The sequence below is a fragment of the Numenius arquata genome, chromosome 11, assembly GCF_964106895.1.
Source record: "Numenius arquata chromosome 11, bNumArq3.hap1.1, whole genome shotgun sequence".
Lineage (NCBI taxonomy): Eukaryota > Metazoa > Chordata > Aves > Charadriiformes > Scolopacidae > Numenius > Numenius arquata.
Genome location: NC_133586.1, coordinates 5,833,028 through 5,905,116, shown reverse-complemented (window position 1 = coordinate 5,905,116; position 72,089 = coordinate 5,833,028).

Below are 72,089 nucleotides of genomic sequence, written 5' to 3'. Positions count from 1 at the left end.
CAAACACAAATGTTAATATGAACACCCCTAATCTCCCAGTTTGTCCCCTTCCGTAGGCAAAGGTCAGGAACATTTGGTCCCCGCAGACCCTTAACAAGCAGATGTTACTGTAACATGCCCAGGGAATCAAGCATAAATACGACCCCTGACCCCAGTTGTCAGCTGATCCGCTGAGACTCTTAGAGATATACTCTTAACTTTTATGAATTCCTACTTTTTCCCACCGTCCCACTCCATTCTTTCCGTCCCCGCTCCCTTGTGTCTCCCAGGCCCGTCGCTGCCGAGCGGCGCTTGCAGAGCTGCTCGTGGCCTGACCCCTCTCTTCACCCGGGTCAAAGGCCCGAGGCCCAGGGCAGGGCTCTTTTCTTGCCAAAGGCCAGCTGATGAATCATTCCCAACTTGAAGGGAACAGAGGAGAGGGGAGGAGTCTGTCTCTCAAAAGGCCCTCAAACAACTGTGGCCTATATATCAGCATTTACACTATTCTGGCGCTCTCAAAAAATTGGCCTTTCCTTTCTGGGAACGGCAACAAAAAGTGAAGGGGGAAGGGATGGATGGAGGAGCGGAGAGGCACTCCCCAGACAGCCCAGGGAAATGCCGGAGCCCGGTCCCGATGGCAGCAAAGGGGGATCTCCCTTTGTTTGAAGGGAGACGCTAACGTGAGCGTCGTCCAATTCAAAAACAAAAATGCTCCTGTTGAATGGTAAAGAGTAGGAGGAAGGAAAAGGGGCTTTCCAAGAAAAGTTTGGACAAGCTGCACTGGGCAACTACAGACTGGGTCCTGTCGGACAGGACAGCTTTGTCCGACGGTGAGAGCTGTGGGTGTTTCTCGGCACTCTCGAGACAGCTTCTTCTCCTTCCGCTCAGCTCCATGTGGCCTTCGGGTGTTTGCCTCTAACATCTTACCTCTCCTTCTGCCAGATGATCCACTGCAGACCTGCAGAGTTCATCTGCACAAAAACGTTTCGGTTCTGGACTGTGTCACACTGTCTGCCGAGGAGGGACAGTCTCGTTCTAAATTAGCTGCAGGAATCACGAAAACCAAACCCAGACACCTTCCAGCTCCACCAAGACGTTGCTTCGTCTTTCCAGAGTATCCACCTCGGCATGTGTGACTCAGGCCGGCGAGCATCTGGAGACCGCAGGAGGAGGGATGCGTAACGTTCCCGAGACCTTGTTTATTTTTGTTAGATTCCCTTCACCTTTGTAAAATCGCAGACATTTTTGGCATCGCACCAGGCTTTGATTTGAAGTGGGGATTTCCCTGTGCAGTTTGCTTTCCCTCTCTGGACACTGCTAAAAAATACCTGCAGGGGATGACTTTTACCCCTGACTAGCATGGATGCTTGGGCAGACGTGGCCGTGGGCTGCACCAAAACACATGGTTCCACCACACCTCGGCAGTGGCTGCCTTCTCAGTTGGCCTTTTTCTCACTCCCACCCAATTATTTGATTCTAACAACACATAAAATAACATGGGTCTTCTTTTATCAACAGCAGAAGGATTTAAACTGTTAGTTTCCCTTCTTCAAAACCAGGTCCTGGTCCAAAGAGAGGGAAGCGGGGGGCGGTGTGGGGTGTGGATTTCACTGCTCCCAGAGCAGTTTGGGATTGTGCTCAGCCTCGTTTTCGATTTATCTTAAATACATGTTGTTCCTTTGTCTCCAGCTGTTCTTTTTAAAGTATTTTATTGTGCAAGGTGATCACTTTAATAGGTTATAAATGTTAAAACATCGCATAATGCATTATCCAGATTTCTTTCCTGGCAATTTCAGCTGGGCATATGTGTGTCAATAACAAATTTCAAATATTCTCCACCACACATTTGGTTGCCTCCTGACTGAGTTATGGACATGGCACTGTCTTGGATGATACTTTACTTTCTGAAGTAAAGTCCTGTATTCGCTTTTGGTCTCTTTATTCAGGTGGATGCCACCACAGTTTCCCATTCTTTGGGGTAGACCACTCCTTGAACTGGTTTTACTGGCTTGCTGGGTATCAGTGGTAATATGGGGCTTGATTACAATAAGCCATCAGTTATTATATACGTGTGACATCCATTTTAAAATAGGAGAACGAGACTTCTTGCTTGTGTTGCAGAAGGTTTGCCTATCTTATTGTTTGGTTGGGTTTTTTTATTGGTGTACGCGTGTATTAGGGTAGGAGGTTCAAGAAGGGATGTGACCTGGATGCCTTGAACATAGAAAAGAGCTTAAAATTTAAAAATACACATTAGTGTGGCTGGGTGATGTATTCTGTAAAGCGGAGTCTTAATTTAAAAGTCTATCTAGTGTGGACAAGTAAGAAACATGGGTTTGTTCACACAAAGACATTACATCCTGGTTCCAGAAAAGTCAGTGAGAATTTTGCCATTAACTTTAAATGGAACTAAGGCTTCACCTCACTTTTTTAATCAAAAAGTGTGAGCTAGCATGTTCAAACAATGCCTTCAAATCCTAGTCAAGACAAAGTCTAAGACTGACGGGAAAGAAGGACCTTATTCAAAAGTTCTTCATCCAGTCTCCTGGTTACTGGAGAGATGGCTGCAAGCCCCAATTCTGGCCTCCTGAGCTGCTGGTCATGCACAGTGTTTTCCCTCAGCAATACCATTTCTTTGGTTTATCCCGTTTTGGCCTAGCAAAAAATGAGTACATGGGCATGAACCAGAAGCTCAGTTACTGTCGTTATTTCTCCTTGGATCACAGCAAAGCTCTTTTCTGCATCTTCCAACTTGTGCAAAATTCGTCAATGTAATTCTTCTCTCTGCTACAAAGATTACACTTACTCTGGGTGCCTCCAAAAGTACACCTACTTTCAGCTGGTCTCTCTTGATATGCAAGCCCTGATGGTTATCCCTGAGATGACCCTATTTTGTCCAGGTAGGTGCCTATGCTTATATATAAACCATCTAATAAGGATCCCATCATAATGTACTAGATCAGCAAATGATTTATACTTCAGGTCTTAATTCTTCATGGTAAACAGAGAAATAAAACAAGCATTTAAGGGAATATAGTAAGCAGACTAGGGGAAAACTGGATCTCGGCATGGTCAAAAATCATTTGTATGCATAAACATCAGAAAGAGAATGAAAATCTAGGAGTTCAGCATACTGGAGATTATTTTCTGGTAGTTTGACTTTGAAACCTTAGTAAAAATGAATTTTCACAAGTCTCATTAGCCCTTCAGGGGTCTTTTATCACTTTACAAAAGCTTCAGATGATCCAGTAGAATATGCTTTCCTGGGACTGATTTAGCCTTTGCTGGGTCCAGCCCATGACGTAATGTAGAAATCATGCATGCAGCCATAATGGAGAGAGAATCCACAAAAGTACCCACAACATTTCCGTACACATAACTCACAATTTAGATCAAGACAGGAAATGTTTTTCCCATCCCATGTGTAAATCTGACATTTAAAAAAATGTTCCTATCTCAAATCAAGATGAAAAGATTAAATAAGCAATATTTTTAGACACCAGAATTCCACACATGCACCAAGGAGAAAAGGATTAGATCGCTTGAAGCATTTTCTTCCAAATGGTTTAATTTCTCCTCTAACTGTATTTTCTTTCACATGAGTTTCCCTTAACTTAACTTACATTGAAAACAAAACAACAGACTTTGGTCCAGGCAATGGAAGAATTTTTAGAAAGTGTTGAAGTAGAGGAGTTTACCAGTTTCATCAACCGTTTTCTTTGCACAATTTGGCATCTCGGGAAACAGCACGCTTCAATGTAGGAGGATTTGCTGACAAACCTCCAATCACCTCCACTGCAGTTATATTATTTAGGCTCACAAGCACTTCTAAGTACTTTTGGCGGTATATGCACATCTCTGCATATATATGGACCTATAGGGAACTCGTTGAAGAACTGGGACATTTTTCTTAGGCGGCTCTCCATAGCATGACTCAAGGCATCATGACGCTAAGTTGTGGAGAAAATGTCATTTGTGAATCTGTCTGATTCTACAGATCTGCTACATGAGACAAAGGTGGTGTAACCCACAACTTTGAGAATTATCCCTGAATCGGTGGATGGAACGCAACAGATCTTCTACATGTGATGATTTAAACAAGCTGAGATCCAGGTCCTGTGGACTCTCCCCACATCACAAGTCAGTCTTTGGAAATCAGAATCCTCCCATTGGTGTAATTTCTTACCATAGCATGGTTTCAAACTTCGCTCTTGCTTTTTTCTTTGAGTTACTTTTTGCAACACAGTCCCCAAGGTCTGATTTCTTTATTTTGCCCAAATCTCATGCCTAGCCCACTTTTATTAAGTGACAAACCCTTAAATCAGATTGAACAAAGCTGCTAAGGAACAACAAACTTATTTTTTCTACAGATTAAAAAACACTTATGGGAAAATAAAAGCTGCATGTACTTCAAGTTTCCAAATTTTTGCAGACTTCTGGAGTTTTCTCGCATCTAGGTTTACTTACCCTTTTTCAGATTTCTGACCTCAGTTACTACCATGCTACTCAAATAGCAGGGGTCAAGGTTGAGGGCAGAAGCCTAACAGGTGAAAGGTTGAATAACTTGAAAGTAAGAAATCGCAGTTTTCAAAGAAGCAGCTTAACAGTTTTGGGACTTCTCAAACACTCACAGGCTGTTGTTCCCTACGTACTTGGCCAGGTCAGTGCTGACATCATTACATTTTTGACGGTCACATATTTTTTCTTTCATTGGCTTTCTACGCAGTCTATCTAATTTTGTCCTTGCCCTTGTAGAACTTTATCTTTTTACTTAGGCATATCACTCTTTTCTTCCTTGGTTGTTTGTCCTTCCTTTTTTTTTTTCCCCTCTCTGTTTGCCTTTGCCTTGTGTATATGTGTGAAAGCTAAAAGTGTAAGTATTTGGGGCTACGTAGTATTTAGCATACTGATGCTCCTGTTCACCTGTACTGGATGAAGCTACAATAATACAGAGCATATTGACTTTTAAAATCTGTTCTATGTCCTTGAAAAAAATTTTCCCTTAGCTTCCTAATTTAGGTATTTTTTGAACCTGATTCCAATCAAAAAAAAAGTAAGTTTTTCCCCATTTTGGACATGTTAACTGTGAGAAAATGCTGTCACTTTCTATCCAAACAAGGAGCTGTTTTGTCTTCTGTATGGCTCTTTGTTGTCGTATTTATTTTCATTGTTTAATAAAATGAAAAAAAAAAAAGATTAATTCTAACTATAAAGGATAGGGAGAGTTCTGAATTATTTCTATAACTATTATAGATCCTGCAGCTGACCTAGTTAGTTGTTTGGGGTTTTTTTATTCAATAGCATGAATCTGAGGCAATGGCACAAAAAAACAAACACAGATAGAATTAAGGTAACAGCAGCAAAAATACAGAAAGTTACCCAAAGGGACATCATAAAGTTTAGGAAAAAAATGGTTCCACCTATATCAGCTGACTGGTTTAGGTTTTTTATCTTCCAGAACCATAAATATTTTCAAGGAGACATTTATCTCTTGATGTCCTTTGCCCAGAAAGGAAGGAGTTGAGAAGCGGTAGTGGCTGAAGACATAGATACTGAGGCAGGATTGCTTGCAGTTGCTTTTGGTTCCAAGATATCAAAAGAAAATTTCCATGTGCAGGCCTCCCTTTTTCAGTTTGTTTTTCCCTGTGACACGCTCAGTGCTTAACAATCATATCTAGACTCCTACAAGGGACGGAGACATTCTGGCCATTCCTACTAGAGCCATCATAAGCAAATGGTGCTCAAAGCTAATAACAAAGTGAAAAAGCTCCTACGTGAGGTCCAGAGCTTATTCCTGGGAAGAAACTATCAAGAGACCACAGGGAGACACGAGGCTGAGCACACCCTGTGCTCGATCCCTGGAAAACTGTCAAGGAATGTCAAATACAAAGTATCCCAAGCATCTAGCAAACACAGTCACTAGAGCCCCAGCTCACTTGCAGTGAATGTGCACAGGGATTTCTCTTCTGGTTTTGCTAAAAAGCTAGTTCTGCCCTGGTAGCAGGAGAGGTAGGTTCCCTTGATCTGAAAGGTGGCTGAGCTGCTTTATGATGCGAGGGCCTCATGAATTGCAGGGATCAGCATCCAGTCCTAGGCTAAAGCTTAATTTGCCATCTGGAGGATTTCACAGCACTAGAGAAAGACCACTTTCTTTTTCCCTTCCCCCTTTCTTCATTTTCTTCTCTTCCCCGCCCCCCCAGTTAATTGCTAAGTTTTTCTTTTTTACAGTAGCTGGAAAGCAAACATTCACAGAATAAGAAAACTTCCTTGTGCCACAGAACAGCATTACCACGGAGGAACAACAGCTTAAACTGTGCTTCTCCTTGTTCAGGATATGTACTTTGACCATAGGCCATTCATCATGCATCGCAGCTATTGCCAGTGGTTAGACCACAGACATCCAATTGCTCAGAATTAGCTCCATGACATTCTCTGGTTAAGTTAGTGCACATGGCAAAATACATCATATACTTATGGTTAAACTTCAAATGCAACTCTCAAAAAGTCCCTTCTGCAGGACTGCTTAGTGCTATCTCCTGCAGTCAGCTACTGACTCCTCCTTTAAGCACGTGAACACGGCTGTTACCAGCATCTTTTTCCCTCGTCTGATGGAATTAGAAATGTAAGTACTTGGAACAACTAGAGGAGTAGTCTCAGCCCTGATGGAAATGCAAGGACTGGAGAGCTGTGATCAGGTTACAGGACAGACAGTACATGTTGTTTTGACTGATCCTGGAGTGGAAGGGTCACATACATTTAAGCTACCTTTGCCCTACCAGTAAATTCAAAGCTGATTATTGCAAACACCAGAAACATCCTTCAAGGCTATAAGAAACACCTCCATTACAGTAAAGACAGATGAATATAAAACTGTGTTTCTACGAACCCTACAACAAATGCTACTGTGGCCACGGGGTATCTTTCAAATGGGAAGGCTTGTGCAGAGAAGGCAGTGAACTCAGTTCTGAGCCTCAGAAATCCCTTTGCGTTGGCTGTAGTTGTTCCATGAGTAACAAACCCTCTTACAACAGTAGAACCCTCAGCACAGCATCTCTGTATGAAACTAGCCCAAGACATGCTTTGTGCTCCAGGAGAGCTGGTCTGCAGTCAGACACTGGACTAAAATTCAGGTTTTCAGTGTAACCCCAGTTTGGTGAGGGTCTATGTGTACCATTATAATAAAAAATCACACAATGATACCAATATGCCCAGCACCCTGGTGGAAAATCAAACACAGATTAACTAAGACTATATGGAGCAAAAAGCAGCAGAGCAGGCAAGAGATGGGGTGAGAAATTCAAACATTTTGTGTCTCACATTCAGTTCATCTAAAAGACCTGATTCAGCTCTGATGAAGGGAGCTATCTTGCACCACCACCAAGAAGGGAGGGGAAGTGAGGGAGGTTAAATTCCTTAAATGGCTAAAACTATCGCAAATGCTGCAAAGAGTCAAGAGAAGTCATATTGACGTATTTCCAGTTTCACCCAAGAATAAATATTCATTGCACTGCCTTCTTTCTGTTAAGTGAAATTTCAGGTATGTGAAATTACCTTGCCTCACAAAATTCCCTTACTTTCACAGCACTAATTATAAGTAATTACCTGCACTGTTCCTTTAAGAATAAGAACATTATCAGCCAGCCCACCTCAGGGAATAAATATGCATCTCACTTTGATGAAATTTGCACACAATACAGGTCAGGTAGTTAATGAAGCCATAAACCATAATATGTCTGAGGCACTAAACATCACCTTATTCATTTGGCCTTGGTGTTTAAGAGAGCAAGAGATGTTTATTGCCATGAGACACCCTCCTCGCCTTTAGGATCACCATTCATAGCCAGCTCTTTGTAAATAAACATATAACCTTTGCAATGGTAATTTAAGACTGTGCAGTAAAGAAGATGCAGTGAGTGCATGGAGAGTGGAAGAGAAGATAAAAAACCTCATGAATAAAGTCGAAGGCTGCAGGCTAAGGTGTTTATTAAGTCCCAAGCTGTTTTTTTCCTCCACTTTTCCTCTCTACTGAAATAAAAACAATGATTGCTATGATGCTCTAAAATTAGAGCACATTTGTCGTTTTTAAAAGCAGCTAACAACTGAACTTCAACTGTGCAACAGCATAATAGGTGTAGAAAATAGATCTGCCCCAGGCCTAGCCTCTTCTGTTGTGTAATCAGCCAGTGAGAAAGCAGGAGATCGGCCCAGATAATGTCAGTTTTCCACTCCAGAGTGGCAAAGGTATAAAAGGTATACATTAAAATGCATCAATGAAACGCTGCAGTCCACCAGGCTGACTTCATGGGACAGGGGACCCTGCAGAGCAGGTTAACTTTCCAGCCACGGTGCCGCGTCTTTAGTGCGTGTCACAAACAAAATCCCTACATTAAAATGAATAAACCCCCGAGTCATAAAAAGAAGACTTTACATTTCAGCCCCAGGATCTCAAAGAGCTTTGCAAGGAGGCATGAATTAAACCTTCCAGTGCCCTGAGAGGTAGTGAAAGAAGATAACTCCATCTGGTTTATGGCCAGGAAACCGATACACTGGGCCCTGACCAAGGTCACGTAGCAAGTATGAGACAGATAATAGTTAGATCACCTGATTTCTGTTCCTGTGCTTATTCCCCCCTTCTCATGCTCTGAGAAATGATGCAATAGCTTTCTCAAAAATTCTCATAATTCTCATTAGTCACTCTCTACTCTTTCTCCAGCAGAAGAGTCTCCATGCTCACACACTGGAGAGCTTCAACAAATACTGTAAATCATCAGTTTTACCCGTGACCACCAAATCACGATGAAATCACATGCCTTCTAGGTCTTGCTAAACAGTCTGCAAAGAACAGGGCTGGTCTTTTAACTCCACAAACAACACAAATACTGACCCCACCATTGTATTGCCTGAAACAGTGCACGCAAATACCCAGATGTATGTGTGACACTTAATTGCTTGTTACTACCTGTAATGGAAGGACTGTTTGATATTTGGAGATGTTCAGCAGTATGATGGCACAGATTTTTCAGTGCAATCAGCTTGTTTAATCACAAGAGCTTTTAAGCTAACTTTATTTCCCCCAATTACTACTTTGGTTACAAGTTCACTTCTCGTGACAACATAGAGAAACCTCAAGGCTGTTCTATCTGTCTGTGCTTGGCCTAGGACCCTAAGCTGCCTTAAAAATCAGCTGATGGCAAATATCAGGAGTAGGTTATCACCCCCTTCCTCTTCATCTACCTACGCTCCACTTAGCAAGGTCTATCATCATCACTTCTACAACAGCACATGAATCAGAGATTGCCATACCGTGGGACATTAAAAGTGACTTCTCAAGAAAAAATCAATAACTACTTTGCATTGGTATCACAGAGTAAACAGTTGAGATATTCTGGTGAATATGGGCTAATCTTGTCCATTTGGAATGCTCACATGGTTCGCAGTCGTCCCTCCCGAGGACTTCTACACCCTGTTGCATCCACAGCAGCCAGCGTATGTAGGTTAGAGTATGAACTCACTCTGCTGTGACTGGCTGCTAACAAGGAAAGTGGGTAGATTCAATAATAAATACATTATAATGACATAGTAAAAGTTTGGGAAATTGCAGGAGTCATGTTTCTCATTCAGAAGCAAACTTAAAATAAACTTGAAAGCCTGCAAACATCACAATTTTTGTCTGATGAAAAAGTCCCGACTGAACAGCTCAGTGAAATGACTTTGCAAGAGTATATGAAAGACATACCACAGGCAAATTGAGATACAAAGTTTGGGTTTTTGATCCCAGAGAGAGAGAATAATGTGTCCCTCCATTTATCCATGAACTCTGCAGCTGGCAGGGGCTGCTTTCTGTTAGTAATTACCGTGAACAGATGAGGGAAGATTTTTTTTTTCCCCCTTTTATTTTGACCTGCAGTTAAAGAAAATTTGCTTGTTTTATTTTAGGTTTAAAAATGATGAGGCAGCATCAACCTGCGTTTCACCCCAGAGCTGTTGATTTTCCCCTGTTTTCTCCCCCTCCCTTCCTTTCTTCCTCCCCTCACCCCCCAGCATCTTAATTTATTTCAGACTATGAGTGTGCAGATTCCCAATTTAGTGAGAACAGTTTGCTGCCAAGGCCCTTCGGGGGCTTTCTCTGCAGTTTATTTTCTTAACTACAAGCTTCAGGTTGTTTTGTGTGTGCGAGTGGCGGGGAAGGAAGGAGGGGACTGCATTCCTTCCTCCAAATTTACAACATGAAAAGTTCAGATTTGCTTTTAGCCAAGTAAGTTTTGTCCTTCCTTGTCCTGCTCTGTATTTTGTTGCTGCCTTCCTTCAGCAAACACCCTGCTGGCAGCCTCAGTGACTCACGGAGTAAAAACATTAGGCACATTTCTAGGGAAATGGTTATTTCCCTCTGCTCCCTCTTTTTCCCTGTGTGAAATAACTGCTCAGAGAAGTGTGACAGGGACAGCACTGGGCTCATGCCTGTTTTTTCACAGCCACCCCGGGAATATCTTTGATTCACTGGGGATATCTTTGATCAGATGAATTTTCTGCCCCTGCAAGGTGGGATACCATGGGAGCCCTGCCTGGGTCCTTGGTGGGTGGGAACACAGGTGCACCCAAAGGAGCACTCTGGAACAGCTCAAAAAGCCTTGGTTTTAGCAGCAAACCTAGCAAAATATCCATTTTATTGAGCACCTGATGTGCAGCCAAGCTATTGAACGTCTTGACCTCCCTTTTTCCTAATGGGAATTTTGTCGAGGCAAAAATAATGATGATTTAGCTAGTCGGACGGGATTTCTGAACCACATGGCTGGAGAAAGGGGTGGCCCAGGAGCAGATCCCCAGTCCCCAGGGGCTCCCCACCATGTCCTGAGGCTGTGCAGCAAGCGCACGCTGCCAGGGTCTGGCCGGCAGTGAGTTGCAGTGGCACCCAGCATGTGAGCCCCATTAGCCCCAAGGATTTCCCAGGCGGAAACACAAGAGGCCTTGCCTCGCTCCAAGTTTTAAAAAAAAAAAAGTTGGTTGCTGTTCAATTGGGAGTAAAGCCAAAAGGATAACAAAAACCAAACCTGTTTCCTGCAAACTGGGAAGCCTGTGTTGTGGCCAGTTGTAGCAGCCTGCTGCCTTCCAGCCAGGGGACAACACTGGAGAGGGACAAAAGGTCCCCTTGGGTGATGGGCCCTGCACGCAGGAGCTATGCCATGTTCCCTGCTCCAGCGAGCACAGGAGAAAGTTCACACAGCCTTTTGTCTTTGGATTGCCTTCTCCACAGCCCACCCCAGCAGCAATTATTCTTGGATTTACTCTACTTCTGGGGTCCCCAGTGGCCTGTCCCCCCAGGGGGGGCATGGCAAAGGTGAAAAGTGAAGGAATGTGTCACGATAACTGTCACAGTTCCAGCACCACAAAGGTACCAAACACTTGACCCAAACCCAGATCAGTCCTGAGAGGAATACACATATATGATTTCAAGCTGTTGAACAATTAGAAATGAAACTAAGTGCAGGAAACCCCAGCATGTTATCAACAGTCCTTGAGCAATAATAATGTAAGGTTCATTTCACGGAGGAAATTATTTAGTACAAACTATTCACTCAACTCCAAACACAGGACGGCAATATAAGAAGAATACGAAAGTAGCTTTATTTTTACAAAAAAATAATCCCGGGCAGGTTTTCTTTAGGGAAAGCAAAGCTTCCCTCCCATTAGCCCACTTCCTGCAATTCCACAGTGCGATTGTGTGTTGGGAATATACCCAAATTTATTTTTATGCAGATTACAGTAGTCTCATATTTCCTTAATACAGTTTCATAGCTGATTTCCTTTGCCCATGTTAGCTGAAAACTGTTTAACATATGCCTCACAACCAGCTATTGTCAGGCTCAGGCTAGCTTAGGGACTCTTCTTTTTCTCTTTTTTTAAGAGGGGAGGTTGGGGTAACAACTGTTGCGGAATATTTTTGGCATGCTGTTTCAACTGATAAGTTTAAAAGTTATATAGAAGTATTTTCACATACCCAGAGTTACATACATGCCAGGTTTTCAGTTGTCCTCTTCCTCCTTTCATCTAGTTACTGCCCAGTCATTGTCCAGTATTTCAGATGATTGCAAGGGATGCGTTTTATTCTGGTCCTGGGTCAAATAGCTGTGGTCAAAAATAAAAGGGACTCTCACGAGACTGATCTAGAAGCCATGACCGGGACTTTCAGCTCCTATGGATGCAGTCTTCAGCACAGCACCTGGCCACTGCACTGGTCCAAGCCTTTCATGCAAGGCAGGTAGCCTTCTCCGCTATGTGCGATCATGGGCAAAGAAGTGAGAGAGTTACACAAATAGCAGTGAGGCAAGTGTCACCTATGACAAACCTCCACTTCTTGCCCAGTAGCATCACCACTCTAAGACTAAGTTTGCCACAGGATGCTGGTAAGAGGTCCTACATGATTGGGTCTCAGTCACCTCAGAGGAATGAGCATTAGGAGAGGCTGTGTCAGAGGGAAGAGGAGAGAGACAGCAGATCACACTGGGAAAGGGAAAATTCTAGCCCAGAAGAATGGAGGGACCAGATCAAACAGAGGAAAAAAAACACTCATGTGCCATCTGCAAGTCCTTTGTGGTCAAGTCATGCAACAGTGGGACACAAAACAGGAGAGAGATGAGAGAAAGAGATATTTTCTGCATTTGTTCCCCTCCTTCTAGCGCAATGTATATTGGATCAGTTCACCCAGTTTTTCTAACTCAGGGAACAGATGGTGTCATATTTGAATATAAAATGAGTTTTCATTTGCTTTGCCATAAAAGAAAGAAAAAAAAAACACAAACAAACAAGAAAAAAAAGAGCTCACCCAAAAATGATGCTATAGTTTTTTTTACAGACCTGTGGTCTCAGTTACAAGCTGAGCTTGTTTCAGTTCCCGGATCTAATTTGTGGTCTATTATGGTCCTTTTATGCCTGCAGATGTACAAAATGAAAAAAAAGTCCCTTCTACAAATGGAAATACTTTTCTACTTAGACAATGTTCATGTTTTGGGGAAAAGTGAAAAACTGTTTAACCACATTTGGCAGCAAAATTCCAACTGTACAGGCACAGAGTTTGCTGTTGTTGCTCTGTGCTGTGTAGCTTTGAATTCAATTAGAACTCAAACCCACTCCTTCTTTAAGGTTCTGTTATGTTATAGGAAGCAGCTTCTGAAACAAATACTTTTCTTATGGTACATCTTGTCAGGACCTATGAGAAGGGCTAGGAAAAAGCAGAAAAGAACTCCTTCACATGGCAATCCCAGGACAAAGATGAAGATACCAGATTAAAAAACATAGGATTTAAGAGATGAATGGTCTGTGGCTGCTGTTTTTCTTTTCCAAGGCATGAGTTTCACCCCTGAAGAGCTGAAATAAGGGATCTGATTAAACACACCAGTTGTACGCCAGTGTGACTTTGTAATGTCATCATGGCAATCGGTGGAGTTAGACAGTCATAAAAGCAAACTCATGTAGCAACAGAAGAAGCCAACAGGTCAGATGAACAACCAAGACCTTTTTCTGAGTCTATCCGCAGTCTTTCACTTGCATCATTTTTCCCCTGCTATGATGCTTATAAAAGTTTTGGGCTGTTTGCAGGTGCCAAAATATTCGCAGAATAAATTTGCACTGAATTTGAGACAAGCTGACTGAAGACCTCTCCTGAGTCCCTTATTTTCTCAAATTCCACAATTACGATGTTATTGCAAGTAGAGCCTTTTTTTCCTCTTTAATTTACACTCTGCTGGCTTACATATTACCCTCCAGCACATCTATAAAAGACCTTGGTTGCTGAGGTGGGGCAGAAATTGAGTGGTTTAGGATTTGGTAAAGGGATTAAGGAGTCTTTCATTTCTAGGTCACTAGTTCAAGACTGTCATGACTGTAGGCTGTCTACTGACCTGTGTTAAATATATTGGTGGATGTTGCTTATTCCCTATCAAAAAATCACCACCACATTTGGCATTGATTTGACTTTATAACAGAGTAGGATTGGTATGCATTAATCAGAAATGGGAGCACATTGCAAAGCTCAGATCAGGATGTGAAATCTCCCAAGGTTTGAGAATGGATGTGTTTGGGGTTCTGGTTTGACTTCTCCAAGCAAAAAGTCGAGCAGTGAAATGTGGGTTTCAAATTGTCTAGTAATTTAGAGTTGTTAAGAGCCAAGTCCTACTTTTAATTTTAGCTGTGCTGTTTCCTTATGAAAAGCAGTTTCTTTCTCCACTTCTCACCTGTCAAACTGCAAAAAAGCTCCCAGTAAAATACCTTTTTTCTTATTTAGCTTCCAGACATCCCTGAAGACGGAAAGAAAGGAAAACAGAGAAATTAGGAGATTATTAATGACTCAATCAACTATGAATCTCAGAGGTAAAAGGGAACCGTTATCACTTCTGGTATATTTTAGCTAAACATTGGAAGAAATACCAGGAGTTTGAAACTTTGAGTTCATTCAAATTAAAAGAAGAAGAATAGTATTCCCCAAAGAAATTCAAAGATTAGGCCTTCAAATAGGTTTTCTTTAAGACCTTAGACAGGAAGGTCCCCTATCTTCTCTTTTTCTCATACAGACACCACACTCTTCAACAGGCTCTTTCACCTTAATGGGATGTTATTTGCTGATTTGGAGTCTCAGTCCCAGCAGTGAGTTCATAATAAGAGTCAGCTGAAGAAAGGCTGCTTCCTCACCTTCCAACGATTGTGCATTTTAAGCCATCAAGCTACAAGTTGCTTCTGCCAGCTCCCAGAAAGATGTCAAATCAAGTAAAAATTCAAAAAGCAGAAAGCTCATTCAAAGCACAAACTCAACTAAAGTGTTAAAAAGCAGCATTATCTCTGGTTGGGAGGCAACTTTCATAAATGGCACTGAAAAGCAATCAAATTAAAAGATAAATACAACCTGGAAACAGCAGGAAAAATTATACCTAACATAAATCTGCTTGTGATAATTTTTAATTAAAACTGAATGTGATACAGTGCTCAAGATGATATTTCCTTCATTCCTATTTAGTATTGGGATTACATTTGTATATTCTGCTCAGCTGTAGGCCTGCACCATCAAGTCCAAGGGAGTTCAGATACAGTGAGGCCAAAACAAAGGCCAAAAAGAATGCAGGCAAGCAAAAAAGATTTTTCAAAAAGAGGAAGAAGCCCAGTTGCTTTTGTAAGCCTTCACCTCTCACAGCCTCCAGGATGCTGTGGTGACCACATGTTCCGTACCTGACCATATTTTGATTTGGGACCTATTAGCTCTGAGGAATTTTCTTCTTTGAAGTTTGAGATTAAGCATGGGCCTGTTTTAGCTGGTTTGCCTCAGCTACTGCCTCCCCCTCCTCTAGTGTTTCTGGGTGCTGTCAATAGGCCTTCCTATTTTCCTTAATCTCCTCTTGGGACCAGGTGTGGCAAGGAGTCAGGTTTGCTCTGCTTCCTTCATCTCATTGTTGTCTTCAGCCCTCAGCAGATATGACCAACTTCTGCTCTCGCCCGTCAGCTCAGTAAGGAAAGGGCAATGTCCCTCCCCTTCTCTGCATACTTGTAGGATGCTGGATCCTTGGGTGTCCACCAGCCTTTAGTTGCGATCAGCACACCGTTTTCCCACTTAAATATTTTGCCATGTGTCCAGAATAACTAGATTATCTAAGCAGCAGCAGCACAAGGAAGAAAACTGTTTTCTGGTGTTGTGAGGGTCAAAGATTTCTAAATATCTTCTCTGCATCAAAGATTTTGCCATTTCCCAAATGACCGAGCAACCAAAACAAACCACTCTCCCTCTCTCGTCTTCTTTAGGTATATTTGACTCCAGGTATACTAACGGCAAGAGCATGCTACACCTGTGTGAAGGCAAGAAAGTGGAAAATGGGAGATGGTGCCCCACACTGGAGTTGAATGCTTCAAGCTACAGCTTTGTCTCTGCCCTGAGCTGCTGCTTCATAAATCACTACAACCAGTGTTTTCCTTGCTAGCTAGAGAAAACCTAATTTTTAGTTCAACAAATTAGTGGCTCCCCTGGAATTTGCTTAGCATGGAATATTCCCATTCCACCCAGTTACAACAGCAAAAAACCAATCATATGGATAGTTATAATGTTTTGTATAGTCTTGAATCTTTATTCTCCAAGGTGAAACAGGGTGAGAAGTTGATCCTACTCCCAGTTTTGCCTACCTGGTATGGCTTTACTGTACTGAGGAGCCTTGAGCAGATGATCTATACCCCAGTACAGCACACCCTGGCCCAGCTGAAGCTCTGCTCCGGTTAAACCGACTGTAGCAATTCAGTAAACTGGATGGAGAAATTCTCAGATGGCTGGGAAATGGGTGGGCCCCTGTATTTATTTATTTTCTCCCAGAATTTGCTAGCGGGCCAAATATTTCAGGATTGTAAGGACTGAAGAGAAAGGAAGATGTTTGACTGTTCATGGGAATCCTATTTCCCTTGTCTGGGATGCCTGTGCTTCAATAAATGGTATCATCACGGGCTGGGGATATCTGCTTACAACTTTTGAAGGAGATCTTTAGTCATAATCTATCAAAGCTTTAAATGAACATGAAACCAAGGAGACAAAATGAATAACTCACCCTAATGGAATAGCAGATGGTAAGATCTCACAGCACATCATGGTAGTGTTCCAGCATCCACTATATAATGTTTCTTTTTCTGAGTGAGAATAGTGCTCATTCTTGCTGTTTAATGTCTACAAGGTCTGGTAGAGACTAAATCATGATAAGAGCCACAGACGTTTTGGAAAGCCTGAAATTGGATAAGTGTCAGTCACTATCACCTCCATCAACCTTAACTTTCTTAGTCACAACGTAAACAGCTCCACATAGTTTTATTTCATCATTTACCAAAAGGGGGGGGAAAAATATATCCTAAACACTTCTGGACAGCAGCTGTGGGCAGAAAATATATAGGATAGCGAAGCTCGTGAAGTGTGCAAGGAAAACAGTGCTAGATAAACATGTCTGAAGATTGGGAATCCCAGGGCATTCATGTACTTCAGTTCAGAAAAAGGGAGGGATGCTGCATTTCACAACAGAAACTCTTAAAAATAAAATAAAATAAAAATAATTGCTTTGGGGACCCGAGTTAAAATGCAGGTGTTTTGAGGGGAACATAAACATTTTTTCCTAAATGAGGCGTTGAGGGCTGGGAGAAGGGCAGTAAAATTAGTGGAATTACTGCCTGATTTTAACCAGATGATTGCTGCAGTTGGACACCAGTGCGGTTTCATTAGGGACTCTAATTTACAAGCCATTCGCCACATTCCAGGGGAACACAGCAACTCCCCCCGCTCCTAAAGAATGCCAGCGTCGAGCTTTATGGCAGCAATGCCTGACTACACGCTTGCTAGCTTTGGGGCTTTTTTTGTCCTTGTTGCTATTGTTGGTTGTTTTTTTAAGGCCAGCTTGACTGTAGCGTTGCAGTCAAGCTTTTCGAGAAGGGCAAAAAAGAGTCACACTGCCTTAACCCAGGCAGGTAGTCCCAGGAATCTGTGTAAATCTCTACTGGCGTGGAGAGGATACGGTCCTCCTACTAAGAGCTATCCTGATTTATACATAATGTGCAATCAGATACATTACATCATTTCAGTGTTAGATACTAGTATATTCCAGATATAAAATGACCCTTTTCCTGGCCTTCCATTAGACCCTAAATTGTCGTTAAAGTACACTCCTGAAAGCCTGAAGCAGGTGAGGTTTTGGCCTCATGTGACCTAGCTCAACATAAATTTGTCTGATCTTTATAGAGGCAAATGGCCTAACAAACGCTGTGGATAGAGGAGATTTCCACGTAGCCAGCTCTTGAGATCTGGTATTACTTTCAGAGGTATGAGATTTCTGCCTCAACCCACCTGGCAAAGCAGCAATAACTTCTTTTCTTTAACAAATAACACACAACTCTCCTACAGTCCTCCTGTTTACCCTGCTTAGCTACCTTCTAGACCTATCTGCACCACATCAGCATAGCCCTCTTATGTAGCCCTGAGTTTATTCCACTGCCACAGTGCAAGTCACCAAAGCCAAAAGATGGTAATATGAATTCTTTCCTTGTTTCGTGGGAAGAGAGCCCTCTTTGTAGAGGATAAGCATCCTTTTGACACATTATTTTCTGGTTTTCTCCTATTCCTTCTTCTCACTGAATTTCACCTTTTCTATCAAGAGCTGCAAAGGTTCCCTATTTTGTCCAATCAACTTCCTTCCCTGTGCTGCTTGCAATTTTCTTTTACATTTTCAATACATCTGAGTTTCATTTTTCCCCAATGACTATTCTCTTGGCTAATGCACTCACCAATTCTGGTAGGCTCGCTGAGGTCCAACAGCCACGGTTAATGTTTGCCTGCTGTTAATCCTAACCCTCACACCTAAATTATGATTAAAAATAGTGAACAGAATCCCAAAGCCGGAGGGGATTTCGAGTCTGTCACCAAGTAGTTATAATATGTGCATGTTACATATTAACAAAGCCCACAAATGCAGGAAGTGAGGTTTCCTTTCAGTTGTAATATTTATCTCCTATTTTTTGAGGGCAGCCATTCTGGTCTACCGCTGCCTCTCCTCTGCTCCTGTCAGATCTCACAAGTTCTGCTGGGTTGGCTCAGACATGTATTCGATGCAAAACCTCCTATTTAAAACCCAAAACAGATTTAGTAAATAATGTCCTTCCCCTGGGGCAGGAATGAACTAGCAGAGCAGGAACCGTGCCGACAGAGAAGTAACCTTACATACGAGAAAGGAAAAGAGCAAGTTCCCTTGCATTAATTCATTCTTTGGGATCTTGTGTCCTACTTGAGAACCTTTAGTGAAATACTGTGCAGTCCTCATTCTGAACAAATTCAAAGTCACCGGGCCTGCTTGAATCATTTAAATTATTCTTCAGATTTTTTTCACTTTTTTTTTTATTATTATTACATAGGGCTTATGCTGGTGTAGGTAAAGCTGAACACTTTATCCCACTTCCAAAGACACTTTGGTTAGAAGATACAGTTTTCCGATGTAGCTTGCCTACAGAGCAGTTCTAATTATTCCCTTCAAATATTACTCATCGAGTATTTGGATAATTGATTCACAAACACTTTTTGGCACAGAAAAAATCTGGCATCCTGTCACTGCCTTTGTTAACCATAAATATTTGCTAGCAGCCTATATGATCAAGTGGCAGCCTACAACTGCTTGCAAACGCTCTCAAGGAATGTGTGGGAGTCACCTAGGCTGCAGGGTGATGATGTTAGTCCAGAACCGACTGAAGCTATATAAACTGTACAATGACTTGCAGCAAGAAGTAAACAATAAAGAAAAGACCACTTCCTTTCCAGGTTCCATTTTAAATTATTTGCGCTACTATTTGTGAACATACACTAATTTGCAAAACGACTCCGTTGTCAGATGTGGACACCCAAACAGCAGCCATGTGCTTTCACCAAGTGAAGAGCCAACTTGACAGAAATCTAACCTCAACTGGGTGGTTGCCTTTAAATGGAGTAAGTAATTTCACCTAGTCTTTATTGGGGGAAGGTAGATAGGTTTGACCAGGCACATTTTTCACTCTGCTACATCTGTAGACTTGCTGAAAGTCTTTGTGAATGAAAAATATTATTATGATAACTTACTATGGTATCTTTACATTCTTCTACAGATCTGAGATGGCAAAGGCCTCGACACATCTTCCTGTAGTTTATAAAGTAGTTATTTTGACAGTCAGACTATCAGATGAATTGTCACGAAGCCACACTGATTACTCTTAGTTCACCCTCTGAATGATAACAGACTTCATAACTTGGAAGACCTTTTATTTGCTTTGTTGATGTTGTTGTTACATAGTCAAGAGTCACCACACCATCAGGACATTTTTGAGTGCTTCGTGACTCGTATATTATTCTTCACTGACTTTAACTGGCATTTAAGCTCCTAATGCACCTGAGTGTTTTGATTGCTTTGGAAAATGAAACTATTCTTTAAGTGTAAAGGATGTGGATGATCTCTATTAACCAATTTATAGGAGTCTCTCTTTGGTACTAACAAGGAACAATCTGGCTTGAATTATTTCCCGTTGCTATTCAGAGACCCTTCAAGACTTCACTTCTTGTTTTCATAGGATCACCTTGTATAATTGAGGGCTAAAATGCAGGGCAATTTGTTCAGATCCCTTCCCAGTCTGCTTATCATCATCTCATGGATATGTGCAACTCACTTACGTGGAAAAAAAAGTTGAGCAAAAGAAGCTGAAATTTTTCCTAACACCACAGGGAATCCAGGCAACTTCTGAAGATCAGTTTGTTAAATAATCTTCATTCTGAGCAAAATTTGAAATGAGAGAACCAATACTTCATATAGATAAAAATAAAACTTTGAAATATAGTCAATTTACTGAAGAAAACATGATTCTTTTTTGTTATGATTCTTAAACATTAACAAAATTTAGTCTCAATAGGAGGAAAAAAAAAGGATTTTTTGCTCCCTTAGAACTCTTTTAAAAATAAATATGTTTGGGGGTGTTTGGACAAGATGAAAGCTACACTGAGAATGTCTTCTACAGAACTGACTGATCTAGAATAAGATGCCCTGCTTTATAAAAGAAGTGCTATTGACAGAGAGCTTCAGATAAGGTTAAAAATCTGAGTATCATGGCTGTTCAAAAAGATAGCACAAACCTTATATCTCTTCATAATTTATATGAATGTAATTGAAATTACTGGCCTTTGTGGATTTGTTTATTAGATGTATGATGAATAATCAGAGATGTTTTAAGATTAGAAACATTTAACATTATACAATTAACATCAGAAGAAAATTACTAAAAAAATGTGATGTCCTCATTGACAAAATACAAAACTTTGTGAGACAGAGCAAGTCAGGAAGCTGACGCTAGTAAGAGGAAGACCTACTCCATCTCCACTGCAGTGATCCTGAGGAAGCCTTAAGGTGAAGCAGAGCACAGATGTTGCACGCCAGTGCTCTGCTGCTGAAAGGGGATAAATGACTAATAGCTTTCACAAAAGGCCAAACAAAGTGTCATAAGCTCCTAAGATGTGTTTCAGCTTTTTTCCTATAATTATCTCACTTCTAGGCTAAACTTGACAGAAAACCCACTTGGTTTTGTAAGAAATACTCTTGTTGTTTAGGAATGCAGATGTTGCTGAGACTCAGAAGGAAGCCTACTTTCATTTGGCCAGCTGTCTCCTAACAAGACATCCACAAACTCTTCTTTGTACCCTTAACACTTAATCCAGACAGACAATGACTTAATGCTAGCTCTTGACACAAATAGACACTGCACTGTATCGAATAAGGCTGAGGCCATCAAAATAATTCTCATTTGAGAGTAAATGCAGCCTGAACCCAAGTTTGGGAGTCTGCTGAGTAAACACTACCAAAGGAGAAATAAACATGTTCTCTTGGCCTGAACTACCATAACTCTCTCAGCTGCAAAAAGAAAATACAGCACAAGAGAAAAAGGAATGCTTAGATATAACTTAGAGGACGGAAATTTTCTGTTCATGTTTAGAAGATCTCACAATATCTGACCACAGACATGTGTGCTAGCTGATATCTACCCCTTACCCAAAAATATGCTCAGGCAGATGGAGAATGAGATTGCTGGGATTTGATTATCAAAAATAAAACCACAGACCTGGATGAGCTAATGTTGTTCCAGATGCATTATCTTATAATCTCCAGGAAGAGAGGGAAGGAACATCGAATCCTCCCCTAAAGAGGTCTTTCGGCAGGCTTAATCTCCCCACTGCATGAGAAGAAATTGCTGCCTAAAACTGGAGGGGATCTCTGTCTGGGTTCCAACCAGAAGAAAAGTCCAATCTGAAGGAACAGCAAATAGTGGAGTGAATGGCAACTTTCCATTTACCTGTTACCTGCTATGACACAAAAAGATCCCTGGGTCCTTTCTCTACTCTGTATTACTCAGAAAATGCCCCTGGCCTATTGTTTTTGTTTATTCCTGCCCCAGGTCACCTTTCTTCTTTCCCCAACGTTCTTCTATCTTGCATCAAATTATATTGCAGAGCTAATCCAAAACAGAACCCTCCGAAAAACTTTCTGGTACAGTATCTTAAAAAAAAATAAATCCTTATTTAGGCATTCAATCCCTGAGAAAAGGGGTTGGTTTTGAAGAAAATGCACTTTACATATACTTCCAGAATGATTGTGATCTCTTTAAAGCCCTCTGACTCTCCCTGGGAGGAGTCGCCACATTAAGTGCATTGCAATGGGCGCTGCAGTAGAGCCCACACTGGTGCTTGTGCATTTGACCCATGGGCCTCTGAGCTCACTGATAAGGTGGCTGCTCTCCAAGGGGACATCCAAAATTCCAGTCAGGTCCCACAGCAATTGCAGGGTCAGCTTTTTTGCCACATACGGTGACCATTAGCTGAAAATGTCAGAGACCAAAGGTCACCACAGTGCCCTGGCAGTATTTATATGCTTGAAAAGTACCTGGGTGCCTTTGGGTATCCCAGTGTAATTTGCTTTTTAAAAACAAAATATGTTTTCTCTCTCTCTTATCCATGCCATATACATGCTTTGCCTTCAAAAGAGTTCTATCACATTTAAAATAATGTGATGGGTAACAGAATTCATCCCTCCATAAGCGGTAGGGGGAGAAAGCTGTAAAGCAAAGGATGCTCCTACCATTGTTTCTTCATTGTTAAAAGGTGAAAACCTCAAACAACGAGGAAAAAAAAAAAAAAAGAAAAGAGACAGTTTTAAGGGCTTTTAAAATATCTAATGCTCCAGGATCTAAATTGGCAAGGAGCCAAGCAGTGTCTTAAAGGGACAAGCACTTTATTATACTTTCTAATTCTTCCAAAGTCTGTCTGTAGGATATATGAGCTGGCTCTAATATGACTACTCTATTCTCATCCTCCAGTGGTATACTCTGGTCTCAGCTCATAAATTGAAAATGGAAGATCAGTAAATCAGCATGGACTGTTTCAGAGGGACATTGTGAATTTCCAGTCAAATCTTCTGGTTTATCTTAAATATTTCATCTTAACGTCACCTTTAGAAAAAAATCTTTCATTCAAGTAAGTTACAACATCCAGTTCTAAACTGATTACACTCCCCCACTGACCTTCTGGAGAAAGGCTTCCACAGCAGTACAAATACCACATTGGCAGCTCTCTGCTAAAGCTGAGGAAGGAGAATTTTTGGCATGGAAAAATCCTTAAAACCCTCCCAAGACTTGTTGTGATGCAGAAACAAGGCAAGAGGAGGTCCACATTATCGTAGCACGACACAAACCACTGTGGCTCTTGGCCAAGGCTCCTTTCCAGTGTCTACCATTTCTGTAGGGGAGTCCCCTGTCCTTTACACAAGCATGACCAACACAGTGATACTCATCATAAATCTACTGGGCCAAACTTATTTTCTGTGTTGCCACAAATTTAACCAGTCTAAGCCAGGGGAGGCATTTTCTGAGGCAGGTGGGGATGCCGTAGTGAGAAGGATTAAAAAAGAAAGATACAGATGAACACTCTCAATGAGTCTCTCAGGGACAGCCTAACTGAATCTCCTTACAATAATAATAGCAACTTCTTCCCCTGAGGAGGAACACTTCCCCAAAAGCTCAAAGACACACCTAGAAGGGAAAGATTTAACTGAAAAGTTGTACTATGAAATGCATTATAAATGTCATTCATTTCAACCAATGCCAGTTGTACTGGGCAATAAACAATGAACCCTTGAAATACAATTCTTCTATATTCTGCTGCTAAAATAATTGAGGAGTTACCTGAGAAATATGCACTGATAAAACTGCTCAGAGAGCTTGAGTCCACCCTCTTTCTTCCTACCCTGGCCTCAATCTTTTGTCTTCTGAGTGGAGATGATTTTGGTTTTCAGGAGTTTAAATGAAGCTGGGAATTTCCATGGCTGCTTATTTATACAGGGCTATACTCCACAGTTAATTCACCCTGACAAGAATGATGTTGAGCTTTCTTGCCATATGATCTTGTATTTAAGATCCTGTCAGTTTTGAGGACTCCAAATAAACCTTCTTTTAAATATTTAATACTCGTCAGTGATATATGCCTTTAGGCTCTGAGCTTGGCCCAATCATCAAAACTTAGAATTTTCTATATATCCCATCACTACAGTCATCCCATATAAATTAAATTTGCACTCTAAATTCTCTGGTGAATTCCAAGTTGTTTCCTTCTCATTTTGCATTCCCCCATATCTAGAAAGAAATAAAAATCTACTTAAGTTTCTTCTGTAGGACTTCTGAGGTCTTTGTAAAGTCATTACATCCCAAAAATAAATAGCCAGAATATTTCATGATAATGCATCCGATGATACAAAATGCTCAGGTTCTCTACATCTTGCTTCCTTTTTTTATGGATCTGCACATGTAATACTAGAAGTAGCCAAAGACAGGAAGGTTTCTCTCTCTACTTCTTTGGTATCCCTTTTGTTCTGGTAACTGCAGGAATAAGAGATACAACAGACTCCCTTACATGGAACAGAGATCTTCATGGAGTAAATGGAAGCCACCTTGCAATATTGATCCATTGAAGCATTACGGTAAATGTGGGCCTTGGCCAAAATAGCCAACAGCCTGTTGCTTGGGGACCTCACCGACATTACTAAGGGAAACATAGGTTAAAGCTCTTACTTTGAATAAGGTTGATAGATGTTTGGACTCTGTCTCCACTGACAAGCTATTTTTCATTCTGATCACAAGTTCCACTGCAGACCTGTGGAGATTTCCTTCTTATTAAATAAATTAAGTAGTAACTCAACCTCAAACAACTCAGATCCTCATTCAAGCTTCTCAACAGTATGAAGGAAGAGGTGGCTGGAGGAGTTGGTAGATCAGAGGTTTCCTCTCATCCTTCCCCTCTCTTCCCCTTTCAATAATCAACACAGTTCTCAAGGTATTTAAGAACTGTTTCCTTCCAGGCAAGATTTATTTGCTCCCTGGTGCTCAAAGTCCTGCAGAACTTGTCTTTCCCTGTGTCTCTCCATTTGCAACTCTGGATGCATCACACACGCACACACCCCTGCTAGAAAATCCGAGAGACACACCACAAAAGGCTGACCCAGGAATCACAGGATGTGCTCTGAATAAGAACCCAGGCAGATGGGATACCTGTCACACGCTCCAGACACAATCAATAGCAAAGGCAAAAAAACACTAGCAGGGGCCTTCATCAAATGGAAACATAACTAAAACAAAGTGTGTGTTAGGTTCTAGTTCAAGAGAGGTTCCTGGAAGCTAACTCATAACAGCGAGAATAGAAATTCAAGCTCTTCTTTGACAGGAATTGTCCCTAACTCTAAGTAAAAGTGTTTATACTTCACAGAACGCAGCAAAATTGCCTTTGAGTGTCAGCAGTGAACACTGTATATTCTTCCAAGACTTCGCAGTACAACTGTCAGCTGTCTGTTTTCTTTCTGCTATGTGTAGAGTTTATACAGACACTCCCAGAGGAGCCTTTAATTGCATGTCATGACAAGTCTCCCAACCTCTTTGCAGCTCTTCCACTTAACACATAGTGTAAACTCACCCAATCTCCCTTCACTTTCTCCTTCCTGGATTTCTCTCTTGGAGCTCTGTGGAGGCCTGTGTTGAAGCTTCATTATGATGGAGTGGACCCAGTGGAGAACTCTATAAAAAGCATCCGACCCATTTATCAGGACAGATCTCTTTAACAAGTCTATATAAACCTCACATGTTGAAGAGCCCTAACCTGTGACTCAGAAACGAAGCTAAAACCCAAAGTAACTAAGGAAGAGGATTTTTTTCTGATTGCTTATTCCTACAGGTTTTTTTGATTGTCCCAGAAAGTCACTAGATTTTACTAATGACAGCACTGAGCGGTCCCAGCAGAGAGACAACACCATTACAGAGAGAGCTATGCAAACACAGAGATCATCCCTGCCCCAGAGTTCTTATAATATAAATAGTAAAGACAGTGGGAGGGAAAATAAAAGCACGGAGAGGTGAAACGCGTTGCTCAAGATGACACAACAGCTCAGTAGTCACTACAGAGTATTGCCTCTCAGGGTAAGTGTTTTTGTAAGAGGTCTGGCTTTGCATCTAAAAAAAAAAAAAAAATATCAAAGCAATTCTCATGGCAAAGATATTGTAAAGTCTGGTTACACTTGTAAAAGGATTCTTTAGAACATCATGTCCCAGCGTGCCATATTATTCCCTTTTTGTGATTCTCAAAGCAAATTTCCTCAATTTTCAAGTCTAAAGAGACATTTCTTTTTTACTGCTTCTGCCTCAAACCAGTATCCAAAAAATTAAGGTGCGATAGCGAAACATTTATATTTAAAGTACTGTATGTTTGCATCAGATGCCTCCCCCACCCATTACAGCCATGGTTTAACTGCACATTTAAGCACATGTTTAACTTTAACCACACAAGGAGTACTATACACATCAATGAAACTACCTGCACTTAAAATTAAGCACTTGTTTAAGGGCAAGACGTAGAGAGAGACACATAGTGGGATTTTAAAAACCCCTTGAGCATTCAGTGGAAGTTAGGTGCTTAATGCGCTTAAGAGACATTTGAAAATCCCACTGAGATGGTGTATCTGCAGCTGAATGCCTCTGGAAATCTGGCAGCGAGGCTCAGAATGATACAGTGATTGATTGCAGAGAGAATTACACCTCTAATGAAGTCCTGATTACAAAGAGAATTTGCAACAGATATGGCTAAAATTGGTGCAAGGATTGGCTCCTTTTTCTAAAGCATCTCCTGGAGCTCCATCCAAAATAGCATTTGGCTGATATGTAATTCTGTGAGCTACACAAGCAGCAGCTCTCAGAGGTCTCACAGGACCAGTCAGACAGCTTGTGGTACATTTATATTTACTAATTTCCACTATCTAGGATATATGTCACCCTGTACAGTGGTCAAATACCCCAGTCTTCCCTTCCCTGTCCTATCTCACCAAATCCCACAGCAGAGGCATCTCCACACTCTCCCTTCTAGTGGATCTTGGACTAATCCCTCAAAGAGGGCCCAAAACACCCAGTCTCCAGCTCTGAAAAATCAGTACTCACCCAGCAACGCATCCAAATGCCTGAGGACACTCAGAAGCTGAACAAACACCTCTAATGAAGTGATATAATTTTCCTAAGCTAACAAGAAGAAGGTGACCTGAGCCCTCAGGTATGAACCCTAATGGACAACAAGCCAAGGAGATAAGCCTCCGCTTTCCACACAAGCTAACAGAGGTCATGCTGGCCAGAGTTTGAATCTTTCTGGCAAGCAGTTCGCTGCAGCTCTACACCTGGCTGGGTTTAATTTGTTATTTATGTCAGCTTTGCATATTTGTAAAGTTCAAGGGTTTATTGCCCTGGCCTGACCTTGCCAAGTCAGAGCTCACATGTGGTTCTCTAGTAGCAATTTCTTTCTAATAAACTTTACTTGAAAGAACATGTGTGATAGATTTTGTTGATGATTAAAAAGAATGGGGCTATGTTCATTGTTAGCCAAGCTGGTTTTGAAGTTTTGTTGGAAGTCACCTCTGTTCTCATTTTTAAAAAAATGTCCCCTTCCCCCTCACCCCTTTATTTTACCGCACACCCTAATTATGTTTCATGTTGAAGCATGTAGCATTGTTTGTGTCTATACAGTAAAGACACTTCCCCCGTGTGCTTATTAAGATCATTAAATTAAAGAGCATTGTTCATTTTTCTTTAATCAGAGCATGTGCAAGCACCAAAACCTGGGCACACACAAAAGCATGAAACTGCAAGTCTCCGATGTGCAAACATGTATAAAGCAACCAATGCCTGACGCATTCTTTACCAGCCCCAAAGACTGCTGCTCCTAACTCACTTTGGTTTTCCCTATTAACAAGGGAAACAAATATTTTCTGTCCCTACAGGCTGTGTAACAGGGTACGATCCTAGCTCTGTAGGAAGCAATACCATATTCCCTTCACCTTCAAAGGGCTCAGAAATTCATCCCCTTATGCTCAAAAACAAATAAGCCAGAGGTTCCCTGGGAAGTGGAACTTCTAAAACCTGATATTCTGACCTTGCTGCAGTGTAGGTTCTCATGTGCCTAAAAGCATGGTTGTGCCTGTGTTGTTTCACCCCACTGCTTCATAGTCCGCACTTCCAGCCACCTGCATGCCATGCACTTTGGGGATGGTAAAAACTGAGGACTTTGTGCTTGTGCCCACAGACCCATGTTTAATACAGCGCTGCCTGTCCTTCTGCCAAGCATGGTTGACGCTGCCCGAGTTATTAGAGGTAGATGGACAGGCAGACAACACAATTGCACAAATCTCATTTTCTTATAAAACCCAGCTGAAAGTGTTATAACACTGCTAGCACATCCTGAAATCCTTACTTGCCCTACAACTCTTTATTTTCTCACAGCTTGTTATGTTTTCAGCTCAGGACCTAACTCTGGATGGATAGCATTGAAGGAAGTTTTCATCTGGTGTATGACAGCAAGTTAGCATGTGCTTTTCTGATTACTTGAAGAGCATGTATGTGCAAGTACCTTCCTGAATCAACAGCTTTGATTGTAAATCATTTGAGGCAGGATTGCCATTTATTAAATGTGTGCACAATGACCTGCCTGAGATCCCTAACGCTACTGTAAAATGACTAAATAAGTAAATAATAGTGACATTCATGCTCTGACAGCAGCTGCGAGACTTTCCATTAAATGAAGAGCTCAAGAGGCAATTGCGTCTAATAGTCAAAGCAGGGACTAGGAAACTGCATTCCTGGTTGTCGCCCACGGAGCAGGGTCAGGATGTGCTGTAGGTTACTTCTGCCTGAAGAATCAGTTCATAGCTCCCCCTGTGAATGGGATGCTGGCCTAAGAAGTGGTCAGCCTGACACAAGCCTGTCCTTTACTAAGCAGCAAAGGACACTAGTTTGAATTACGCTTGGTGTGGGTTGGCCTGTAGAAGCTGCAGGGCAATCAGCAGTGAACAGCAGTGTGCCAACTGATTATAAGAGCTCAGCCTGCAGTCCTGTCTGAGACTTGCTTTTCCCAGTGCCAATAAACCAGATCTGAAATGTTATTTCTTATCTTCCTTTTGTGTGAGGTGACTTTTCAGAAGAACCAGGCAATTTTAGCAAACCATAAGAGACATGTATGCAGGTTTGTATGTATTTATATATACATATATATGTATGTACACAACTCCAAATAATTATTTTTGTCTTTCCTTTAGCTTCTCTATTTCTTTGGCACCACTGTCTCCATATGCAGTCTTCTCATCATATTCACTGTCCTTACCTTTCCAATCTCTTTCTTCCTTCAAATTCTTCAAAAAATGCTAAAGATAGTTTGGCAAGAGCTCATTTTTGCAAGGAACAACAAAATTAAGGGAATCCAAAGCTGACTATAGAGCCCCATGGAGGCAAAATGGTACAACCAAGAGTACAGAAAAACTGGGGTATCCAAAGCAAACTGGAAGAGTTTCAGTCCTAGCCCTTATTCTGATTACAGCTTAATTGGACACCCTGGTGTTTGAAGGAGCTTGGTGGAAAATAACACAAATGTGCCTATTGTTCTTAGAGTAAGTATTGCAATAATAATCATTCTTTAAGCACCAGTAGTGCCTTTCATCTAAGGACCATAAAGCACAGTGCAAACATTAATGAACTAACCCTCTTGGTGTTCCTATAAACAAGGTAGACATTTTAGACCCATTTTTTAACAAAAGTATGAGGCCCAGGGAAGATAATAGCAATTTGGTTTTTACATTTGCTGTTGGTTACTTAATTTTGTGTATATTTAGGACCAGCAGTAAGTATTACTTGATTTTCAGAAGTCATAAATATCCCTGGTTCCAATGGCTTTTAACATGTAGCGTCTCTAAAACTCAAGTCCTACTTTAGTTGCTTTAAAAGTATGTGCTTAGATGATAGCTCTGTCTCAAGATCTCTGACAGAATCAGAAAGTTTGTGCAAGGACTGGAGGAATTTAAGGCTCCTGGTTCCTAGTCCCTTCATCTACACAGTAGTCTACCATGATTTTTTATAGTATAGTTAATGTCCTGTAAAGACCTAGGCATAGTCTTCACTTTCAGCATGAGTAATTCTATTGAATACGATATTGAACACAGTGAATACAGTTGATTCAGCGTGCAGAGGTTTTTACAGGGTTGGGCCTCACATATTTCCTTTCTAGTCTTTAGAAATTCTCGGATGGCTTCACATACCCACCCAAGAGTTTAAAATATGAAATGGAGCTAAATCCCCACAAACCCTTGTTTTATCAACCTTTCCTAACTCTTTGGTGATTGGTTAAGAAATTTGTAAGCGGCATTTCCCAGGCATTGGCTTAATAAGAGGCTTTCACCCTTGCTCTCAGCCAATCCAAGTGCTAAACTGAACACTGCCCAATTTATTTTTTAACAAGGTTCTCTGCTATTGAAACCAGTATGAAGTGCAATTATGGGCTTAACATTCAACTGTTAAATTATCCTCCCCACATCTTTCCAGGCCCCTCTCTTAGCTCTTTGGAAGAATATTTTATTGGAAAGGGTAAATGTATAAAAATCTACTGTCGAAACACTTAACAAATCTCCCCTGTCAGGCCAGTAAACTGTAGTCCATCCACTCAGATCAGAGATTGCTGTTTCTCTGCTCCCCCTTCCCCACCTCCCTTTTCTTTGTTTAAAATATGCTGACCACACAGTGACCTCTCGTAACCCATTGGTCGAAAATTACAACCAGCCACACAAACAAGCAGCTCGAGGTCAGAAAGAGCAGGGTCTGCTAAAAGTTAGTAATCATACATTAATTCCCTGACATAATTAATCAAAATGAACCACCGTTATCTAGCGCGGAACCTTTAACCTATTACAAAGGGGTCAATTTGCAAACCACTTGAGCATGGGAGTTTGGTACAAATAGCATACTCCCTTCATCTGGGATGCCCTAAGTAGGCAAAAATGCCTTTGAAGTCCCAAATCTACCAGATTTAGATATAATTTCATCAATCAAGTTAAAAGACTGCCTTCCCTCCAAAAAGGATTTCATGTAGATCTGTCATCTAGCTCTGTTCAGTGGGTGACTGAAAATCCATTTGTTAGGCTCTTTTTGTCAGGATGGAGTAGGCTGCAGTTGGCTCTACATGTCAAAATAGCTGAAAGTTTATCAAATTGAAAGCTAAGAGGCATGATTTGTGTTAGAACCTGCACTGGTTTGGTGAAGGAAGCAGTAAATCTCAGCTTTGTTATGCCAATCAGCTCCAATTCTGGAACTTAATTGTGTTTTCATTTGATATGACTATAATTATATCTATATAGCGCATGCAGCTATTCATAGGGAATCAGAGACAGGACTTCACACATCTGTACAGATCCCAGGAACGTGCTGCCTTATGATCCTTTACACTCTCACCCAAGCAAAGTCCCTGTGAATTAGTATTATCTCCATCTTAAAAGGAGGGAACTGAAGCCCAGAGAGTTATAGCCCTGATCTTTCAAGAGATTGTAGCACTCAGTTCCTTTTCAGATGTTAAATTCCTATTGAAATCAGCATGAATCGGGCATCTCAACAGGAATCAGGAGCCTAAATACTTTTAAGATTTGGGTTTAAACAGCATGTCCAAGGTCACACAGGAGGAATTTGCAGCAGAGAGAGGGAGCAGAATCCAGGTCTCTGAAGTCCACTGAATCAACCTTCCTCCATCAGATTTAAGATCCCTACAGTCCATGGAGTCTCCCTTGAGTGTTATCTAATCCGCTTTCATATGTACCAATACAAACACTCCTCCGTATGTATATTTAATGTATTTATTTATTGCACGCAAGAATGGATGAGCTGTAGAGTTTTAGAAGAATATCATCTTATCCAGTGATACCATATATCACACAGGTGAATCCCCAGGGGTTTATGATGTTACAAAGACCCCAAAATAGAATTAATTTTAAGCCATTCACTGAATCTCATTTTCTGTGTCATATAACATACGACCACAACAAAGGCGTCAAAAATATTTTAAATTGCTTTATATTAGAATTAGTGCAACAACTGCATTTGGAAAGTATCACACCTACTTAAAAAGTTTCTGGGAAATGTAAAACAAAGTCATTGTTAAGGTCAGTGTTTTAGCAGAGGTCACTTGAACTACAATTCCCAATATGCACATGGAGTTGACATGTCTGGCTTTTAAAACAAAATCACAATTCATCATCTGAATGTCAGATCTGTGGCTTATGAGTTCCTGGTGTCTGAATGATTATGACACTTATAAAGTATATTTTATTATTACAGCCCACTCATTGCCACTCTCCATATGTGAAGTGATGGATATTTTAAATGTAATTCTACTTATTTATATTTATATCTTACTACTGACAGGTAAAAAGCATCAACAAATCACTGCAATTTTTAACTAGTCAGAGACAAGATTTATTTTTAGTATAGTTAGTATGCACACTGTGGTTATTAGGAAGAATGATTCCCACCCAGAGAATCATTGTTTAGTCATGTTTAATTAAAATAAACAAAAAAAAAAAAAAAGCAACCTCAAAACATTCAGAAATGTCACACAAAGGTAAAAGGGATGATGGCAGATACGCATATCACAATAAGTCTTTGTGTAGAAACGAGGAACTAGACCGTGCTCACCTCTGACTGCTAGAAAGGCTGGTCCGATGCAGTGATCCACCAGCCAAAAACCAGGAACTGCCCAGGAACTGTAGTGGCCACTGGAAATTAAGAGGATAAAGCTGTCTTTAACAGGAAGAGATGAAATTGCCTGCAACATACTACTTCATCAGATTGTTACATTTTCATATTAATTAAGTACATAATTAATTTATTAATACTTTAATTGTTCACAGAGTTAAGACTACGAGGGACTTATTTAATGGATAGAGTCCTAGACGGGGATGCAGCAATTCTGGCTCAGGTTCCTCCTCAGCCACCTGATTTTCTGTAGAACTGTGAGTAAAGATCCTTTGCTGTTAAAGACCAGTAATGACAAAGAGGTGTTTGCGTGTGGAGGTGAACAGGGCCGCATACGTTCCTAGACAGAACAGAGCCTTGGCAGAGCATCTCACCTATATGCTGTCACTATAATGGTATCCTCATCAAAACAAGTTAGCTTTGTACAGTCTGTAAGATACTTTTGACTTTGCGAGAGACCTTCAAGAAGGGCAATGCTTCTTCCCCAGCCCAACAATCCTTCCAGTCTGTAAGGAGAGCTGGCATCAGTTCCCGGGGTGGCTGGACAACATGCCAGACAAAATGGGGGGTGCTGCAGTTCTACAGCTCTCCTCTTTCCAGAAGGGCTAAAAACCATCACAAATAATGTTGACCTGCTTCATCAGTCTCATTTCAAAGACCCTTTTGCACTTAAGTTTTGCAGCTGCTCCTGGCCTCAGCTCTGTGCATAGCTCTCAAAAAGAGCGGTGCTGGAGATGTACTGTAGGATGGGTTCAAGGGCCAAGGTGGGAAAGGCTCTCTTTTGATTCTGGGCAACTCTGTGCCATGGGATAGTACAGTGCTAGGATGAAAGATTGTTGGCTGTGTAATCACAGGTCCCTCCCAAGAAACTTGGTGCTTTGCTCTGTGCCCAGTCCCCAAGTGTGTGAGCTGAAAGGCTGGCATTAGACTGTTCATAAAGAAAAAGAAAAAAAGAAAACTTTGATGCTTATCTCACTCCATGCACTGTACTAAGTCACTGCGTGCTCTAGTACAAACTACTGAAACCCTCACTTAGCATATGTGTAAAATGCATATAACTATAATTAATGACCTCCAGGGTCTCTGGTAAAACCATTTAGCATTTGTCAGGCACTTTGTGGGCTTTTGGGTCAAAAACAATAAGTGCAAGGTAGCATTATGAAGAGTTTCATCCTCAAGTTATAATATATAATAGCAGGATCTTCGAGTTACAAATAAAATCATATTGCAGAAACGTGTAACATAGAAAATGCAACTGGACACTTCACACATTCAAATAGACTTAAGGGTGTATAACACGTAGATGTATTCTGGACCTGGGCATTTACACAAGGATAAACCTGTTCTCGCATAGGTAGCTTCTGTTGCCATTAACAGACGGGGAACAAGTGTGAAAACACCAATTGCAGCAACTTACTTACAATGGTTGGTTGCTCTAAGGTATGAGTTACCTTGAGCTTATTCTATAATATCACACGAAGGACCAAGGGGTTGCTAGTAGCTCATTCTGCAAAACCACCTGAGCTGCAAAGGCTTGTGAGTCACACTCCAGAGCATCTGCAAGGGAAATCGCATTACATTTTCCAGGCCACCAAAACTCCTGCTCAAAGTGGGAAACTCGCACATGTTCAATCCATTCCCTCCCACACACACCCTGTCTCAACTCCCACGGGATAGGGAGTTTATTAGTTAATACTTGAGCTTAAATCTTCGTCTGAGGAGGTGATGAGCATCTAAGTCTCTCCTCCCTTCTTACACAGAGATGAAAGTTTCTTAGCTGGCCTGTTCCCTCCAAACTCCCCCCCTTCCTGGAAGAGATGAATCCCCGCTGAAGAAACCTGAAACCTCTGGCCACCCAGCATATCCTTCAGAAATAAAAGCATCTTCTCTGAGAAAATGTGTGCATGGAAGGAAGCACAATGCAAGGCAAGCTCCACTTGCATAGAGCTGTAGGAAATAAAAGGTAAAAGCCAAAAAAAGCCAAACGGAGTGGTGTTAAGATAACAACAGGACATTGTTTTGATCCCAGGAGATCCTGTGGTTTTTCTTTTTAATAGTGTCACTTAGAGTAACTTATAAGGGAGGCAGGGAAGGTGACACAATTTTATAACTCTGCAGGGGCTTCACACCATGGGACAAGATTCCTATTGTACTGAGGAGTATTGGAAAGAAAAGGGGGAAAAGAAAAAAAAAAAGAGCTTGCAAAGCAGATCTAAAATTACACCTATTCTCAAGGAAGATACAAATCTAGGCCAGAAGGATTGCTCATTACAATGAACTCCTAGGAACTTTTCTAGCAAACGCTTCACAGGTATTTATCAACCTAGCTGAAGGCAGGTGAGTAGGAGCAGAAAAAAAAAAAATCAGCCTAGCTTTTCCCCACAAAGCCCTCAGCTTAGTTTCTACAAGTGATTAGGTTTTGTTTTCCATCTCTCCAGCCCAAAATTTGTTCAATAAGTTCATGGGAAGTGTATGGCAGGGACATGATAGAAAGACAGGAAATTTCAGACATAACTGATTCTCATGACTTTCCCACCCAAGATGACACCCAGACAAGCACAAAAACACCCTTTTAGCTAACAGGGACAATGTAAAAACAGAGGACAGTGTTCTCAGGGTGGATTACGCTCGGGACAGGCTCAGTTTTCTAAGGTGCAGCCCCTGCGCATTTCTCCTCCTGAGTCAGATCCCTGTGTTTCCCATGGCTTCCTGCAATCAGCCTCTGCTTGATGTGTTTTTCACTTGGTCAACTACCTCTACCCAGCTGCACCCCACATGGAGACAGGACACTTCTAATGACTCCTGACAGGGTTTCTCTATTTCAGCAATACAAAATCGTGTACTAAACAGTAGCTTTTCAGCTCTCCCCTTTCCTCAGTCCTATCAACGGCAGCAGAGGTGGGCGTGATCCACAGCACCAATGAGCTCTGGTTCACTTGAGTTAGCTGGTGTACCCCACACAGGTACAGACAGTAGTTTCAGAGCCCAGCATAAACAAATCAATTGCAAAATTCAAGCCTCAAAGTTGGAACAGACCAAAGATGCTACCACCCTCTTACAAGAGAAAATCATAAACTGTTAAACCCAAAATAACAGAAAACAGGCAGATTCAGAGGGAGAAACAAAATGCAACAAAACCGCGTGGGCATCTGTGACTTTTAAACAATAATGTAAATCCATGAGAATAATTACAGTGGGATGGCCCCCAGTGTCCCACTATTATTATTGTGAGGTAAGGTCTTCAAAGATCTTTATCTAAGCTAATTTCAGCTATTTGGTACAGAACTTCTTTTATTCCCTTCCCACTCTGCATCACACAATGCTCTTTTTGGTGTTTCCGTTCACACAGCGGGCACTGATCCCTGCTAGGAGAGGTGTCAAAACTTCTAATAAAATGACTGCTCACGCAGAAAGTCTCACAGCTGAAATTTTGGAGTCGTACAAACTCCCACACAAAGCAGGGCTGTCAGATCAGATTGCAAGGTGTCAGTTTACCCAATTCAAACCTGAGGTTCTATTAAAAAAATGCACAACAACCCCCCCCCTACACACACACAAATGGAAAACGTCAATCAAAAGTAATTAATAGTTTTCCTTCCTCTTTCGCACTCAAAAGAATGCCAGGAGACAATATTCTGTAAACTCAAATGACTGATGAATAACATTTGTTAGAAAGTCAGATGTATGGTAAAACATTCACAGGCATCATCAGTGCTACCTGAAGACTCTACTCCAGGCATACAACTCTCCCAAATTCCTCGGCAGAGTCTGTGCTGAAATGTGCTGCGCAATGTAAAGTTTCGGAGGTGACAGAAGGCGTCAGTACAGATGGGGAGGACAGATGTGGGGCTAAGCCAGATGTGCGGGAAAGAGCTTGGGGCCAGATTTGAGCCTTCAGCACCCACCATTTACGTCAAGCAACTGTGAATGATCTCATTTCCCAAGTCATCTAGGGCAAAATATGGCTTTGTGTCGAGGAGCGAATAATTATGGGAACTTATAAAAAAAATAAAGAATCCTATTGAGCTTCTCTGAGACCTGCAAAGATTTAAAACAAACTCCTTCAAGCTGAAAGCCAAAGTTCTTCATTTAACCAGCAGTATCTGCATAAAAGGCTCTTCAACTCAACATCAGACAGTGCACCAAGCGTGGACTGCTACTTTAGACTTTATTTTCAATAATTAGGTGTGGATTTACTCACAGAAGGATATAGAGGGACTAACAAGGCTGTAGCCTCAAACCCTTTCTTCCCCGTTAGCCCACTAATTCCTATTCCATGTCTGCATCTAGCCCTATCATGGATCTCAGCTGTATATCTCCCTTCTCCCCCCAACACAGCCATGGATGTGTTGCATCTGATCCATGTAGATGGAAATACATTAGTAGACAAGCAACTATTAATACAGAAAAGAAAAATCCTCCCGTTTCCTTCATATTCCTTGCTCTGGGGAGGAATGCTCTTTCTTTGGCTCAGCTTTCTTCCACCTAACCAGGGATTTTTGGGAGACAGACCTCCCTGGCTGGCAAAGTTAGCTCTTTCCAGGTGCATATCACCTTCACTTGCGAGTTCTCCCTAACTCAACTTCAGCCAAAGTGATCTGACTTAGCAAAAAGCGGCTATTAAAACAGTTGTGCAGTTTTTTTCTTGCTATTTCTCATTCAGTTCCCTATGTAAAACCTGATTCTACAAAGATTTATGTTTAAGCATTACTTACCCAAGTTACCTCCTTAAAGTCAATTGAACAGCAAAATGATGTTTCTCAACATATGTGCCGAAGTCCTTGCATGGTTATGGGCAGTAAATGACCCTACATCATCCCCTTTCACCATCTGACACCTGTGTTGTTTTTATGGACAGATGCCACATACATGTTCTGGTTTTTTCCCAACCTTTTCTTCCCCCCTCTTTCTCCACATTTTTTGGAACTTATTGGCTACAATACTCTTCATACATCTTTAACCTACTCTGAATGGTAAGAAGTAGTATATGATGCAGGTAGCTCCTCCCAGCCTACTTGGAGGCAATCTAATGGAAAGAGGACCACAGCTCTGGATATCTTTGAAGCACTAGGCTTCTAAGTTGTTGCTGCTGTTGTAACCCCATAAAGCTCTTTTCTTTTGTTCTCTTCTTGAGACTGGTTCCTAGTACCCTTCAGACATTTTATTGATCTTTCTCCCCCTCTAGCTCATACATGCTAATTGTACCTCTGTAGCAAAACAATCTTATTATCATGTTAATTAGTGGGAGGGTTGTTGAGGGTTTCCAGTTCATTACCTGCTAATTTCAAGATAAATGAATCCACAGGTTACTAAGTAAATAAGGTCACCTATCAAGTACTTGTAAACGTGTTTGTAAACAAGGAGGGGAGATGGGGACGGAGAGAAAGGGAAGTATGTTTGGCTTGGATGGTGGGAAGTAGCTTTGGATACGGATTTGGCATCCCATGCTGGGGTGACTCCATTTCCCTTGAACTCATTTGTAATGGAAAGCGAATGTTTGCTGTCCACCTGGTTCCCCAGTGGGACGTTTCCTCCCTGCAACTACTTTGTGCGCTCAAAGGGCTCTTTGTGAGCAGATTACTCATTCGGAGGTTTGGTTGATTGTTGCTGCCTTTTGTGGTGAGAGCCAGGAGTGAGGACATGCACTAGGCAATACAGCACCAAAGGGGGAACAAAAAAGCACGGTAGTGTGAGTCACGGTAACCTCCCCCTCCACATGGCTCAGGGTTATTCATATTGCCTTTATACACAGGGCAACAGGACAAAAGAATTCAATGGGAGAGGGGAAATAAACAGTCAGATCCTCTGCTGGGGTAAAATGACATATTGCTTTGAAATCTGTGCCTTTACACCATGCCCCAAACCTCCAGGAAAATGACTCTCTGAGTGGGGCAAGTGAATAAAAGGACCGTGTAGAAAAGCATATCTGAACCATGGGGATTGCAGACGTAAATTATCTGGGGTCAAAATGGAAAGCGATACTGAGCAGGCTCCCTTGGGCTCTGTCCTCAGACCAGCTCTGTTCAATGTGTTTGTTAAAGCCTGTGAAATAAATATGTGTATTAAATGTGTGTGGGCAGCCAGATCACTGAAAGGAAAGAGAGAAATTCAAAAAGATCTTGATAAATTGGAAAAAATGGTGTGGAAAAAATAGGGTACCAGTCCCTAAGGGCAATTTCAGAGTCCAAGTCTGAGTAGGAATAAGGTATTTGAATACGAGGTGAGCCTAGCAAGGTGGTGATACTTCATTAAAGGACATGAAGAGATGCACAGATCTCAAGTTAAAGAGGAGGGAATACTGTCTTGAAGTTGTGGACAAAGCAAATGTGATATTAGCATGCATAAGCAGGAAAATTGCCTGCCAGACTCCTGAATGACCTCCAGCCCATGTAGTGCTGGCTGGGGCCAGGTTTAGAGGGAGAGCAGAAAGATCAGAGCTCCAGGGAATTTGGCCTGTGAAAAAAGAGACTGAATGAACACAATTGTTTTAACTGAGGGTCTTCAGAAATTTAAAAGATGAAAGAAGGGAATAATCTACCCTCCAGAGTCATGCTGGCCAGGCCAGAAAGTAAAGAATTTACTTTACAGCCAGAGGGATTCAGGTTAGGGGAAAACCTCAGGTGCCTATATATAAATACTTAGTGTCAATTTAGGGACTCAAGAATATCCAAGACAGTCTGGCAAATACAATAAGGGACCTGCGGGAGGCTTGTACCCTTGTGATGAGGCTGTAGACTTGGGAAGATACCATAAGAGATTTTAAGCGGCAGTAGAAACCTGTGTTTAGGCATCTGAATCATTCCTGAGGTAAAACTTCTTAAAGCTATGGACAGTGAAACACTGGAGCAGTTTGTTTGAGGATGTTATAAAGTCTTTATCTTCGGAAGAAAATGGAAAAGTCTACTTTTCCACTACTTTTCCACGCCACTACTTGGCGTACTGAGATCCAGCAAATTACCAACAAAACCACCCCGTGTCCTTCTCATTTTGTATCTAGGTGAGAATTCACCCCCTTTTTCTGGCTGTGGTACTCATGAATTCAGCTTTCAGTTTAACCCATGTCTGAGTTTGTTTCAGAGGCTTGGAATGGCTCACAAAATCTGGTGTTCAACCAGGGTGGTCCAATGGGTTAGACCTGAGTAGACAGGAGAGCTGGGAAAATTGCAGTGAGTAATTCATCTGCCACATCCACATCCCAACTTTTTCTCCAAGGGAGAGGTCTGAAAACACTCTTCCAGTTTGGCAGATTAGATTCAAATTCTGTTTAAAAGATACACTTGTGGTAATTTTTTTTTTTTCCCTAGTTGCTTTTAAAATTTGTTATTTGTGCCAGGAGCTCTGTCATATGAGTCACCTGATCTTCTTCCACCAGCTGGATGAGCATATAGCAACTTGTATCATCAGCTTCCAAGGGTGAATGATCACGAGAAACAAATTTAAAACTGCTTTTTGCGAGCATGGGAGATAGAAATAACCATTTGAATGTTTTGCTAAAAACAAGTGGAAAAGCACCACAAAACAGGCTAGGCAAATCCATTTAGTTTTCTTTCCCCCCCTCCATTTTATTTGAAGAGCTATGGTTTTGTCTATTTTACACGAATTAGAAACTAGAAATAGCCTCCTTTTTGAGTAGTGGTTGATATCAAGTGCCTGTGAAACACAGCAAGCCCTTCTCTGAACTCTGAATTGCTTGTGCATTTATTTGGATATGAGCAAATCAGGGATTTTAAATTTCAAGAACAACACTTACGAGGAATATTCAGCGTGATCTTGTTATTGTGACTAAACAGCTTAAATAGATGCATGAAACATAATCAAAGCAGGTCTGCACTTGCAAATACATTCTGCACATGTATTTATTTTATTTTCACCTGCTTGCCATACAGGGTCAAAACAGACTTTGAGAAACAATGCCTTCTGTATTAATTTTTTTAGTGTGCTTGGGAATTTTGGGGTTGTTTTTCCGTGATTAAATGTATAACTAATCCAATGCTTGTTAAAATAGACTCAAATGTTTGTATCGTCTGGTTTTAGCTTCACTTTCAGAACACCTTTAAAGTTACTGTGTAAAATGTAGATACTCTAGAGGCATCATGTTTTAACAGTCCAACTGGCATCTGAAACACTGAATTCTCCCTTCTTTTTTTTAATTAAGATAATAAATTGGTCTTAAATTATCCCTGAAATCAGACCAGTGTTGATTACAATGGGTCTCATGCTGTGACAGCTCAAGATGATGTTATTTTTATTCCTTTTCAACGAGATCTTAATCTCTCCCTGCGTGTAAACAAATTGTCACAGTAACCTTGTTCTTTAATCTCCCAGCTGAAGACCTTTAAAGCATTGGGAGATAACAGATCTAACTGAGATTTCATCAGCTTTCAGGCTTTTACAGATATGCCGCATGCCTCTCCCACTGCTGCAGTCTTTAAATGTTGAAGGAGAGAAGTGCACATTACACTCAAAAGCTTTCCTTAAACGTTTGAAAATAGTATCCGCCTAGCAACATGCGATTCGGGGCTCGCAACCACAGACAAAATTTGGCTGCAGGCACAGCAAGCCAAATTGCTACCTGTTGTAGCTGGTGCAGAACTGTCCCACTGTCTCTCTTGTATCACTCTGGCTTACCCCAGTCAACCTTGCTAAAAAGGTCGATGGCATTTTAATGCTCAGAAGAGCCTTGTATGTCAGGAAGAAACACCAGCTTGCATTTCTTATTCTTCTCCTAGGAAAGGAAAACGATTTCAAGAAGTGGTTAGGAAAAACAGGAATAAAACGACCAGAGGTAACTTGCTGCTTTTTTTTTTTTCCTTCCACCTGCTTTGCAAATATGAACTAATTTATCTTCTAATGCAACAGATACATAATTATACCTAGTCGGGTATTACAAATGGGGAAAAGAGGCAACAGGCAGCAAAGTTATTTGCCTAAGGCCCTGCAGCCTGTCTCTGACCTGGCTCACAAGCAGTGAGCAATGGCCCACCCGGGGGAATCCAAATCTTCAGCCTCCCTGCTCTCCCCTGAAAACTCTGGAGCAAACTCCCAAGATTAGCTAACATCAATAACCGATTTCTGCTAAGTTCCCCAAACTCTTCTTTCCCCTGGTGCATGGCAGGGATAACACTGTCAACTCCCCCTGCAAATACTTCTTTAAAAAATAATGTCAAAAATCTGTATGTCAGGCTACTTCAGTGCATTCAGATGAGCATTTTTCATGTTTGAGGGCATGTAAGCATCATTATTCATAGTGGTAGGACTGGGAATACTCAATAGCATCCATAAACCTGGTGTGCATTTCCTTACAGGTGAACATTATTTGTGAGTAGACATATGGGTACATTTTCCAAACACTATACAGGAGCCACTGCACACACAAAAAAAAAAATCTGTTCCTGTTAAAATGGCTTTTGCTCAGGCATCTATTGATGTTTGGAAAATGTGCTCCATTTATTTACTGGCATGCCAGTTATTTGTCTATGTAACAATGTTTTCTGTCAAGTCAAAAAATTTATTGTTCCTACAGTTTAAACTCTTTCATTGAAAATTCAGCCAAAACTATTCTAAGCCTGACAGAAAGGCCTCTCTGCAAACAACATAGATATCTGCATCAGGTTTTCAATAACATTGTCTTAGATTTACTACTGACTTTCATTTGTTTTAATATGCTTCCACATCAAATTTAAAAGCTTTTCATATATTTCAGAGTATTTTAAAGTTCTGAGATTTGTGTTAACAGCATGTAAGTACCAAGTAAATATACATACATAAATATATATATATATAATGCAAATTGATTTTTATTAACATTACCATCAACTGGGAACTATTTCTTCTGGATGTTTAGCTTCCTGAGAAATCTGAGTAAACAAGCACCTTTCAGAAAGAAAACAGGCAAAACTCGAGTACGGAATCTTAAGCTGATGAGGCACATTACACCCAAAATTTCTTCATCAGGAATAACACAATGATTCAATGGTAATAACAAAAAAAACCCAACCAACTTTCTCGATATCAAATTATTCTGCAACTGTATCCCAGGTTTGTCAAACTAATAGCCAAGAGAAGAAAGAGTCCCAGAAAAATTAATCTGAGGATACAAAAAAAGTTGCACTCAAGAGGTTTGAAACACCTACTTTTTGTTCAGAATGATTTTTTTATTCTGAAATTCCTGCAACTTTACTTTTACTACCTTCTGCCACTGAAAATTTAGGCAACTGGCTCAGAGAATCATGGTTACTCAGAGTTTTCTGAAAATATTTTAAATAGATAATAGGAAATATTTGCTTACTCAGTTATTTGCCAGCAAGCTGGTAAAGTGACAACACACAGAGTGGAGTTTGGGAATATTTGCTAGCTGAAGTTAGAAACTGAACAGCAGTAAACAGTGCTTGCAACATAAGGGAAAAAGAGCTACTATTGATTGCTCCCTATTTTTATATTTCACAATTTCAGTAAGTTTTTATTAATTAAAAAAACCAAAACACAAAAAATCCCACTGTTGAGAGAGGTTTGATTGCTCTAGAGGCATATTCTCCCTCTGACTATGTACTTCTGATCACATGCCAAACTCAATTGCAGAGCCTCCCTGTTATCACCATCGTCTCCAGTGATGAGAGAAGGGACAGCCATCAGCAAAACCTGTTGGATGTGAAGCCAGGGCAGGAATTCAGCCCTACACAGCTCTAAGAGAAGACCATTAAGTTATCCCACTGCAGCAGAGTAAACTACACCTTACTCAGTTGCTTTGCTATGGGTAGTTCCTGCCTGCCTGCCTTAGACACATACGTGAAAAAGATACTTGCATTATCACGTGAAACTGCCTCACCACTTCTGTCCTTACAACACTCACAGGTTACAGTCCAAGAAAACAGAAATACACAGTTTTGACTGTGAACTGCGTACTGAAACACACTACAGAAATCCTCTACTCCGAAACTAGTTCCCAAGTCACTAAACATCCATCCTTCCTCCCTTTAATCTTTCCAGAAAGACCTCCCTGATAAAACATCATTAAAAATGCATAGTGGTTTTAAGAGCTAAAGGGAACAGCTTTAAATGTAAATATCAGTGAGAGTCTCCAGTTTAGTTTCTGCAGCTGCAGCTCAAGCTCTATATTAGCACCGTCTATTTCTTACCCCAGCACAGGCTAGCAAAATACCACAGCCTGAACTAAGCATAACTTGTCCTGCAACTCCTATAAGAGTGAAGATCCATTTTCTCCCTGAGCAACAAACTAATTCATCAGCAGAGTAGAGACTAAAATATGGCAAGAACAAATAGCAGAGAGCAGAGAAGAGATACAGAGAGAGGAAGGGAAGGGACTGGAGGGAAAATAAAGACAAAGTAATTTGCTAACTAATGTGACCCGATGGATCCTCCAATTCTGTGTCACCTGGGAGGGAAGAGGCTGCACCTGTGTGAAACCCCGCGTTACTATTTGCATAGCAGAAAGCCCCAGAGGTGGAGTAACTGCCCACCAGGGACCGGCTGCTGTGCAAGGCTGTGTGATCTGTCATTCACGAAGCCCTTGGCATCGGTTTGCCTGTCTCATATAAACACATCCTTTGCTCTCAGTAGTGTATTTTGAGCCTTCTGAAATGAGGAGAGACAGGTATCTCCATCCACCATGCTGAACCGACTTCTCTGCAGTGCTGCCAACACAATTTCAAAGCAGCTAATGTAGAAGATTACTTAAGTGAATTTACACATGATGGCAAATAACTATGCTTAATAAAACTGAGAGAGCCTTAATGATTTAATTTTGGTGATTTAATTTATAAAAGCAAAGCTTAATCATTTAATAGCATCATTAAGAAAACACCACAGGAAGTTTAGAAATAAAGAATCATCCATATCTCCTGAGAAATGAGTTTTCATCTAACATTCAGCTCATGACAAAATAAAATGGAAAGCTTACAGCTTCTTAAATAATTGCACTTGAAATATAAGCAATCCCTAAAGAATCCATTCAGCCTCATCTTCTGCAGCACAGAAGAACTGCATTTTCTGTTCACCACAGTGTGAAAGAGGCTTCACAAGTAAGAGACACCACTGGCGATGGGAATGCTTGTATATTTTTTTGGTTAGAGAATGCCTTGTGAACAAAATGCAAACGTCAGAGCAATCGAAAATAAATGTTTGTTTCAAAAGCAACAGTTTAAAATAAAATCCTACTCTGTCACCACACTTGACGATGGAAGCGTCCCTTACCAGCACAGGCACAGTGTGTGTGTGTCTGTGCATGCATGTGCACACACAAGCGTGCCTGAGTTCCAAATGGAAATCTCCAAGGACTGGATTAACCAAGAGTTTGCACTGGGGTAATGGAAAATATGACCTCATTAGCACTAGGTTTGTCATTTGCTCCATAATACAAAAGTAAATTACAATGTATTAATGCAGTTAGTGTTGTTTTTAATGTGCACTGGGATACAATAAAAGTTTTTATTGGGGAAGTGTGATGGCATGTTTTCACTACAGCATTAGCACTGGTCTTCTGATAGGGCGGCCAGTCATATTACCCAGTGGAACACTCCTATAATGATGTAGTAAAATTTGACTCTGATATAGTAAAATCTGTTTATGGCAAAGCTGCTTTTTCACACAATTGGGCTGGGGCAGGGAGCAGAAAGGATATAGCTAAAAGAATTCTTTTCTAACTATATTTTCATAGAAAGTGCTCAAAACCAAACAAACAAGCAAATATTTCTAGGCTTTGGGCCTGCCCAAAGGAATTACCATGCCATACTCTCCATTTTCCTCTGCGTAGTTCCTTTGCTTCCTCGATTCATATGTAGGTTTGTCATCCAGCAGCTGCCATAAATTAGTGTCCGCATCTTGGTGAAGGAGCCTAAACAGGAGTATTGTAATTTAACACACTTTTAATAGGCTTGTCGCAGAGTTTTGCATGTACAACCCAGCCCGTGTAAAACAACCTCAGGCACATTCGTGGCTTTAGAGAAGGAAGGTGATGGAGGAGAGCAGGGGGTGGGGTGGGATCCTTATTGAATACAGAGCTTGCTTGTGTTTGTAGCAGTGCTGGCAGCCTGCACCCGCCTGCCCATGCTGCTTTATTAAGTTACCGAGAACAGGTTTGTGGTACTAATGAAGGTTTGCAGGTGCTATTTCTAAGCCGTGATTTTGCCTTTCTCTCTTTCCTAAATGGACAAAGAAAGTTTCAGGCATTTTGACTTGGTCTCATTGGCCTTCCTAGGTAGTGGCTAGCGTTGGCCACTTCATCATCATGCCCCAACCAGACCTCAGGTAACACCAGTCACGGTTGTCTATTCAGCTCCTCCATGACCAACGAGCCCCACTCCACAATTGCATTGATTTCCAAGCTCTTGTTTCTTACCTTTGCTTCTTTCAAAACCAAGGCTGAATCCCGGTTTCTGTAGCAGTAACTCAGTACAGGCTGAGCTTGGCCCAAAGCACCAACCTGCACCATGACTGATGGCTGTGTTGCCTCCAGAGCCCTAGAAAGTCATGCTCATTGCTAACGTGACATGGGGAGGTGGTGGTGTCTGCACTGGAAGCTGTCGTGGGGGATAAAAGTGGCCCATTGCAGCAGTGGGAGTCACTGTTCCTCCCTGAAAAAGTAGCAAGAGACTTAATCCATGAGCCCAGCTCCCGTCCGCTGCCTCTCTGCTCTTTCCCCTTTCCCCTCCCCTTGCCAAGACGCAGCTTTCAATTTTGGGGGAAACAACTGGATTTTGCTTTTGCTTCTAAAATGCATTGAATGAGCTCAAATATCCCTTTGGAGGGATTTATAAAAAACAAGAGCAGCAGAACAGGATTTGCTAGGACGAAGCTGTGAGAGACATTCATTAAAAGAAAAAGAAAAAGATAGTCAGAAACTCCTGAATAAGGCTTTCTAATGAATGGACCCAACTAGCCTGTGCCTGTGGCTCTCTTGCTAGTCTAGTGACAGTAGTTGAAAGTTATTTATTTGTTTGTAATATACTTTTCCACCGAAACACTTTAGTAATAAAGAGACATGAGGGGAGAAACATTAGAAAGTGTGCCATACATCAAAATGAAAAGTACCACATAAGCTACATGATAAACGTAGGATAAAATGTACTTTGTTTTCCACAAGACAAAGCAATAAGGAAAATGCTGTGTCTGGACTAATTCTGAGCTTGGAACTTCTGCTGGTTATTTATTTTTATTAAGCAAATATACAACCCTGTAAATGTACCTGGTGCTAACTAAACAAGAATAGCATACGGTCCCAGTTCTGAGAAGTTCACAGCCCAATGTGGACAAGACACTGCACAGCACAGACAAAACAAAAGCCTACGGTGCAGGGAAGTGTTGAGATGTTTTAGGCGAAAAGCAGCAGAATTTATAAAAGCAGCAAATAATGTGGCTATTGAAACTCCACATAATCATTAACAGGTATAAACATAGCTCCTCTCCTTCCCATTTATTGATTTATTCCCCAGCGGCATATTGTCTAAATCCTACCCGGCGAGTCCTGAAGCAAGGACAGCCTTTGTGTTATTTGTACAGCGCTTAGCACCGCTAGGCCCCGATCTTTCACTACGGTCTTTTTCTATCTCTTTTTCCAGCATTGCTAATATAATGAGCAGATTCTGCAGACAAGAGTGAGGGAAGAAAAGCCTCTGCAAAACAAGAGTCAACAAAATCTGAGGGTGACACCAGGGGACTCCGGTTGGGAAGTGTGAGAGGAGGAACAGAGAGTCAAAGCGGGGGCAGAGGCGGTGATTATCTACTTCTCTTACTTATTTGCTTAGGAGCTCTTGCAGTTTTACTTGAAAATGCACAAGGAGAAAAGAAAAAAAAAAGTTATTTTGCCTTACAAAAGCGAGGAAAGGTCATTAGGAAGACTTGAGAACCAATAAAGCTCTTTAAATCCTTCCTACTTGTAATGCATAGAGCAAAGCTTACAGGAAAGCTGCAGCTAAGAAAATTACAAATGGTAATGCTATTATTTGGCATATAGTTGCCAAAGGCATTCAATATAAAGATTTTACAGAGGTGTCAACTGATATATAGCAAACACACAAACAGTCTCCAGCATTGTAACATATGCAAGGAGAGCCGAGGCTAAATATTAAGCATATGAATTATATATTCTTGCAATGTGAGGCTGAGAAAATGCTTGCTGTGCACCATAGTTAAAATGAGCAATAAATACCAGGGTTAATGCTGGCAATGTCTTGTTGTAGAAGGTTCCTCTAAGCCCCCCTCTCCCAAGTTTGGGTTTCAAACCATTTTCTTCTGTGTTGGATAATGAAGTGATTAGACTGCTCCTTTCTGAGACTGTTACATATTTAAAACAGGTTCCACCGCTGCCTCATTTTAAACATCAGAACCTGTTTTGGGCGCCAGAAATGTGAAACATGAACATCAATAGCTTTCTCCTGCCAAGATAAGAGCTTGCTGCAGAGGCCAAACATATGTCTTTCTTTCTTTCCCCGAGGAGGTTTCTGGAAAAGGAAGAGGTGTGTCTGTACCTGAGCCGCTTCAAATGACTCAGCCACATATGGGCTTTTTGTAAACTTCCCTTTGCTCTTTCTCCACGGGGCAGCAAGAGATTTCGGTCTCAAAAAGTTATTGCCATCTGGGTTTAAAGGGCCGGGTCTGCCTGAGATCAGGCGTCCTAGCAAAGGTGGTTTGGGCTGCTGGGCTCTGAGCCCCGCGGGAGGTGCGAGCCCTTATGGAGGTGGCTCTGCAGGGCGCATGGCTTCCTCGGGAAGGGTCATCCCGAGTCCTGCCCTTCGGAAGGAGCAGCAGGACTTTGGTGATAAAACCAACAGTGCTGCGTTGCGACCTGCATCGGCGCCAGCAAAATTCAGGTGAGGTAGACGATAGCAATGCAAATGCCAAGCGCTGCGGCTGTGTTTCAAAGCAAAGCTCTCGTTCCGGGCCAGGAAAATCGGGATCTGGCTTTGCTGGCCAGCCAAGGCGATGCCTTTGCCACCTGGGAAGCGCTGGAAGCGCTGCCGGTGCCTGACGCGCTGGGTGAGAGCCCGCACAGACAGGTCACGCAAGCGGGACAACGTGCAGCTTTGTATTCCGCCAGCTTGCCCAAAAGGCAAATTAGTTCTCGCAGCTCAGGTTTAATGAACAAAAAGTGCTCGTAGTAACCAGACTCTCGCCTCCCTCAAACAAGGTGGGGTAGTGTCAGGGCAAACTCAGCTGGAGACCTGAAGAAAGATTTTCCTTGTGTTTCGCTCTGCTTGACCGACTCTGTGCAACCGAATGCAGGTCTGATCCACCCCTGGCTGCCTTCCCCGGCTGCCTCTGCAGAGAAGAGAGACACCTGAGACAGCCTTGCGGACGACAGACAGCGATACATGCCCTCCTGCAGTGACAGCCACCGTGTTTGCCTCCTCTTGGGCACAGAAAGCATTGGTTTCGTGTTATGCCCTCACGAGGCAAGAGTGACATAGCCGAGGGACTCCCCACCCCAGGCTGCTGGCTCCCAGCCCTGGGACGCTCTCTAAAGAAAAAATTGCAGCCCCTAGACAATGTGTCCCAGCCAAGCCAGCAGCTGAGATTTCTTCCAATGCTTTCACCGGTGTATGCAGAACTCTGCCCCTTCCAGAGCCATGCCTGTGCACTAGATGCCTCCTCGTGACTTGGAAGCACAGCCCAAAAAGTGCCCAGAAAAAAATTCTGATAACCCCAGGAACTCTATCAGGGTGCAAAAAGGTCCCTTCGAATCCCTGCCATTCTGTGACTCTGTATTTCATTTTTACTTCTTCAAATGCATGTCATTAAAATCAGCACCCCATCAAGCCACCCTTACTGTAGGGACTCATAGGGATTCACACCTGGGATGAGGGATGGCAGACGTGAAGCCACAGGATAACTTCAGCTTCACCATTTCTTCTACATTTAAAAGGCCTTAAGCATGGTCTGGCCATATGTATACAGCAAATCCCTCCCCAAGCACTGAAATGCAGCCGCCTTTAAAGTGGAAACAGCAGTAAGAGAATATAGACCTGGATAGACACAGGAAAGGGCCCCAAAAATAGAGGGAAATTTCAACAGGGAAAATGATTGTTGTTTCATGGGATTTTGTCTCTGGTGAAGAGCCAGGGCTCCTAAATCTTTGGATTCAGCACCGTCCCATTTTTAAGCAGTTAGGCACTGACAAATAAATGCACCATTTAACTGCCTCTTATTGAAATTAATAGGAATGAATCATCCTGGCATTTTTGAAAAATCTTTCTGAAGCAGCTTAGGTGCCTAAATATCTTTAGCAGCATAGACCTAAGCAACTTTTCAAATACTAGTTAGCTGCTGCTTCCTAATGTGTCTCATAGCAGTAAATCACATGGAATAAATGGGGTTTTTAATGAATGTAAGAGGATGGGGCTTCAGCTGCCAAATTCCTCTTAGCCTTGTGCAAAGAGTGGCAGTAGCTGTGAAGCTGTTCTTCCCTCAGACAGCTGAAAGTCAGGCAAAAATGTTGCACCCAGATTCTTACAGCCTGATTGCTAGGGCAGCACACACGTTGGTTTTATTGCAGTGCTGCTCCTATCACCCTTAATTCATGAGGTTTCATGATACTTTTTTTTATTTTTCCTGGGACCCTGAGCATGCAATGGCCTCAGCTGCTTCCCAGGGAGGTAGCACTGATGTCTGACAACCTCTCTCCTGTACCATAGCAGCACACAACAAACTGCAGCCCTGCTTGGCCGCTAAAACCCTGACAAACAAAGCCCTTCTTCACACAGGCTTCCTCCCATTTGTCCCTTCAGTTCCTGAGGGGCTCGAGATATCCCATTAGTTCCATGATAAATAGATGCAGAAACTGCACTGCTCTCTTGGAAAGATCTAACCACCAAAAATCCAAACCGCTGCAAGCACAAGGGTTGGAGGGAGACGGAGAAGGGCTGCCGGAGTGGGAAAGAGCAGCTAAATCACCGCTGTGGTCATGAGCTTGTTCTCAGCCAAAAGCTTTAGTCCATCAGAGTTGCTGTGAGAAGAAAAGTGAAGGAAAGGCATTTGGGAATGCTTTGCATCCCTTTGTGTTAGATTTTGGATGGCTTGGGAGGCACAGCACATTCAGATCCCAATGTCATTGTTTAAGGGGTTGTTTGTTTTCATTCCCCTCCTCCCAACACAGAAAATTAAATTTGGCACACAGAGACCGGGCACTGATGACTCTTCAGGGATAGATTTTTATTACATTTAGGAGACAGTCAAAATAGTTTTTGACATTATTTTATTCTAGGAATTATAACTGAGACCCTAAGGGATGGAGACACGCAAAGACCACAGTAAAGCAGTGGGAGATGTTGATTGCCCAAGGCTTCTTTGAAATCCCAGATTATATTATGGATATAGTCACAAAATTGAAAGTGATCCACTTACCACAATTTAACCAGTTACTGCCTGCCAGATGAGGCGTGGGAACCACTTTCATGGTCTAAGAAAATGTGTTAACTTACAAGTTGTGGTACTTTAAGAACATGCACGTGGTTGCTGTGGCTCGGTCAATGGGAGGTTGCTGCTGGAGCCGCAGTAATTCAACCATCCCAGTCATGTGCCTGTACCTTGTTTTAAGGATATATTGCTCTTATCAGAACAGCAGTTCTAAGTTTCAAGCATATGGTGGCCTCAGTGTGTCTGCTGCTGTGCCTGCATGTACGGTTCACGATGCTGAAAACAAACTATAAAAGACCAATGAAACAAATCAATGGGTGAAGGGCAGAAGGCAGTAATAATACTAGATAGAATGAATAATACGTAAGTAACACATGTTTTCTACAAATGCTGGATGTCCAGAATTATGAGGAAGAGGGAGAACTGAGCCATCATGGACACACAAATATATGTCATTGTAAGATTGCTCATTCAAACTCATTGCAGTTTTATTTTGGGGAACAAAATGGCCCGTGCCCTAATCTTAGCCTCTATTGGCACATGGTTGCAACTCTGCCTGAGCAAAAATCTCCATATGTAAGAAATTCAAAAAGCTTTAAATGTGAAGACATCTTTCTTGGAGAAACTTGCATTGTTTTATCTAACATTTGGAAAATCTAAAACAAACTCTCCATATTTTTGGACCGGGAACCTCAGCTGGCTACTTGAATTAAACTGGCCAGCTACATCTTTTCCACAGCTCTGTATGCAGTTAATAATAGTACTACTTTGAAGTTAGCCAATTCCTTTCCTCTGACAGTCTCACAGTGCTTTTGAAATGTAGCTAGATGTTATTATTCCTGTGTAGTGGCTCAGAATAAACCGTGAAGAAAGTAAATGATTTGCTGAAGGCTGCAGAGTAAACTAGTAGTAGAGCCCAAGTTTTTTGCGTCCCAGCCTACTCCTGTAGGTCAGTGACATCCTATTTTGGGGTCCTAAAATACTATATATTCCCTTAAAGAGGCATTTGAAGGCTATTCACGCTGGCTCTTCCTTTATCACATAGCTGTTGCGGAATTCAACTAGAGGCATCCCCATCTTGCATGGCCACATGGTAAATGTGCATCCCATGTCATGTGAGGTAGGAGCTGCTGTGGGACTCAGGAAAAAAAAAGCAGCAGGAATTGACCTGAGCATCACAAAATCTGGCCAAGAGCTCACTCCCTGCCCAAATCAAAATATGAGCCAGAAAAGAGGGCTGCAGAGAGCAGGCTCTGAGTGGGTTAAATTGTTGTGATGGCCTGGGAGCTATAGATATGACACTTCTGTTCTTACTAATACACCTGCCATCATTCACTGTGTTCATTATCACAACGGCTCTTGTATTTTTATTCATCAGTGAGAGCAAAGTGACCGAGCCTCTTGATGCCTTTGTCTGTGAAACACTTTTGTCTGCTGTTTTTGTATCACCTTTGCCATTGCAGCTATAACAAATCACCTTGTTAATGTTACAGTGCTTGTTCTTGTGGCCCAGGGTGATCCCTTGTAGACTGGTGGGCAATGCTCACATAACTATAATCCGCCACATTTTCATGCAATTAGTATGCGGCAGAATTGTTCTCAGATACTCACACACATACAAAAAGATTAAATAAGACCCATTTAATGTCATGAATTGTCCTGTTAGGAGTTAATGAGGTCTGGTAGGTTGCCAAAGTCCAACACACAGAAAGCTCAGGCAGGCCAGGAGGGAGAAAGGGAGGAGTTGCTGGGTTCAGCCAGATAGACCTTGAAGTGCAACAGCTGTGCCTTGTCTTTGAGGAGAGGATCAAGTAGAGAATATGAGATAGGCAAACGTTGGCTTAAACTTTCTTCTCTCTTTGATTGTCCTTGGACATCTGCCTCATCTCCTGTCAAGAATGTTTGGCAGCTGTGAGCCCAGAATAACACTGCCGCTCAGCCAGGACGCTATCGCAGTCGTCTAATACTTTAAGCCAACTAGTCTCTGCTGTGTGCCTCGACCGATACTGAACTATGCTAATGCCTTGAGCTAACTAGGCTTTCTAACAGCCCGTGAAATACATAGAAGTGGGGTCTGCGGTTTATTTTCCTCACGTGCTAATTGGCTTTAATTGTTGGCCAATTGGATTTCAAGTTTAGAAAAGGGTGCCCCAGACAAAAGGAAAAGTGTTAACTTAAGACCGTGGGAGAGACGGGCCGTTCTGTTCAGTTTCTAATGTAGTAAACTTTATGCAGATGCATAAGTCTCAGGGCAATGGCTGTCCTAGAAAGATTTCTCAAGCATAACCAATGTGGTTTCCTATAAAATATATCCTTCCATACAGGCTGAATGTCATTAATGTTCAGCTATTTACTGGAGTGTAATTTCCCATCTTTCAGAACCAAAGTGTTTGTGCTCATTTTGCCTCAAAAATAAAGGGTAGGTAATATGAATACCAGATATATTCTGATGTTTCAGCTGTTTTGGGCAGTGGCTTTATAAGTAGAAGTGCTTCTGCAAAAGCCAGCCTTCATTTTTCCCCCACAGTCATGGTGAGAGAGTAGGAGGAAGGGCTTCCATCCTATATGTACCTCAACACTTGTCTAACAGAAACAAGCCCTCTCTGAATAAGAAGGGCACTCAGGTTCTGCACCCATTCAACCTCTGAACAGGATATCACATTATAAGATTCATTCCCTGGTGACACCAGTTTTATTACCACTGCCTTTCCATTGATTGCAGACGAGTTCATGGGAAGAGAATCAGGCCATGTAAATACACCTGTGAGATCAACCAGCCTAAATGACTTCTGTGTAATCTTTAATGTACATATCCTCCCAGCATCCCTGGTAGATAGGGCAGTACTATTATCCATCTTTTGCTGTGGCCACGGAGGGGGAAATCCTTAGAGGTAGTTGGTATCATAAATAAGGATGAAAAGATGTGCTAGAGAGACTAACGGCCAGCTTTTCAAAACTAAATTAATAGTATTTGGGCACTTAACCTGCTTAAGCATTTATAAGAACTTGCGAAGAACTACTGAAAAACTGATCAGAAGTGATTTGCCTACATCATATCATCTGCTTTTTGCAGAGCAGGAATCCACATCCTCAAATCCTATGATAGGAATTTAGTGCCATTAGGATCCAACCAAGCTCCTGAGGAAAACCTCAAACAAATCCTCACCGTTATCACTATATAAAACATCTAGAAATATAAATAGATTATGGCATTGTGAAGATCTGCTGATTGGCATTAATGTTTTCTGCCCTGCTTCGTTTCATGAAGTGTATCCCTTAAACAAAGTTCAGTTCAGTTCATTTTCACTGGCCCATCCAGATGAAGGTAGAGTGATGCTGTTACACAGAAGCAAGTTGTTTCCAAAACTATGCAATATGCATTACCAGGTGTTTATTAATCAGGCTTCAGCCTTTCTCTTTGACGTCATTTTTCAAATTGGTTTGGAGATCATTCCGTAGTAAAGGCTCAGATTTTCTTCCATTACTTCTGGTTATTTAGTACTACCCAGGCAGTACAAAAAGATGGTGTTTGGCCCTAACAAGCTAATGGAGAATTATCCCCAGTGAGAGGAGTTTTAACAGAGGTTGGGGTTATTGGAGGTGGACATGGTAGAATAACCTACACTATTCCAATTTACAAGAAGTCTTTGAAAGTCTATGACTAGTGATACTATGTTTGTCAGTGCCTAATTTACATCAGTAGATTGAGGTTAATGCACATGCTTACCAAGAATCAAAAAAAAGCAACTTTTTTGCTAAAGAACCCTCCATTCTTTGTGCAAGCCACACCGAAACTAAGGATAGGTGATAAAGGTGTTCAGGCACATGCTCATTCTCATACAAAACTCAATTTAAGTTTTCTCTGGCCTTTGAGTTCTAGGGCAGTTGACAGGTCTCCTCTGGCGCCTTTATCCTGGTAGTCCAGGGCTGCCTTTATTGGGGCAAATACAAAGTTGTTCTTCAAGCCTAGTCCTGATCACATGAACCCTTAGGTCTCAATCTCTGGTGTTGTGGTTCAGCGTCTTGAAAGGTTCAGCTAAGTGTTTCCCACTCAGGTGCATTTTACTCATTCGCTCCAGATGGGATCATAGCTGAGAATGCCAGACCAGCACACAAAAATGTCCTAGCGGTAGTTCCAGCTGGGACGAGAAATAGAACTGTTATAAATCTCATGACTCATTGTCCCAGCAGAAGTATGGGTCATTTGGATAAATTCAGACAGTGGGCTGCTTTATCCAAATCAGGCTTGAGCTATGAACATCTTGACCCCTTTCCTTGTAAAAAAGGTTTTCAACAACAACAAAAAAGGATTTTAATTCCATCCTATCTCCTTACCCTATGTAAACTGCTATAACAGAAGCAAAACCAGAGGAACTATGCGGGGGAGTGACAAATTCACCAGATTCCTCTCTGTTAAATCTAATAACTAGTGATAATATCATGCTCTTCTCCATGAAACACGATATTCTCTCCTGGTTTACAAAGCAGCAGGGGGGAACATACTTGCAAAAACTTCCAGCTACAGTTAATCTGACCTGGAGCACTTGTCTTCAGGGGCAAGACTTGACATCAACCTCCTCAGCAGTTCAGAGACACCATGGGATTAGCATGGAGGGAGTATTCTGGCTTCCGTGCAGCCACATGCGAAACGCTGGGTCAGTGCTCCTCCCTGCTGCCCACTGGCATCTTGCCCTCTCTGACAGCATTCATGGGAGGCACATGCTGCCTGTAGGAACAAACTGCCCAAACTAAACTCTTTGCTTCTCTTTCAAGCCATATCTTCTTCCTCCAAGAGCATCTCAGCATCCACGATGTGAGGAAAAAGCAGTTGATAGCAGCTCTGGAGACGAGACTGTCACAATGTGCTTCCCCTGCCTACTTATTTTCACTTGGGATTGTCCCAGTTTGGGTCCCTTTGTGTCCAAGGCTGCAAGAGATCATACGGCCATCACCGAGGAAAGCTGGACACTAGACACTTTCTGCAGCTAGTCAACACGTCTCTGGGGTTTGTCAGGAGGGTTAACTGAAGGCTGATGCCAGTCACCTGCTCTGGCGCGGCAGTGAAGTGCGCTGCTTTTCTAGTGCTCAGCAGTTCCCGAGAAGCTGCAAGTGGATGCGAGTGGCAGATGCTAACAGGCAGCAGAGAGCCTGGATCGCCAGCCTTGCCTCTCACTGACAAATTGCACCTTCGCCACAAACATTTCAGCGTGTAACTTATCTCCCAATCGCAGCACCGGCCGCTCCTCTTTGCAAAGGCAATGCCCTTCCAGGTGGATTATTTTCCACTCAAAGGCTGATGCCTGCAACAGCAATCTTGAAAGTTTCCTGCTATCTGCTTCTCACTCTTCACAAGACAAGACAAGACCACCCAGTGATTCGCCTGAAGAAATATTACACCAGCCTGTGGGCCGGCATGCCTGAAATTGGCCCAGGGAGCATATCGACAACGAGTTACCCAGCTTAGAAAACACAAGGGGATTAATAACTTGGACAGTGTGCTGGATAAAACTAAACTCAGAAACAATTCCCCATCCAAACCCCATCAGAATTCTAATCTTTACAGACTTTTAGCTCCATAGCCCAATAAATCCTTTCCATAGTGACTCATTGTTAGCCTGATCTTCCTTATAAAACACACGGTGGAAACAGTGTAACATTTTCCTTTCTTATTGCTCTCCTTTGTAAAACCATCTTTCCTTGTATCTCGCTGCCATTTGCCTGTTAGTCATGGGCTTCACTCCTGAATGAGCCACTTAAGAAATGTTACACTGATGTCAAATTGATACATGTCTTGTGAATACTTTATACTTTCTCTTTATTTACTGTGAAAGGGCAGCGCTCAGGACTGATCAAAAATTGGGGACTTTTCAGTGCAAAGTTTCAACCAAAATGCAATTTTTCAGTTGAAAAACAAAATAGCCTTTAGCAGCAATCACAGTATAAGAACTCACCCAAGGCCACAAACATTTTGTGTATCGTATTTTGCTTTTCTTTTCTTTTGTCCCTCTTGGAGAATTTGAAATTCCTTGTAGAGGACATTATTTACATTTCTTAAGAAGCCCTCTAAACACATTTTCAAAATAATTCTGTTGCCAGATCCGGTGAGATGCAACTGCAAATCAGTGGGGTTTGCCTGTGAACTCCAGCCTGGTAAAGTGTTTTCCCAGATATTTCAAATCTGGGATCCCAGATTTATAAATCAGCCCCTGAGGAAGAGTGAACAGATTTTATAGAAGTTCTGAGCAGGCAGAGTGGCAACGACAGGAATGAAGAACAAAAATAGTCTGTCCTGTGAATTAGCTATCTATCTCAGCCTGTTCCCTTCCCTTCCACAAGATAGCAAGAGCAAAGTCCATAGAGACTTCATGAAGGCCCTTTCTCTAGCATACATTGCCTTTCCAGGATCACCACGCCGTTTATGGTGATGTCATGGTAAGTGAATCTCAAATTCATTTACATTTCAAATCTTTTAATTGAGTGAGAACATGAAGACACCATTAGAGTGCCCTAGAGCAATGCAGAGAAGAAACTGAAGTCCTTGTTGAAGCAGTTCTGCAAGGTATGCAGCCCTGAGCACACAGGCAGCCTTATGAACTACCATATCATTCCCCATAAGCTTTAAGCAGTCAGCTTACGTTTTGAAATTCAGCCTTCAACACATAACAGAGTCCTTGACCACCCTCCTATAGAAAACAAAATCCTGCTTATTTTGGCAGATGTTCATTTTTTCCTTTAAAGCATGCTATTCTGTCTTCTTTCTGACTGTTTAGGGTATTTTCCCTAAGCACAACATTATTGTGGGTTTAGCCTGAGACGTGAGTCAATCCTCTCCTTTAAAGCAAACTGATTTCTCCACTCCTTTCCCTGTGATATCTATTTTGGAGGCTCTCAACACCCTGGTGGGCTGGTGGGACATCCCGCAGCCTCTTTATGGCTGGTGGTCTGCAGGAGGGAATAGGATTACATCTCTCAGCAACCAATGGTGCTGCCTGTAGGTTCAATAAACGGGCTTAAAAAAAAAAAACACACACACACACAGCATGTCCTTCTTACTCTGCTTTGCGTGGTGTGACTGAACCTGCAGAGCCAGTGGGAGCGAGTTCTATAGTGATAACGGTAACCGTTGACTTTCCCTTTCCTGATTTCACCTCTTTCATTATGTTGGAGAGCTTTGTTCCAGACTAGGAGATTATGCAACGGGCTGAGGAGGAGATGTGACTTCAGTGAGATATAGCATACAAAAAAGTGTGACAAATTGCAATGACAGGGGCTCCGACGGTAGCTTGTGATGGAGTGAAATTAAATCCCTAACCAAACAATGCAGCATTATGCTATATTCTATAGGCACCCTTGTTGAGGGTAGATTGAGAGAAAAAGAGACGGGCAAAAAGAAAGATGCACACATACTTTCCCCATCCATGTTCCCAGCTAGCCCTTTTCCCCAGTGTCAGCTTGGGAGTAAACAAAAAAAAAAAAAAACGTCCTTAACGCTTGGGCCCAGATGTAAGAGATGTGTGACTCAGGAAGATGTGTAACGGATTGAAGAGATGCCCAGCGAACACCCACAGATTGCAGTGCAATCCCCTGCTCTGCTCGGGCCCTCAGCAGTGCTCCCTCCTGGGAGCGGTGGCTGGGACCGCCTGTCCCCATACCCTGTCTCCATACCTCCACACACAGCATCCAGAGTAATTTGCCCTCCTTCCTAATTAAAGTGCTCCCTGAGGAGCACTGGAGGAGGAGGATGTGTGTACACCTTTGTACTCAGCTGCTCCAAACTTCCTTGGGCAATACTGCAGGGCAATCCTGATGGCTTTTTTCATGCTAAATAACTGACCTAGACGGCCTTACTGCCCCATTCATCTCTTCTACATAAACAAACTATTCATTCTCCAAGGAATAGGTGCATCTGTTCGCTCAGGCCCAGCTCCTGAGGGAAACCAACAAGACACTTGACACTATTTAAGGAAGAAAGGAGCACAACACCCTGTTAGAGTATCTTCGCTGTCCCCGGGCCATCCAGGTGTTAAATCACTCACTGGCCTCTAAAGGGTCCAAAGCCAAACACTGAAACAAAAGGCAAAGATGGGGAAGGAGAGCGCCAGATATCACAGCTCACCCTCCTCATGTTTCTCTTTTGCTTGCGAGGGTTTTCGGGAGCAGTATATTGACGGGACGGAAAATGAAGTTGACTGTAGGAGGCTAGGAGCACTCAACACGGCTGCAAACTTTATGAGCTGGTCAGCATTACTAATGTTCTCAGAGTAACACTCTTGCGGGACTCCTGAGCTTAGTTTCCACTGGAAAGAAACAATAGTTCAAGCTGTGAAATGTTTTACATTCAACTTCCACCTCTCCCCCCCTCTTCAGCGGAGTTGCCATGAGCCCAGACTTTAAAAACATTTTGGACTTAAAAGGTTAAGATTTAAGTGCTGCTGATTTTATCTGGGCTTTTAACTAACATAGGCAGGTGGATTAGAGATATGTGTACAATCTCCACTCTAGACACTTGGGTAAATATGCACAAGTGCTGAGTGAGCCAAGGAAGGAATCTGATGTTATTGTCTATTAATTTGAAAGCAGAGATTAAAGAAAGTGCAGAAATCAGTAGTGTAAATATCAAAAAGGATTTCCATTTATATGTAAGAACATTACTCTAGCAGTCTGGCTATTTCAAATAACATGAAAGCTTTTTTTCTGAAGAAAAAGAACTGTGAATTTGTTTAAATTTACATATTTTCCTCTCTCTTTGTTTGCAGGAATGGTCGCCATGCTTGCAGCTAGGAAGCAGTTTGCCCATCAGGGCTGGGTTTTGTTCAGAGCCTGCATTTGGCTGAAGGACCTAAAAACAGCAAAAGTATTTCACAAAGTTACAGGACAGGCAACCAGGCTGGGATTTCCTCCTCCTCCTCCTCGCATTCTTTTTATCCGGTAATGTTGGTGATTATTTTTTTTCCTTTTTTATTATCACCGCACAACAGCTTGAGAACAGATTCTGATTTTCCACTAATGCTTTTGTTATTCAGAAATATTCATGAAAACTTGGCAGAAATAGTACGCAGGTGATGGGGCATTCAAAAGCGTTTTGATTGTGGCTATTGGTCGAGTCAGTGATGTGACTGCCTATCCAGCTCGTATGCTATCACTTCTGCCTTCTCCTTCGATGCCTACAATCAATTTTTTAATGAATGATTGATAATAAATAGTGAACACCCTCAAAACAAATTAAGAGCTTGCACTTTCTTCTGGGAAAGAACAAAATTGTATCTATGCCATGAATATGGCCTATGTTTTTAATGCTGGAAGATACAATATTTTCTCTAGAATTGGAACTAAGTGCTCTCTGAATGTGCTAGTTGCTCTTTAAAAACATACTTTGGGCTAAAATATCAAGGAATTCTCTACTTTTATGAAAGCTTTACAAATTCCTGGAGGTCATCTGAATACTCAAAAATAATGCATAATATGACCCCATGAATCAAATAGGGCAAGCTCAGCACTTTTTATTAGCAGAAATATTCATGAATCTTTTATCCTGCTCCTTAGTCCACCAGCTCTTTTTTTCACCCTGTTCTCTCCTTAATGCAACATTTCATAGGAATGCCAAGAAAAAGGAACCCAGCTTCAGGTTTAATTGCTAATATTTCTAAATTTAGTCAGCGTAAAATCCATCTGAGGCTCCAAAGATTTTCCCTGTAATCTGCAGAACCTGAGTTTGAATCTAGCCCAAGAGAGCACCACAGCAAATAAATACCATCTGATCTCTACAGAAATCTGACAAGAGTTCAACTGTTTTCCACCTTGCTACAAGTATATCAGAGTTGATTTCCCAGTGCAATGCTGTAGGGGAAAAAGTCAATTAAAATGCAACCGTCCCAATTTCAGTGAGAGTTACTGATCAGCAGGAATCACTATACATGTGGTTATTAAATTTTTTTCTTTTGTATTAAGCAGGCCAATACTGTTTTCTTATGCTGGCTTGCTTTAAGGGTCCTGGAAGACTGGACAAGCAGCAGTGACTATGAGCCAAATGACCCCAGTTTTCCACACAACTGTATGGCAATTGCTGGACTTGGCTCATTCCTCCCATTTTTCTCACCTGCCTCTGTGACCATTATGGATATCACAGTTAAACTCTGCAATATTTGGCTGAAGGCACACAGTATGGCATTGCCAGTTTTGTTATGTACCAACACTTTCCCTATCTGTGTAATCAAAAGGGGATGAGGCTAGACAGAAAGGAACCGATTCTAGATGCTGGAAACCATCCAAATTTCATTATCATTTCATTCTTTACATTGGACCGTGTAAGTGTCCTGTGGAAGACTTCAAGTTTTAACAACCAAAGAGAAAGGGAAGTTTTTCCAGTTCTCTTTCTCTAGCAGCTGGTATCACAGGTCTGACTATGTATGTTATTAGCCTCAGTAAGTTGTCCCAACTATTGCTAGCATTATATAAATGTAGACAACAATATCTGATTGAAGACTGGATTTGTACATTTTTATGCAGCAGCTATTTGCTTTAAATAGACTGTTTTCAATATTTCAGTGAGAAAGCCTCAGTTCCAACAATGATTCAGTTTGGAGTGTGTTTTGCTCAAGATTATAAATTTTTGTTTGTCAGATCATTTTGCAACAAACATTTGGAAAATTTTAACATGGAAAAAACCTCTAGTTTCCACAGAGTTCTGATGTTAAATGTCCGTAAAACACAGAGGAATCTCCCCAGTGAAGCACTTAAGGTATCAGGTACCCTTAATCCAGTAAGATTAATTATCATTTATAAGTAAATAGCAATTGTTTTTCATTCATTTCCAGATGTAGGAAGATTAGGCCTGCAAATTAGTTTGCTACAATTCTGAATATTGAGACTACATCAATAATTACTGAATAAAAAGCTGAGCCCTGGGTTTTGGGCTCCCCGAATAGTTTGGATCAAGAGTTCATTCAGATTATGTTACGGATAACAGCTCCACACAACATTTGGCTCAGGTTCAGTTTCTTTGCATCTAAGGCCAGGATAGACCTTCAGTTCATCTCCTTCAACTCTCTTTCTAGCCCACACAATTATATTTCACTCACATACTTCTAAGCTGAGCCTGGTGACATTAATTAAATGAGAGCATTTCAGAAATCAAGAGACGAAATTGTTGCCTGCTCTAGGCAGAGAGCAGGAGAGAAAAGCGACACCAGGACCCTGCCATGGCAAAGAGCTGATAAAGGTGACTGCGCCTGGGACTTGTCTCATGTAACTTTACGTGTCTATAAGGTAGATGTCTACATTTGATGTCATCATGCTTGTACTCCACTGCAGTCTGTGGAGAAAAGGGGCATTTCTAGCGCACAACTCATCTGCGCTGCCTACTCCAGGAGGAGACCTAGTGCCCCGTTTCTGTTCACCGGAGGGTGACCACCTCAGGCGTGGACAGCTGTGATACAGATACCCGAGAGCCATGTAAGAACATCCTCACCTTTCATGACCACACCAGAAGCTTTAAAAACAGGGACAGCTTTCAGGCCCTTAGGGATCCCTGTTGGTTTAATCGAGCGAAGTTTCAAGACTATCATTCCCTCCAAAAGCAGGAGAGAACACAGGCTGGTATTTCTAGTTTGGTCTTGCATCCCCTGCAAAAGAGAGCTGTCTGTCATGCAACATTATCTTCAAGGCTAGGATGGGGATGACTGCACTCTTGTTATGAAGGTGAGAATTGATATTATTGTCCTTTCACTTCCATGAGATGCTTAATTTAAAAAGAGGCCTTGAATTTTGTTAAATGAGTTTCTATTTTATTGTAGATTATTGTGTAGATTAGGCAATGGCTGACACTCAAAATTAAATATGAATAGCACAAAATAAGTATAAATTAAAAAACTGCAAGATGTCCTGGACACTCTAGCTTTCATTGTAATATTCCTAATACTACATGACTAGAGGTGCTGCTTAGGAGAATTCAGTTCGATTCCTAAGGAAATGTGCTAAGGAGGAAAATAAACTATAGAAAATGTGAATTTAGGAATTAAAAGTCCTACAAACCATTGTCTTCTGCTTATCTAGCCAGGATTAGAAAATGCAGACCAGTGCAGTGCAATCTTTTCCAATGTTTCATCTCAGCCATCACGTGTTTCTACTCTCTTCTGAAAGAATAGCCTCTAGGAAGAGGGCTGAGTGCAAAATTCACAGCACATAAATTAGCCTCTTTCTCCAGCTAGTGGGGTATTGAGAGGAGATTGGAATTGCTTTGTTACTCAAATGTATTTGACATACTCTTTTGCCATTTTTTTAAACTCTCTTGGCTATTAAATGTTTTGCCCTGAATAGTTGTGTTCCCCATTTAAAGGTGAATTGCTTTCCTTAAATCTAATAAATGTGCAACTTGGCTAGTGTGAGCAAACGTAGCTGTTTTCACAAGGACTTGCATCCATACTGGTCATATTGCCATTTGAAAGCCAGAGTATGAGCAATCACACAAAATTAATGGAAAATCGGAACAAAAGAGGGGCGGGCAGGGTGAAAGTGAATTCTTTAGAAAATCTGAATGTCTGTGCATTACTTAAGCTTAACTCCCCACCTTAATGTAGGAGCAATGCATCCTGTAGCCCATTGGAGAATCTCAACACGTTACACATAGAACATGCAAGACACATTAAGAAACTCGATATTAGGTTTCCCACTGATTTCTGAGTGAGTGGATGTGCAGTTGACTGTCTGCCTTTTCCCAGCACGCCTGGATACCTAGTTTTGCTGTCATCAGTCCAAACACATGCTCTATTTTCCCCTCTTTCTAAGCAAAATTCTTACTCCCTCTCCCCCTTCTCGATACATTACTCTTTCCTGTCTCTTGTTGCTCCAAAGTGGTAGTGCCTGCCAGGAATCTGAGAGATTCAGTGCGTGTATAGAGCAGCCTGGGAAAGAGGCAGACAGGACAGAATTGCCCAGCTTTGGCTGAAAACGTGAAGTTTTCAAACTCTGTCTTAGTCCCTTGAAAAATCAGGAAATCGGAGGAGCAGAAGAAAATGGCTCTCGTGGCTAGTGCATGTGTCAGTGCGTGTGTATGTGTGCACGCTTTAACCTGGAATCTATACCGGTGATTAAATGGTCTTTAAATCAAAGCCAATAGATAAATAAGGGAACTATTCCAAAACCAAGGGGGTTAAAAAACACTCTGCATGCACCTGCTGGAGACGCTGTGCTGCTGGCTCTACATTTCAACTCTAACCTGTATTTGATATGGTGTTGTTGCAGCTGTGGGTTGGGGTGGTTTATTTAAGTGGCTCCAAATGCTTGTCAGTGTGGCAACCAGCTGAATACATAAAACAGGCTCTCCAAACCCTTTATGGCCCAGGGTCAGAGTAAATGGAATAATAAAATCCAAATGCTTTTGTCTCATTTTCCATCACCCAAGCCTTCCGCATAAATCTACAGCTTTGCAATGACCTTCGCATTCAGTGTCGGGGATGAGGCCGCAGGTCTGAGATACATTTGGTCTTCATCTTAGGTCTTTAAAAGCTTTTTCCAATTAATTTTAACTGACTTCCATAAGGATCAAGTACAGTTTCCTCCTCCCAGCCCCCTCGCTCCACAACCCCTCTCCCTTTCCTGCCCGGCATCTTCTTCAACCAGTCAATTGGGGGAACACTAGAGAATAATGCTATTGATCACATTATATGTGGTAGCACCAACAGCAAAGACATTTACAGAATGAGTGATTTAGCAAATAGGAAGTGAGAGATTTCTTTAAGGAGCTTAATTTGATGTCTTCCTTGTGGCTGGGTGTCTGGTTTTCTTTATTTCTCTAGTGCCACATTATCTCTGCTCAGATGTCATCGTGGGGACCCACAGTCTCCTGTACACATGTTTACAAAGGGTAGGTCACTATTAAACTAAATTATATATGTTTGGGTTTAGTGAATCAAAAATCACCTTGTCTGGAATTAACTGCTGAGGGCTGCTCCTTCCCCCCTCCCCATCTGATCTAAATTAGATGTAAAGTCACATCTATGTGCTTCAATTATAGTGAGCAACACAAACTTCTGTCAGAAAGAAGTCCTCAGGACACTTCCAAATGTCCTGACTTTAAGAACCCACGGATCTTCCCTCCAAATTCCCAAACAGGAATTTAACAACCATCTAAACTGGTGCCTAAAAAAAACGCTCATTCCTATTTTTGCACTTAGTGAAGCTGGGCCAGACTTTGAGACCTGTAGTGAGCGTTAGGGGACACATTCACAGCCCAGAGTTTCCACATTTATTGTGGCTCCGTTGGCTTCTGTAGAGCTGAACAGGTCTACATGACCAGAAGACTTGGCCCAGACTGTACGGATACAGTCAATAAAACCAACAGTCAGGTACCTTGCTACTGGGGACTTGGCCTCAAATAATCTTAGACAAAACAAGGGACAAACACATCCATAAGAAGGCTGCATTCCTGTGGCCTGTCCAAAGGAAAACAAAAAATAACAAAGATCACCAAAGTAAATCCATATTTCTTGAGGTTTCCCGTCCAAAATTTTAAACATCCTAAAAATGAAGGAAGTTCTGATCATGTGTGAGCAGCACCGAAAGTCCACTCTCCCTAATCAAATCAAGCAGCTGTAGCCCATGCTTTATGAGATTTATCCACCACTAAAGCGAACTTCTCTTTCAGCTCTGACAGGAATATCAGCGAAGTTTTGATACGAGACTTAAAATAATAAAATCCTTCACTATACAATGATGTACAGCAAGGAGATACACCTTCTCTTAAGACCTGTTTGTATTATTATTGACAATATGGCTCAGTAATGCCTCTGACCCTTGAAGTTCATGGAGTTGCACCCCTCAATGCATTGAGAAAATGAGGCTCTTTCTTTGCTTGGAGTCAGCTTCCCCATTTTTTTCTTGCTCGGTTAAACCATCCTTCCAAGCAACAAAATAGGCCAGTAGCTGACAGAACTGGTTTCCCTTGGCATTGAAGGCTGTCCTCAGAGTCTCTGAGAGGTGTCCAAGAAGCTGGAAATATCAGCTGAAGCTTTGCCTGTGCGTAGAGCATAGGCAGTGTTTCTCTGATGTGGATTCTCTGGTAGATGGGCACTAACCACAAGTGATGGTCCTTCCCTCAGTGCTTGCATTTCTAGAGTCTCTCCTCTCTCTCCAGCTGTTCCCACCAAACTTGCAGTAATTTAATAATTTGCTCTTTTAAATCTGGCTGAAATTTCCTGGCAGATTCAGAATTATCAAGAGTGGACAGGCAGAGGAGCAGGAATGCCCATCCAACTGTGTACGCAGAGGGAGATCAGGTGAAAGCCACCCCTGTAGGAAAGCAAACTAAGAATGCAAATTGAACTATCAATATTTTTTTTCTCCTCCAAAAATGAGGAGATCATACACTTGAGCTTGGAATTGAGAGAAGGAAGGACAGAATCATTCCTTCTTGGAGACTATGGGATGAAATGCATACCACTAAAGGTTCACTTTTGTAGCCTGAAAATAGGATCTTTATGTTAATTAATTTGAATGTGTGGATTAGAGACCCTGATTTTTCCATCCCAGCTTATGTTAAGTGACCCCACAAATGTCCAGCTTTATAGTTGCTAGGTATGAAAACTATCTACGACCCTATCAAAAAGTCCTGAATGGAAAAAAAAGAAAAAAAAAAAAAAAGGCAAAAGAAAGTCAAACAAGAAAACTCACCCAGTTAAACAGAGAACTGTCAGGAAAAAAAAAAAAAAAGGAAGGAAAAAACAAACAAACACAGAGCAGGTGTTTAGCCAGTCAATTAATTTATATGGCTTCTAGCACGGCACAGGGCATTAACACTACCCCAGCACTGCACACAGGTGGCAGGGTGCATGTTTGGGAGGCGGGCAAGCAGCAAGACATACTGTGAATTTTCTCCCTGAGCAACACGATTACAGAAACAACTGCAAATAACTTTGTGCTGATCCCCAACGATGCATTCAGCAGTCCCTAATCTTCCAAATGTCTGCCTATGTGATGGTATGAAAACTATGGCATTCCTTCAGCCCTCACCTATGGAGACACATCTGGGCTTTTCTATTGATTCTTTATTTATGGGTTTCTGTTTGAGCACACTGAAAAGGGAGTCAAATGAAGATCACTAATGCAATCCTGAGAACGCAAGAAGATATGGAAGCACTGGCAGGACGTACCAACAAAAGACACACTGCACATATTTCCACCTGGAGTTTTAAAAGTGCTTTTCAAGCATGCACATTTATAAGAGAGGGAAACTGAGGCCCGAGGTGAAACAATTTGACCATGCCAGGTAGCAGGGACAACAACTGAACTCAGATGTCCTGCCTCAATTCCCCACATAAACTCCAGAAGCCTTGGTTTCACATGTGAAACTCTAAAAGCTTAATTGAGAGGCTGCTTTTCCCCTGGAGTGGAATCAAATGAAACACTCAAGCTAGACACTCAAGTAGGCTTACTGGTTTAATTTAAAAGCAAGGGGGACGGGTAACAGGGAGTTCCCGGTCAAGGGTCATTTGTTGTGGAATATACTTCTCACCTTTGTGTTCCTCAGGGCTGGGCTCTGGCAAACTTAATGACATTTGGCATGTCCACCTGCTCTATCAGTTTATTCTCGAATTAGACAGCTCAGCCTAGGGTGGCTTGAGGGCTTCTTTGGGTCTTGAGATTTATTATTTTTAGGGTTTTTTCAAAAAGAAATCTTTGGCTTTTTAGTGTTGGATTAGTACTAATAGTAGTAGCAGTAGGAGGAGGAAGACCCCACGATGTATAAGAGGAAAAAAATCAATGCAATGCATGATGCAGTTTGCCTAGAGGAATGACGTTAATTTGGAGCACTCAGCCTTACCCCGGCGTCTGCTTTGTGATTATACAAAACTAGGAATTTCACAGGATCTTGATCCAGGAGATGAAGCTGACTTCATTGCTTTTTAAGACTTAGGATTTCAGACCAAACATCTGTTTGAAACTTGAGATGAAATTCACATGATTTAGACACAAAGCCATGAGTCAATTAGATGTCCAGCATGCATGGTCAAAATCCTTGGCTCTGATCCTCTGAAAAATTAGCACGTAAGTAATTTTATACACATAAGAAGGCCCAGTACATTCAATGGGATTACTCCGGGTTATTAAGCTTTTTCCCAGGGCAGGGTCCTCAGTTGGAATCAAACCACAAACCACATCAAGCTCATCCAGTTCTCATACAAACATTTTGCACTTCTGAAACCAGAATAGTTTTCTCTTCAGGGGTCTGCAATCATTACTCAGCAGCGGGGAGTGATCAGGAGTATCCCGATGGAGATCTCAGACTCCATCAGAAGCAGACAACGGGCCAAGAGGTGCCGAATTTCCCAGCCAGCACCGCTCTGGTTTGCACCTCACCTAACCTGTTAATAAAATCTACAATAAAGGACACCTGAGGCACGTCACTGTTGGAACCGAACTGTTTCCAAACAGAATGTTTTTTTCCCCAAAAGCCCTTAAATATTGTCAATAGCTTTTCCATGGCATCAAGGGCTTTTCACAGAGCAATTTCTTCCCCTCTCCCCCTTCTGATACCCAGAAAAGAAGTCCCGTTTGGTTTCCAGAGGGTGGCCTGATCATCTCCATGAGCTATGGGGATGTTTGGAGAGGAGGACCGCCCTCTTAAATTATAAATTCTTGTCAGACTCGGTGGGTGAGAGACCCACGTGCCCTCATCTGGTCACAGAGCACAGCATACTGGCACATTAGCTTCTGAAGCTGCCTTTTCAGTGCTGACCTTTATATTAATGCTAATAGGGTTTGGAGAAATAAAATGTAAATTTGTCTCTAAATGGATTAGTCTAGGCTGGGGGTGGGAAAGAAGGGTGCAGGAGGGGGTATTGCTTGGAGCATTCACGCTAAAATTAAAACATTTATGTTCCAACACTTAATTTTATTAGTGGCACATTGAAGTTGCCTGAATGCGTAATACGTTTCTCAAGTCCACTCCGCTCTCACTCAGACTCTAAGTGTGTGTGTGTGCATGCACTGCCTTGCCAGAGTTATACACTATATTTACCTAATTGATGTCCTTTTCCTCTCACAAAGCTCACATTTTGTCATCACAGTTGGTTTTTGGTTGTCGCATCCCAGATTCACCAGGAAAGGAAATGAACAGTCTTGAAAGCTTCAGCTCTAACCCGGGATCCGTGAAACTACAACCTGGGCCCCAAAATACACCTTTTTTTTTTTTTTTTTTTTTTTGTATCTGCACAACAGTATTGGTGCCCATTTCTTCACATCAGCAGTGTGTTTACACACAGGAATTGGGTAATAAGGTTAATTGGTGCTTACAAGTGCTTTACCTAAGCAGAGACCTTAAGAAAGGTGAGTAAACAGCAGTATTCCCACTTTTTAGATATGGAAATGGAGCCATAATTGACAAAGTGATATTTGGTTGCAATGACTGGGAAGGAAAAGTGAAGAAGGCAATGTTAACCCTAAAAAGTACAGTTTAACATTTGTTAAAACATTAAAGCATCCTTCTTGCTCTGCTTGAACCTCAGGACCTGACTCCCCAAGCAAATACAGGAGGGTTGGGGGTTCATTTAATCAACTGTGATAACTCCCTCTCCGGTGGGACCAGTCTGGGGCCTTCTCACATGGTGCAATTTGTTTTCTTTTTTTTTTTACAAAATAATTAGTCAGTGGAAACGATACAGTTTCATTAAAATCAAAACATTTTCTTAGCAATAGATCAGCTGTGGCAAAAAACATTGGTGAGAAGAAGTTATGATATCTCATTTCACCAACATCAAAACATTTCTGTTAATTTCAGTTCAATGTTTATATTAAAATGGGAATTTTCATGTTCTGTGTTTATATATTTTTCTTAAATTGGCACCTAACTGTTATTGAATGTTTTAATACAGTACACATTTTTCAGAGCACCTTTTTTGGCTTGGAAAATATAAAAATTTTAGCTATTCATTTTGACAGAGACCCAGGTTTTCCGAAATGTCAGCATTTCATTGGAATAGAAACTCTGGGTCGTAGCCAGGTCTAAGTCCTTCTTATTGTAAATGAGGCCATATTCATTAGACATCCAGCCATGGCACACTTATCTTAGGCGAACATATATCTACAGTATCGTGGCTGGGCCAATCCAGAAATCAGACTTGGCATATGGGGCTGACATAGATTCATTCCTAATGACACACTTCTATGTAAAAGTGATTAAGCCAGCAGCATGCCAGAGAAATTACTCTGAAATCTATTGTTTTCACTGAAGATCTGATCTCTGGAGTCGTATTTAAAACCGCTCATAGAGTTCTGTAGGCTGACAGTCTCCTATAGAGTGACACAAAGCCTTTCTTTTTGTATGAAGTCCTATAAGACTTTTCTAGAACTAGATAACCCCCAGGTTAAGTTAATCGAGAGGTTCGTCAAGGACAGAGGCTAAAGTCAGGCTGGGGGAGTGGGGAGGAGGAATGAGAGCAGCAGTGATTTGGGCTCCTTGTCGCTGCCAGAGCTGACGTTAGTCGCTGTGCATTAGATACGGCTTAAAACATGGTGCAGATGTGAAGCACAGAGGTACTGGATAAACACAGGGTCCCATAAGGTGAAAAAAGAGGGGATGGCGGGGGGGGGGAAAGAGCAGATCATTCAGTAGTGGGAAAGTATCTGATTGCCTAATATAAACTGTGATTAGTGGCTCAGTGCCTGGACAGTGAGTACTTTGCAGGCCCCCAAATACGGTCCCCAAATCAGCGTGTGTGCTGCCAATCTGTCAGGCAGTCCAGCTGTAACACTTTCTGGCATTGCAATGTCTTCAGCTGGTTTGTGTCAGAGCCGGCCAGTGTGGGGGGAGGTTTTCCAGAAGTTGGCTATTGAGTGTCTGTCTGCCTGGATCAAGGGTGTTGCCAGTTTGACATCCCAGCAAGGGGCCAGCCACCACATCTGGTTGCAGAGCCATTAGGAATAGGTAAGGGTGGGGGGATGCCTGGGAGGGGGGCAGCCCCGCAGGATTCAGAGCTGGGAGATACCCCTGGCAACGGTAAAGGCCGTCAGTTCGAAAACACAAGATTTCTGGAAAAAGTTGAGACCACCGCATGGAGCAAGGTTGTGAAGTGCTCCGAGCACAGGCTAAAATTCACAAGTGGCACTAAACTCCCAAGTCCAATTGGGTCTCAAAGCCCCGAGCGTGCAGACCTCTCCCTGAGCCTTTTCCTCCTTGTTACAAATTGGTATTTTATTAGCTCAAAGCCAGATGCTTCTCCTTAAAACAGATTAATCTCCAGTTCATCATATCACTCGAGACTGAGCGAGGCGAGGGATAGCAGCGGGGCCAAACATGTGTGAAGTGAACAAGACCCCCAGGTACTGCAGGGGGGAGAGGGGAAGAGAGGAAAGAGTCTTCTTTTTTTTTTTTTTTATTTCGGTAGCTCCAATTTTTTTTTCAGTGCAGATGGGTGAGGTGGGGAGGGAGAAAAATCCATACAATAACCCTGGCAGTTCTGTGCCCTTCTCTCCAGGCACCTTATAGGTAGTCACGTCTGCCCGAGCCACAGCAATCCTAAAGGATAAAGCTGTTCCCATCCGAGGGGCGAGGCAGCGATGCAACGGGCTGCAATGGGGGAGAGGAGGGCCCGGAATAGGATTCTTTAAGAGGATCTTGAATCAAGGGTTAATTGTTTCCAAATGACCACTGTGTGGGAGACTATTATGGGATGGGACCCATTCAGGATTGGTTTAAAGCTGCTGGTTAGATACCTTAAAAGAGGGCTAAGCAGCAGCAGCTGTTTTACATTTAAAGTGACTGAAGTGAGTAGTGAATTACTGTGGGAGACAAATGAGCCCATGACATGATTGGACCTGGGACGGCTCTCCCAAGTGGCCACTTGTTTCATGAGAACTCCCACCCCCAGGCTCTGCATTTGAGTATCAAAGGCACAAATAGCACCAATTAATTCAGATTAGCCCAAGACAGAGAGACAGCCAGGTTAGCTGCCTGTTTCTGGATCTAAGAACCCCAATTGCTGTCATCTCTCCTGTCTTTGGGGTGCCTCTCTGTATTCCCAGGTCTGGTTTCGTCTTGTTATTCCAGGTTGTTTCTCAAGGAAACCGCAGAGAGCATCAGCATGAAGTCAGAAGCCAGCAAGGCTGGTGGAGTT